The 68,985-nt window shown below is 40.0% G+C and overlaps 1 protein-coding gene across 1 annotated transcript; it reads right to left on the bottom strand.

The window, feature by feature from the left end:
- Positions 1-14,706: 14,706 nt before the first annotated feature.
- UPP2 (uridine phosphorylase 2) lies at positions 14,707-44,279 on the bottom strand. The gene is given in 8 exon segments (XM_004375436.1): positions 14,707-14,876; positions 24,112-24,205; positions 24,208-24,260; positions 26,456-26,665; positions 30,728-30,842; positions 33,724-33,882; positions 39,252-39,369; positions 44,218-44,279. Coding segments are annotated over 8 exon segments (981 nt in total).
- Positions 44,280-68,985: the final 24,706 nt, after the last annotated feature.

Below are 68,985 nucleotides of genomic sequence, written 5' to 3'. Positions count from 1 at the left end.
TGGATTCCTCTACACCAACAAAGAGAACTTCCAAGAGAAAATCAAATCAATACCATTTACAATATCCCCCAAGAAAATAAAATACTTAGGAATAAATCTAACCACAGACTTAAAGGACCTATACAAAGAAAACTACAAGACACTACTGCAAGAAACCAAAAGAGACCTACATAAGTGAAAAAACATACTTTGCCATAGACAGGAAGACTCAACATTGTGAAAATGTCAACTCTACCCAAAGCTATCTACAGATACAATGCAATCCCAATCCAAATTCCAATAGCATTTTTTAATGAGATGGAGAAATACATTACCAACTTCGTAAGGAAAAGGAAGAGGCCTTGGATAAGTAAAGCATTACTGAAGAAGAAGCACAAAGTAGGAGACATCACACTACCTGATTTTAGAACTTATTATACCTCCACAGCCTGGTACCGGTACAACAACAGATACATAGACCAATGGAACAGAATTGAGAATCCAGACGTAAATTCATCCACCTATGAGCAGCTGGTATTTGACAAAGGCCCAAAGTCTGGTAATTAGGGAAAAGACAGTCTCTTTAACAAATGATGCTGGCGTAACTGAATATCCATCTGCAAAAAAATGAAACAAGACCCATACCTCACACCATGCACAAAAACAAACTCAAATTGATCAAAGACCTAAATATAAAATCAAAAACAATAAAGATTATGGAAGAAAAATAGGGACAATCCTAGGAGCCCTAATACATGACATGAACAGAATACAAAACATTACTAACAATGTACAAACACCAGAAGATAAACTAGATAACCGGGAGCTCCTAAAAATCAAACACTTATGTTCATCAAAAGACTTCACCAAAAGAGTAAAAAGACAGCTTACAGACTGGGAAAAAAATTTTGGCTGAGACAAATCCGATCAGTTTCTAATGTCTAAAATCTACAAGATACTGCAAAACCTCCACAACAAAAAGACAAATAATCCAGTTTAAAAAAACGGGCAAAGGATATGAACAGGCACTTCACCAAAGAAGATATTCAGGTGGCTACCAGATACATGAGTAAATGCTCACGATCATTAGCCATTAGAGAAATGCAAATGAAAACTACAATGAGATACAATCTCACCCCAACAAGGCTAGCATTAATCCAAAAAACACAAAATAATAAATGTTGAAAAGGTTGTGGAGAGACTGGAACACTTATACACTGTTGGTGGCAATGTAAAATGGTACGACCACTTTGGAAATTGATTTGGCACTTCCTTAAAAAACTAGAAATAGAAGTACCATACAATCCAGCAATCCCACTCCTTGGAATATATCCTAGAGAAATAAGAGCCGTCACATGAATAGATACATGCGCACCCATGTTCTTTGCAGCTCTGTTCACAACAGCAAAAAGATAGAAACAACCTAGGTGCCCATCAACTGACAAATGGATAAAAAAATTATGGTATACTCACACAATGGAATACTATGCAACAATAAAGAACAATGCTGAATCTGTGAAATATCTCATAACATGGATGAATCTGGAAGGCGTTATGCTGAGTGAAATTAGTCAGTCACAAAAGGACAAATATTGTATGAGACCACTATTGTAAGAACTCAAGAAATGGTTTAAACACAGAAGACAACATTCTTTGATGGTTTCAAGGGGAGGGAGGGAGGGAGAGGGATATTCACTAACTAGATAGTAGACAAGAATTATCTTAGGTGAAGGGAAGGACAACGCACACTACAGGGGAAGTCAGCACAACTGGACTAAACCAAAAGCTAAGAAATTTCCTGAATACAACCAAACACTTCAAGGGACAGAGTAGCAGGAGTGGGGGTCTGGGAACCAGGGTTTCAGGGGACATCTAGGTTAACTGGCATAACAAAGTTTATTAAGAAAATGTTCTGCATCCCACTTTGGTGAGTGGCATCTGGGTTCTTAAAAGCTAGCGAGCTCAGCTTTTAAGTTCTGGGATCCTGAAAGCTAGCTTAGATACAATTGATGTAGATACATCAATTGGTCCCAACCCACCTGGAGCAGAGGAGAATGAGGAACACCAAAGACACCAGGAAGATATTAGCCCAAGAGACAGAAAGGGCCACATAAACCAGAGACTCCATCAGCCTGAGGCCAGAGAACTAGACGGTGCCTGGCTACTACAATGACTGCCCTGACAGGGAACACAACAGGGAGTCCTTGACAGAGCAGGAGAAAAGTGGGATGCAGAACTCGAATTCTAGCAAAAAAACCAGACTTAATGGTCTGACTGAGACTGGAGGGACCCTGGAAGACATAGTTCCTGGACTCTCCGTTAGCCCAGAACTGAAACCATTCCCAAAGCCAACTCTTCAGGCAAAGATTAGACTGGACTATGGGACATAAAATGACACTCGTGAAGAGTGTGCTTCTTAGCTCAAGTAGATAGATGAGACTAAATGGGCAGCTCCTGTCCAGAGGTGAGATGAGAAGGCAAAAAGGGACAGGAGCTGGTTGAATGGACATGGGAAATCCGGTCTGGAAAGGAGGAGTGTGCTGTCACATTATGGGGAGAACAGCTAGGGTCACATAGCAATGTGTGTATAAGTTTTTGTATGAGAAACTGACTTGAACTGTAAACTTTCACTTAAAGCACAATTAAAAAAAATAGGAAGAAAGAACCATTTCAGTTTCTTTTGAACATCATCTTAATTAACGAGTACTATTTTCACAGCAATGATTTTCACCCTGTGGAATGACCAACTAGACAATAACTTTCTTTCCCTTCAAAGAACTCGGCACATTTTCCCATAGAGCAAAGTCCTAAATAGTAATTTCAAAAATCATGGAGTGGGGTTTCTGGCATATGTTTGTTTCTGTTTTATTTTTTTTTTTATGGCATCCACATTTCCTTGAGTTCTATTTTGCTTTTATTAAAATAGCTCCATTATCTCTGTAACTGTGCCAGATTTTAAATCCAGAACACAGAGGTAAAAAAATATAGCCATTTTTAAAGTAAAGATATTTTTAGGGAAACTTAGGAAAAACAGAAATCTTTTAAGGTTAGGACTTTGCCTAGAAAAGTCATGAGGAAAGACTTTTTAAAACCTCAATCAAATCTCAGAAAGGATGAAGTTTAATCTGAAGAGAAACAAAATCTGGGAATCCTAACTGGTTCTGACATATGATTTGTTTGCTTTGGAGAAATGATTATATGCTTACGAATGCATCTGAGGACAAACACTTGATGGGTTACTGCCCAGAGTTGCTACCTAAAGAGCGCCTGGGGGGAAGTATTTTTTGTTTGTTTGTTTTTCTAAATTTTTTTTAATTGTACTTTCAGCACAAACTAGTTTCTTATTAAACACTTAATACACACATTGTTTTGTGACATTTGTTGCCAGCCCCACGACATGTCAACACTCTCCCTTTCTCGACCTTGGGTTTCCCGTTACCAGCTTTCCTGTCCCCTCCTGCCTTCTCGTCTTGCTGCTGGGCTGGTGTGCCCATTTAGTCTCACTTTATTTTATGGGCCTGTCTAATCTTTGGCTGAACGGTGAACCTCAGGAGTGACTTCATTATTGAGCTATATGGGTGTCCAGGGGCCATAATCTTGGTATTTCTCCAGTCTCTGTCAGACCAGTAAGTCTGGTCTTTTTTTGAGTTAGAATTTTGTTCTACATTTTTCCCAGCTCTGTCCAGGACCCTCTGCTGAGGTCCCTGTCAGAGCAGTCAGTGGTGGTAGCTGGGCACCCTCTAGTTGTGCTGGACTCAGTCTGGTGGAGGCTGTGGTAATTGTGGTCCATTAGTCCTTTGGACTAATCTTTCCCTTGTGTCCTTGGTTTTCTTCATTCTCCCTTGCTCCAGATGGGGTGAGACAAGTGGAGTGTCTTAGATGGCTGCTCACAAGCTTTTAAGACCCTAGAAGCTACTCACCATAGTAGGATGTAGAACATTTTCTTTATAAACTATGTTATGGCAGTTGAGCTAGATGTTCTCTGGACCATGGTCCCCACAGCCTGAGGGGGAAAGTTTTCAGGAACTTACACACTGATCATTTAGGGACAGTGTATTTTTCGCTTTGAGACTCAATGCAGGACTAGATAATAATAATAGAATCCACAAGCTGCACAACCTCTTATGGAATTAAGTGAACCTTTCAATCCTTAGGGAGTAATGTGGCATCCCATCCATCCTGTTCTTACCATGTTTATAAAATCTCCAGGAAGACGATTTCCATCCTCTACAGTAATTCCTGTCTTTCTCTTTCTTACCTTTGAAATACTCAGATTGGTATTTGAGTCTTAAACTTTTCACTGTCTAATCTGATTAATGTCAGTGTAGGCCTCGCTAATTTCATCGACTATCTTTTGTCCTCAGAAAATTTATTATATGTGGGGAAGTGAGTGTGGGGAAAGAGTAGTTGCATAATTTCCCTTCTAGTTTGCAAATTTTCCCAGATATGTCAATATTATTTAGCACCACATATGCTGAAAACTCTTAATATTTACAAACAATTTCAAAAATAATTTGCTTACATTTCTTTACACATTTTATAAATATTGTATTAATCTGAAATGATTGCCTTCACAGTGTATTTTAAACAAAATGCTCAAAAAATGCCCTGTTTCTATTAAAATAATCTCACTTAGTATGGGAAGATTATTAAAAATAGTATTTATTTTTAAGCTTACTTACAAATTTATAAATATAAGCTTAATTATAAATTTATTTTAAGTTTACATATTGCATTGGGCAAATCTACTACAAAAGACTTCTTTAAAGTATTAAAAAGCAAAGATGTCACTTTGAGGACTAAGGTGCACCTGACCCAAGCCATGGTATTTTCAATCGCCTCATATGCATGATATTTTCCATTGCCTCAATGAATAAGGGAGACTGAAGAAGAAATAATGTCTTTGAATTATGGTGTTGGTGAAGAATACAGAATATGTCTTAGAAGAAATACAACAAGAATGCTCCTTAGAAGTGAGGATGACAAGACTTCACCTCACATACTTTGGACAATTTATCAGGAGGGACTAGTCCCTGGAGAAGGACATCATGCTTGGTAAAGTAGAGGGTCAGTGAAAAAGAGGAAGACCCTCAAGGAGATGGATTGACACAGTGGCTACAACAGTGGGCTCAAGCATAACAATGCTTGTGAGGATGGCACAGGACCAGGTAGTGTTTCATTCTGTTATACACAGTGTCGCTATGAGTTGGAACTGACTCAATGACACCTAACAAACCAACATCTAGAGATAACAGATTAAGATAATCTGAAGAGCATTTTCTCATCCACGTTGTTACATTAGTATAGCTTAGTTAACTTAAAATTAGCTTAGAAGACCAGTGGAAGTATCACAGTTTGTTTATTTTTAGGTGTCTAGACAATTTGCTTGTTTTCCTCTTTCTCAGTCCGAATCAATGGTTTAATTCAACTCAACAAATATTTACTAAAATCATGATAGGACATAAAAGTCTCTGTAACCATTAAGAAGAATGAGGATTGCGATGATGGTTGCACAGCTCGGTGAATATACTAAAAACCACTGAACTGCACGCTTTAAATGGGTGAAGTGTATGGTGTGTGAAATATATGCTAATAAAGCTATTACAAGAAAAAAAAAAAGACTAGGAGAATTACATGGGCTAATATGAAAGACAGCCAAGGTAGACTTTTCAGGTGGGGGTGAGGTGGGAGCAACAGCAGAAAAGTACATATAGAATTATCTATTTTTGTAAAAAGAGAATGCACATTTACGTAAAAAGAGAAGGATATGTAAGAAACTGCCAACAATGGTTACTTCTGGAAAATTGGAATGGGAGGTTGTGGTGGACTAGAGATCCCTGGGTGGCACAGTTTACTCTCTGCAACTCAGGGAAAGGGTAGTGGTTCGAACCCAAGCAGTGGTACCGCCGCAGAAGAAAGACCTGACAATCTACTTCCATAAAGATTACTGCCAATAAAACCGTATGGAACAGTTCTACTCTGTAACACATGGGGTTTTCATGAGTTGAAATTGACTCAACAGCAATGGCTTTTGTACTGTTTTAATGTTTACCATGAGCTTGTATTATTTTTATAATAATGATTTTTAAAGCCTAATATTTTATTGGTCTATGTGCCAGATGTCAGAGACGTAAGGGTCTCAGATCCTGTGTAAACCGTCCTCTGTGAAGCAGAACAACCAGCACGGTCTCCTGTGTAGGTAGGCAGATTGTTTTCTGTTGGATTTTAGTTCCATCACCCTACCTCACCTGGTATGAACCTCTTGTCTACATGAGCTTTAAACCCAAGCCTCTAGATAATCAGGTAGCAGCTCAGGTCACCATTCTGGCTTTAATTTTCCTCTCTTTTTTTCTAGCATGTTATGTTTCCCTTCAAAAAATATTTCAAGTAGCTTTTCTAGATCTTTACGGTGCTTGGGGGGTATGTTAGCCTCCATCTTGCAGAACTCCCAGTAGACATCTTCCTTCTCATAATCTTATTTCACAACTGCCTTACTTTCTCACCAGGCTCCCTTCCCTTTCAATATTTCCTTTCACTTTTTTCTTATTATCTTCCTTCACTTTCTATCTGTTTCTTTCCTCCTCTGGTACCACCTTTTGACCCTACAGAGTCCCATATGTGTTGTGACAACCTGAAAAGATAAATAACTTTATTCACTGATCTTCTACTGCCACGAAGACACCAAAGCATTTACACAAAGGGCAATGCATACTGGGTTGATGCAGGAAAATTTCATTTTACTACCGCAAACTTTGATCCTGGAGAAATATTCCCTGGTGTCACTCCTCTTTGTCTAGTGAGTATTTTAAGTTTAATCATTCTTTCTGATAGTTACTGATGTGTTAGTCATATTTTCTCACTGCGTTCCTGACTCTGATGAGCTTTACTTTGAAAAATAACTTTGGTCTGCTACACTACCTTGAGGTAGAGTGCCTGAACTGGCTGATACGAAGATTCAGGCCCCCTTGGCAAATATATTTCCTGTATTAGAAATGAGAACATTAGGCTAAACAGGAACCATGCTGGTAGCCATTACCATCCCATCTCCTATGCTCTGTTTTCTCACCAAACAACCTTATCAGAGCCATTTAACTTCTCCTGTAGAACAGAGAAGCCCATGTAGAAATGTCAACCAGCAGGCATGAGTATATCAGGCCACAAAGCATGAACTTACTCTGTATAAATTAATAAATTAGAATTTTGTTTGATAAAAACTACAAAGCAGACCTCACTGAGCCTTTACTTTTTATTGTATTGAATTTTATACCTATATCCCTTCTGGGAAAGCTAATTTTTTATTACCCACAGAGCCATAAAACTTTTTATCTGCATAGATTCTGAGATCATCGCTGACTTTCCTCACTCATCAGCCCTTTAAATGCCATTCTCTCCCACAGATACTGCTTGGCCCTGTCATGTTTGAACTCTCCGTAGCCTTTTAATAAAAGAAAGGCTTTGGAAACACATCATCTTCAAATGAAAAGGAAATTTTTATTCTGAAATATACAAGCTGCTTAACTTGCTAGGTGAAATTTTGAAGGCACTGACCTTCACAAGTATGGAAGCTAACTAGTCTAATAAAATGATGCCTTTGGCCTCAGCTATCTTTGATCCATTTCTGTCCCTCCCCCAACCTTGGGACATTGTGAAAGGTAGCTGGTCAGGTCTTGGTCACCCACACCCAGACCGAGTTTCTTGTTACTGGTCTTTATCTCAACCTTACTCCCACCTCCTCCCACTTACCCCCTGTTATGGATTGAATTGTGTCCCCCAAGAAGATATGTTGTAGTCCTAACCTACTGGTACCTGTGAATGGGAACCCTTTTGGAAATAGAATCTTTGAAGATGTTTTCAGTTCACATGAGGTCCTACTGGAGTAGGGTGGGTCCTAATCCGGTCTGAGTGGTCTCCTTATAAAGAAGAGAAGAGACGCAGACAAGATACAGAGTGAAGACAGCCATGTGAACATGGAGACAGAGATGGAGTTACGCTGCAATTGCATGCCATAAGTGGATAACAGAGCTGGGAGAGAAAAGAAATGATTTTCACCTAGAGCCTTCAGAGAGAGCATGGCTCTGCTGACATTCTGAATTCAGGCTTTTAGCCTCCAGAACTGTTAGACAATACATTTCTTTCTTTTTGTTGTTATTGTTGTTGAGAATGTACACAGCAAAACATACCAGTTCAACAATTCCTACATGTACAATTCAGTGACATTAATTACATTCTTCAAGTTGTGCAAACATTCTCACACTTCTTTTCCAAATTGAAGCACTGAACATATTATTAGGCCAATTAACATGACCCTAAACCTCCAAACCAAGAAACCAAATCCAGTGAGGTATTTGTACATAAGCAGTATTAGCAGCTGCTCTTGGTTGTTGTTGTTGTTATAAACATACCTATCACACAACATTTGCCAATTCAACTTTTTACAGGTATACAGCTTATTGACATCAATTACATTGACTGGCGGTGCAATCCCTACCCTTCATCAAAGTGAGTTTTCCGTCACTGTAAACTGAAACTCAGTTCTGCATATGCAATAACCCTCCTCCCTCCTAGCCCTGGTAACCATTAATAAACTTTGGTCTCTATACATTGGCCTGTCCTTGTCTTTTTATGTAAGTGAGGTTATACAATATTTGTCCTTCTGTGATTGACTTATTTCATTGTGAACAATGTTTCCAAGTTCCATCCATGTTGTAACATGTATCAAGACTTCATTTCTCTCTCTGGCTGAGTAGTATTCCATTCTATGTATGTTCTACATTTTTGTGTATCCACTCATCCATCGATGGGCATTTATGTTGTTTCCACCTTTTGACTATTGTAAAGAATGCTGTAATGAACATTGGTATACACATGTCTGTTTGTGTCACTGCTTTCAGGTCCCTTGGGTATATTCCTAGCAGTGGAATTGCCGGGTCATACTGCATTTCTGTTCCCATTTTGTGGTACTTTGCTATGGCAGCTCTAAGGAAACTAATACAACCCCCCTACACACACCAGACTTCTGATTGGTCCTTGTCAACAAGGGCCTTCAGTGTCTTCTCATCACCTAGCCAATAAGAGCCAAACTCTTTAACTTGACTTTTAAGATCCCACATAATAGAATCTCAATTTACCTTTCCAGATCTAGCCAAGCAGGATTAACAATTCTAGTCATATGTCCTTTATTTTTGCCCTTTGTCTTGTTTAATGTTTTTCCCTTTGATAGCAATTCCGTCCCTAGCATCTCCATCAAAATTATCCCGTAAATAAAGCTGAGCTCAAAATCCATCTTGTGCAAGAAACCCTTTCAAACCCTTCCAGCTACATATGATCACTCTCTTTGTTGACTCCTCAAAATACTGTTATTTCTACCTTTCTTTTAGAGTCCATGAAAGTATCCATTGAATTACTGTTATTCATATATTGTTTTAGTGCCTCAACCCTTGTAAATTGCTTAAGGGAAAGGAATGTACCTTACTTACCCACAACGCCTAGAATTGTGACTTGTACAAAATAGGCTGTTTATAAATATACTTGGCTCTGTCATTTGCTTGCTTACTTGGAGTGAGCTCATTGCATTGCAGCCTTAAACCAACTGTGGAGCCAGCTCTATAACAACTGAGACCTCTGGGATTCCAGTGAACGGAAAGGAAATAGCACTGAAGATAAGAGTACGAAGTACAAGTGACAGATCTAAGTAGTACACTGGCTGCTAATCATTTACCCGTAGTATGTGGGATTTAGGAGCCCTGGTGGTGCAGTGGTTAAAGTGCTCAGCTGCTAACTGAAAGGTTGGCAATTCGAACCCACCAGTCACTCCGTGGGAGAAAGATGTGGCAATCTGCTTCCATAAAGATTTACAGCCTATGGGGCTGTTCTACTCTGTCCTATGGGGTGGCTATGTGTCGGAATCGATTCAACAGCAGTGGGTTTGGTTTTTGGTTTTGGAAGTGGGATTTGGGTGACATTTTGCTTTCCCTCATTATTGGTTTTTGTTGTAATATTGTGAGGAAATGTGTATGCAAAGGACCTTAAACTCAGATGCAAAAAATAAAGTGATATGGAAATAATGAGAAGAATCCACATTTTAAAAGACCTCTTATACCATTATAATAGCGGATGAGACAAAATCAGATTACCTGCATAGTTTCTGTAACACTGGAATGTCCACAGTATTTCATAGTGCTAATGATTAAGCTGCTGTAAAGACTAACGGACTTTTCCAAGAAATTTTAGAAATTTAGAAAAAAATAGACACAACCTTAAATTGCTATCTTTTGGTAGGGTAATTCTAGATCAATCATCTACAAAATGTATGAATTGGTTTCTAGGTTGTTTGCCTGAAGAATTTTTAAATTACTTTATACTTATAAAAATAATATTTAAATCATATTTAAGTTTTCAGAAAAAAAGTAGTTTTAATGGTGGGCTTTTGTTCTCAAGTCAAAATTGCTATGCTCAGTTCTTCAGAAAATAAATGTTAAATTGATTCTAGATTGAGTGACACTTGCTTGGGAGGAGTAAAAAGGCAAATCAGAAATGAGAAAGTCACTGAGGAGTGAATAACGAAGCAGGTTGGCGAATTATAAGTATATTCAGTTATTCATCTTAGGAGACATTAGATTGCCAAGCCAATGACTGTTATTTTCATGTTCTTAGAAGGCAGAAGACTTCCTGGAGGATTGGGGAAAGAAAAAATATATATAGCAAATTCATTTTCTGAAAGAGACAAAGAGATACCCTAATAATTAAAGATTGGTTTGCTTAGCTCTTATATCCTGAGATGAAGATCATAGATTAATTCTCAAAAACATCTACTTATAGTATAGTCATCTAGAGGCACCCAGGACCCTGTAGAGGAATAGTGTGGCTGGATGAAACTCAGTATGTATCAGACAATTTTAATTTCCTTCCATGACAGGATGACAGGACATGTAGCTTGAAGGCAAGCAATAGAGGCCATTTATCTGTCTTTCACTCAGGCTTTCAATTCTGTCTTACATGTGATGGCCAGCAGCCAGCTAGGAAAATGAGTCTAGCACCGTGTTTCTCAAGCTACAAGTCCTGGAGAGAATTTTTTTAATGTTGTATTCTTGTATAGATGATTATCTTTTAAAAAAATATTCAACCAGTTAAAAAGAAAAAAAAAAAAACAACTAACTTCTGTTTTTCAGTAAAATACTGTAACCAAGAGTTTTATATAGAATGGTTTCAGTTTCTTAAGTCAGTGTTTTTCAAAGTGGTTTTGGGTCCTCAGTGTATTTTGGAGGCTGTATTACTTGGTGCCTGCAGGAACTAGATGGCACAGTTAAACTGAGTGACAGAACTTACCAAAGAGGCTGTTTACAAAGGGGTGGGCAGGACTGAGGTAAAGGAATAAGGGATGATGCAGCTGGGAATAGCTGTTACCAGCCCCGACTGAGCGGGTTGTAGGGGGAACCGATTTCCGCAGCCTAGAGTGGATAGATACGTGGCGAGGGCCACCCACAGGAACTGTGGCTGTAGTAGAAGACATCAGCACCCTGTCATAACGAAGACTTAGGAAGTTGTGTGAATCTGTGAAATTGTATGCAGATTTGGAGGCATACATGTGAATATGTGTTTTCTCGTGTGCTGTGTGAGAAAACCCGAAGTCCCAGACATCACCACACTGTATACTGACAACACAGAGAACTTCCTTCCCCACAAAGCGAGATATAATGGGAGAGACAGCCAGGCAGAGCTGTGCTGAGAAGGGACTGAATAAGAAAAGAATGAGTCTTGCAAAGAGAGGGTCATTTTAGTGAGAGTTTATAAGGGAAATGCTATGAGGAGGACTCATTCTTCGTTTACCAATAGAAATCTTACTTGTAGGGTGCAGCGGTTAAGTGTTACGCCTGCTAACCTAAAGGTCAGCAGTTCGAATCTACCAGCTGCTCCTTGGAAACCCTGTGGGGCAGTTCTACTCTGTCCTATAGGGTGGCTGTGAGTCAGAGCCGACTCGACGGCGATGGGTTTTGGTTTTAGGAGCCCTGGTAGCGCAGTGGTTAAGAGTTTGGCTGCTAGGTCGGCAGTTCCAATCCACCAGCCGCTCTTTCAAAACAAACCCTATAGGGCAGTGCCACTCTGTCCCATAGGGTCGCTGTGAGTTGCAATCGACTTGGCAGCAATGGGTTTTTTTTGGGCGGGGGTGCGGGGAGGTTTGCTGCGCATCTAGTATGTGCCATGCAGTGCTCTAGATGCTTGCGGGTACAGAAGTAAATAAACAGGTACGGTCTCTGCCTTTATGAGCCTTACAGTTTCGGCACAGTATAGTCCCTTCTGCTCTGCACACATGGGATTGCCGTCAGTTGGAATTAACTGACAGCAACCAACACTAATAGTCCCAGATAGTTTGAGACAGTAGAGGGCGCTGTGGGAGGCTGGAAGTAATCTGGTTTGAAGACCTAGAAAGGCTTTCCAGGGGAAGGGACCTTTGAGTTGAGATTTAAACCATGGGGAAGAGATAACCAGGTTACCTTTCAGGGAGAAGGGACAGCAAAAGGTCCTGAAATGGGAAGAGACATTAGCTTTAAGAGCCCTATAAGTCATGGCTGGGTAAGTCAGAAGGCCCCTCTCTGAGTGGATGTGGCCCAGAGCTGGGGTGCACAGCTAGGTGAACAGGGTGTAGGCTGGATTTCAGCCCCACTTGTCCCCTTGGCTGAGCACTCCCTTGCATGATACTCCTTTACAAATGGTGGCCCTGAGTACAACTTCAGAACCCAAGGACATTGTGCCTGGAGGGCAGACGTGTGGGGGGGAAGTGGGGTGAGATGGGCTGCACAGCCCAAGCTGGGACCAGTAATGAATGCAGGGGCTCCTGGGCTGTGCTAAGGGCTTTAGTCTTCATTCTAAGGTTAATGTAAAGTCCTGGAAGCAGGAAAATAACCCAACTGAATTTCAAGAGCGGAGGCAGGGAGATGAGGCATGAGGCTGCAGCAGTGGAGGAGGAGGAGAGATGATTGTGGCCTGGGCTAGGCTGGGTATAGAGGGGATAGAAAGAGGTGGACAGCTTTGAGAAACAGGAGAATCAATGAATAGGACTTGGTAATTGACTGGATGAGAGAGTGAAGGAGAAAGAATCATCGACAAGGTTTCCCAGGTTTCTGGCTTATGTAGCTGGTATCATTTACCGAGATAGGAAATACTAGTGGGAAACACACATTCAGAGTCTGGAGGTGAGAGGAGAGTTAAATGCAAGCGTTGTATTCTTTTCCCTCTCATAGCCTCCCCTTCTCCCAGCAAAAAGGAAAGTAAAGAAGATTTTTCAGGAGCAGACAAGATAAAAGTTCAAACTGAAGGCTTATAGAAGGCACCCTGAAGTGGTTTCCACTTGATATAAAAAAATATGAAACAAAATGAAAACCCCACCAGAAAAATGACGGGAGGGCCATTCCACCTTCCTTTTAGCTCTGATATTTGTATTTGATGTTCAATTATCAGGGCACCTTGAAAACTGCACTCTAAGCATCTCTATTGCCAAAAGAAGTTCCCAACCTGATGCACCTCTCAGGGATTGTTTATTGTTGAGGATCAAAAGGAAAACCTCCCTGGACATGAGCAGGCCATTTCAAACTCAGCCAGCCTAGGACCTGCTGAACACCAACAGGGAATCTCACTCTATGTCTCCATTTCTGTGCCATGTGGAAATGGTTCCAGGATCCAAATAATCTGCATCATGGTTGGATTAAACTTCATCTGAGCCACAACTATACAAATATATATACAGAACATTACATACTGTACAAGTTTGCAAACCATCCTTCCCCCAACCACACTTCCCAGCTCCTGTGTGTATCAGCTTTAGAAGAAACTCCAAGGCTTGATCAATTCATAGAGAGCATGTTGCAGCCTGTAAGTGACCCATGTCTTCCAGACGGTCAAATTGAGTAGGGGTACAGGCAAGGTTTGGGCAAGGACCTGCCACAAAGTCACACAAAGGACTACTTTAACAAATTGAACTAAAGTCTAAATTCAATCGTTAACGAAATGAAATAAAAAACAGCCTCTTCCAAACCACATTTTCTTAAAAGAAAAAAAAATTGCTAGAAGGCAATTTAGTCACTTGTGATTTCTGAAGAAATGTGAGGATCTTTCTTTGTATTACTGATGGTTTTCATTTGAAAATAAATACGTAATCCAGAGTGGCTCTGTTCTGTGATACAATCACAAACATAGGCAAATACCTAAGTCTCTAATCTGTTCTGAGGTGCACTGAAATCATGCAGGGGGAGAAAGGACGTCTGGTCCCATTTCTCCAAGGGGAACTTCTCCACATAGATCTACATTACCCTGACACTTTTTCTGTAAATATTTTGAATGTGGGTGATCAATTTCTGTCACTTGTCCAACACCTAGAAGTGCCTGACAACGTTCTAACATGAATTTCTGGATTGGTTTTAGAAATAGAGTGACTGGTAACAGTAGCTACAAATGGCTGGTCTATTTTAATGCGAGCTTAATTAATGCTGCATATGAAACTCCAAATGTCACCATCCAAGATTTTTTTAAATTTAATTATTAAGCTGATTTACTTAACTTATTCTCAAATAAAATTTGAATTTAGTGTAATGTGAATTTGAAACTTATTACAATAAATTCATCTTTTCAGGAAAAAGAGATTTCGTAAAATCACTCCATTATGATTTTAGTATATGGATAAGAACTATACGAAAATGTCACAAATAATATATGACTTCAACTTTACAACTTGAACTATAGACTTGCAGAAGAGGGCAGGGGTGTCCTACAGATTCCAAGCCGTTGTTTGATGAAGTTGGAGATCAGGAGCTGAGGTTGTTGCTGGTACTCTACCAGAACCTCATGGGACAAGTTGATCTGGTTACATTCAAGTCTGTCGAGAAGTGTCACACAGACCACAGCAGCTAGAACAACAAATAACACGATTACTGAAATGAATAGGTTTATCTTCTGTATAGAAATATGATCCAAACACAGCAATATCCCCAGCACATGTACTTTTCTTTGTTCTCCCTGTAATGTAAATGCAACCGCTGGACTCTCTAGTCTTCCATATAATTCATATTTCTGTGGAAGCCCACCAAAATACTTCATCTGGCAAAAGTTAATTGTAATTATTATTGTTGTTAGGTGCTGTCGCGTCAGCTTTGACTCATGACAATCCTATATACAACAGAATTAAATATTGCCTGGTCCTGTGCCATCTACATGATCATTGGCATGTTTGAGTCCATTGTTGTCTTCCAACCTGGGGACCTCATCTTCCAACACTATATTTTTGGAAGTAGATTGCTAGGCCTTCTTCTTTGTCTTAGTCTGGAAGCTCTGCTGAAACCTGTCCGCCATGGGTGACCCTGCTGGTGTTTGAAATACCAGTGGCATAGCTTCCAGCATCATAGCAACATGCAAGCCACCACAGTACAACAAACTGACAGATAGGTGGTGGGTAATCACTATTACACTCCTTGTTCCCCTTCCTGATGATTGGTTAAATTAAGGCTCAGGAAAACCACATGTCCAGGATAAGAACAAGGAGAGACCTTTGCCAGCCAGGACGCACAAACTCCTAGTTTCTATCATATTTCCAGTTCTCAGAGAAGGCTCTGTCTTACTTGAGGATGTAACTAGAGATCTTGCCACTACTCCTGAGGTGACATTTTTATTCCTTGGCACAATGTTTGAATTTGCCTGCTGCAGCCCTTGTAGAAACCTCTATGTTTAAAGAGTAAAGTAAACTCTGAAGAGGTATGGAATGCTGACCTCAGGAAATACCAATAAAGGTGAGTACTGACCCTCATGCAATTCCTCATAAAAATATGAAATGAAGTACTTAAACACAAGAATCAGCTCTGTGAAAGAGCCAATTTATTAGCATTTAATCTCTAAAAAATGAGAATAAAATTTCTTTATAGATAAGAACGAGGGAGTTTTTTTGTTAAAAAAAAGAACAAAAATACACTTAAAAAATATTGAAACTCTTTTTTTTTTTAAGTCACAATGAGGACAATGTCTTTGGTTTTATTCATTCAGGAAGAGCCAAAGAGAAGTAAGGGACTTCATGCAAATTCTTATTAATTTCACATCACATCTGTGATTTCAAGTAATGTGGTTGCACACACTGAAACAATGTTAACCACTTTCAATTGCTAGTAGTTGTAATAATCTCTGTCTTCATATGCAGCATTTCTAAAAAAGAAGTCAGTGCATTTGGGATTAAATGTGTCTGCACTAACAAGCTTTGAGGGCATGGAGGTGGAGTTGGATGTGAGTGTATTTTTTTTTAACCTCTTTACTACTTCTACTTCAGACTTCTTTAGATCTGGATTTGGGGACAAGAAATGTCCTGTAATTATAACAGATGCTATCTTTTGGGGGGTTTGTTTTAGTTTTTGCTATATGTCAGGCATTTATATCATTTAATCCTTACAACGAAGACATGAGCTAGATATTATTTTTATCCCCTTCTGACAGGTGATTAAATGAGGGCTCAGAGAGGTCGAATAAACAGCACAGTATGGCAACGCTAGTAAATAGACAATCAATTCCCAGCTTCCTAAACTGCTGAGACAAGTTCTCCCCCTTCCATCCACTCCTCCCCTGAGCTGGCACATGGTGAACCATTAGGCAAACCTGCCTTGACCTACCGGTCAAACTGACCCTTTTGTTCAGTGAAGTGAAAAGCAACAAAAATATTCACCTTGAGCTGCGTCAAATATTTCATCACCTGGGACTCTATTTATTTAAAAGCCACTCAACTGTAAAGCAACTTGGCTGAAAAAGTGAACAAGCAAGTAGGAGAACTGGAAATTTCCCCTAGCTTTTTAAGTTAATGATCAGCAAGTCTGTAGAGCCTGACATGGGCTGGCAGTAGGAGAGAAAAGTTGGAAGTCCTGCTGTAATCCTTCACTTGTCAGGAGGCTAAAAGGAAACCAGTGCTCTGTACTTTTTTTTCACAGCACAGGAGCCAACTTTCCTAGATGTCTTTGCTGATGATTTCAAGGGAGATACCAAAGACGGAAAAGAACAGGTCCTAGCAATCTCAGTTGTATTTTCTTGACCCTGGAGAACCCATTAACCAGCAGCATATAATAATCTTGTCACCTAAAATTACTATTTCCATGAGCAATTAAAAGGGACTAATTACCCAAAACAATTTGTTGAAATTAAGCCTGACAGCTTTGCTACCATAATCCTCCAGCAAGCACGGAGGGTGGCTCCTGTGGAAGGACACTTAGCGGCCTAGCTGTCACCAAGGAGGTTGCCAGCTAACTGACCTCAAGCTAGGATATGACAGGAACACAGAAGCCTGAGCACGGAGCTGTACACCCCTTCAGTTGCACCAGGAACTCCGAGCCATCTTTTATAGCCCCTTTGAGAATCTGATGAAGTCAGAGCTGGAATCGCTTTTCACAGCAAACAGGAGATCTCAGATCTAGTCAGGGACAGATTACCCAATAAGCAAGGTACGCATGGCTTACTTGTGCTTACTAATTTGTAGTGCACAATTTCACCTTTTTTTCACTGCATCGGTAAGAGTGTGAGATTCATATCAACAAATATGTAATAAATTTCTACTATGTGCCTGCTCACCATTTTAAAGTAGAAAAATCTGCATCGACATTGTAATGGTGCAGCATTTTAATGGTGCAGTCTCTGTCAAGAGACTATGAACCCACGGTGAGGCTGCTGGGAAGAAGCAGCACAGTCCAGTCCAAAGGGGCCTTGAGTCAGACAGAGCTGTGTTCAAATTCCAGCTCAGCTATTTAATAGCTGTGAGAACTTGGGAAAGTTACTTAATTTCTCTGAGCCATAGTTTCTTTTCTTTTGTGAGGATGAAGAGAGGCAATTGGTTGCCTCGTATTTTTGTGTAATGATTTTTCAAAATCCTGACCTTTCTCTTCATTTTAGGGTCAAGAAATGCTTCAGCTCCAGACTGAACAGAATCTTTAATCCTGTTCTAATATCTTTTGACTTTATCAATGATCACTGTGCAGTTCCCAGAGCTCAATATCCTTTATTGTTGCCACCAGCAGAAGAATATAAAAATGGAATTAAAGTTAACATTCCTCTCCCTTTCACTGAACTGTAATGAAGTAATATTATGAAGACTGAATAGATCCTCAAACTTACCAGTGTCTGTCCAAAGAATTAACATTGAATTCTTCCTTTACCTTAAAGAAAAACCACTGTCAGGAACATAAACAACTAAAGACATAGAGTAGGATCTCAGCAGAGCCTAATCTGAGATAAATATTAGGTTTCATATACTGGCATGCAAGCAAGTACATGACAAAAGGCAGCAATGTCTTTGAAAACTGGATACAAATTGAACATACTTATCACAAGCTCATAGTGCAAAAGGATTACCATCTTTAATCAGAATGTTAGGGGTTTAGTTTAAGTAGATTTTGCTTTAAAAGAGGGACAGCTATATGCATAATATAAAATGATAGATGAATGCATTTATTCAGCATTATACAGTGGGATTGCATTATTCTGAAGGTTCAGCCTGAGCATGTAGAATAATATGGTTAAAGCAACATTGGATTGCCACTACTTTTTTTCTAGGATAAGGAGCTCAGGATTGCAACAGTGACTAATTGGGTGTTGGCAGCCTCATTATAGGGAGTTTGTCCACCTTCAATATCTACAGGGCTCATGAGGCCCAGGGGCTGCAGATACAGCAGAGGAAGAATCTGCATGGGCCTTAGGGCTAAGCGAGGTTCAAGTTTAAGGCTTTACCTCCTCGTAAGTCTTTTAGACAATTCCAAACCATCAGTATGGCTGGGGAACGAAGGTTCCAATTGAGCTTGCTAAGGCCATTTTCCATGGCAGAGTACAGTAGCCACTCTTTTCATTCATTTGTTCATTTATTCACATCCAGCAAATATGTACTGAATGATCCTGTAGCAGACATTATTCTAAGATATGCAATCGAAATGTTAAGCGAGGTCCTTGCTCTCATAGAGCTTACAGTATTTTTACATAAATAATGCATGCCTTCTACGTTTGTTTTACAACCTCGCTCTCCTCCTGCAAGATATTTTTGTAAGTGCACTATGCTAATTTTTTTTCCTGCAACATGTAAAAAAAATTGGCATATTGGCACTTATGAAAAATGCCTCGTGGAAGGAGGGCGTGATTGGCCAATAAACACAGAAGGCACTCGTTACTTGAGTAAAAATACACTATATTTTAAGGAAGAGAAATAATAAACACATACCTTCATGCACTAATTAATGCAGGTAGTCCCCAGCTTATGACGTATTCAAGTTACAACGAACCACACTTAGGACCATCCGTTTTGTTTTGTTTTTTTGTACATCTTATCATTAGGAATATGTACTCCATACAATATTGCTGCACATAATTTGCTGATGTCATCATATCTGTAAGTTTTTATGTAACATTTCCAACCCCCAAAGACAATTAAAGATCAGATTTATAAAGACACTGATAATCATAATAATGAAAACTGAAAAAAAAAAAAAAAAGGAAGTACTCAACTTATGTCAGAACCGAATTACAACAGAGTCATAGGAACGGAACCCATTGTAAGTTGGGGACTGCTTGCACATAAATTAATATGTTAAAAAAAACAGGTATGTAGTAGATAATGGTAAATGTAATGCTGAGAAGTCAAGTGGAATAACGTGACTGTGAGTGAGTGAGTTTAGCTTAGGTAGTTGTGCAAGGCTTCTCTGAGTAGGTGAGATTTATGCTGAGATCTGAATGACCTGAAGTAAACAGTCATGAAAAATAAAGATTGGACACTCAGGGAGAGGGAACAGCCAGAGCAAAGTCCTAAAGCAGAAACAAGCTCAGCATGTTACAGAAATCAAAATAAACCAGTGTTGGAGCCTAGTGGGCAATGGCCGGGAGGGGTGGCAGGAGATAAGGTCCAAAGGGTAAACTGGACCAGACCATTGGGAGCTCCGGTGTAAGTGAATGACTGAGAACTCATACTGTTCCATGTATCAGGTTGAACATGGACAAGCTGAAGATTCTGAAGTACAAATAAAAAAGAATAAAAATGCTTGGCATATGGTAGATATTCAATTACTATTTATTGATTAATAAGTATATTTCCAGATTAATATACTCCAATTAAATTAACCCCTAATTAATAGACAGTAGCAGAAACTGATGTTAATTTTAAAGCTAAAAAACAGTAATCCACATAGACCCAAGACTTCCTTGTGCCAGGCGGATGTAGAAAGATCTGTCTTTACGTAGATCCTAACTCATGATTCCTTTGAGTTAGGACAATGGGTCTCTAAAAGCCCTTAAAATAATAAGAGGTTGTTATTTCTAAGATGAAACCATGAGTCATCATCATTTTAGTATGAATTCACATTGATTATCCAGTCATCAGGCAGTATTAAAAGGACGGAAAAGGTTGTCAGAGAAAGCTGCTGGAGAAAGGGGGTGAGGTTGTCCATCACCTGGGAGGTCGGTGGCTGCTGGTGATCCTTGAGCTCCTGGTGCCAGAAGAAACCTATTTTCCAATGTTGCTTACCATGATTTATCCTCCCTAAATCCCTCTATATTTCAACAGCTGCTTGTGAATGCACTCTTACCCCTTGCCCAAATCAAGATTTTCTAGCTCACACAAACTGGGCTATAAGTAGGTTAGAATCAAAAGGTGCCTGGTGCTAGCTTGCAAGCTTCCCTGCAGTGGGCGAAGGATGTTATGAAGTGGTGATACTGCCTGGGAACACCCTAGCACCATACGCATGGGATTTTTGTCTATTACCTTGGTGGCTGTTCTTCCAGTGGTCACTGTACCAGGAATCCACCTTTTAAAACAGTAGTTCCTGAGGGAAATAAAGAGTCCCAGCTACCATGAAGAAATTCAGAGAGAAATAATCCCAAGAACTACAGAATTACACAGTTACAGATACAACAGTTAGTACGAACGTTGGCAGCCCAGAGGGGGTCAGCCCAATGAAAACGTGTAGCAGCAGCCTGGAAAAGAGCTCTTGGCAGGCTGAAATCAGCCACCAGCAGCTGCAACAGCAGCAGAAAAGGGAGATGCAGCAGGGGACAGAAACCACAGACAGGTAGGAGAGGAAAGCATCCCGAAGGGGCACATGCAGGTGACACAGAGAGTGAGGTCACAAAGATTTTCAGCAAGCAGAGCAACACCCTTGTAAGACAATAACTTCTCTAAGGTTTGTTTCTGCAGCATCCTCAGAAAGAGGCAGACTTGGGTCGAGGGCTCACAAGCACAGAGCTCTCCCTGAATGGCCATCAGTGCCTCTTAAATAAAAAGTGATGGGCATCATAAAACTTACACTAGAGCAGCACATCTATAACCAGGGATTTTATGTTTAACTAAACCAGTCCAGCTGCCATCCAGTCTGTCTCAACTCATGGCAACCCCATGTGTGTCAGACTAAAACTTTGCTCCATAGCATTTTCAATGGCTGATTTTTTGGAAATAGATGGCCAGGACTTTCTTCTGAAGCACCTCTGAGCGGACTCAAACCTGCAACCTTTTGGTTAGCAGCCGAGTGTATTAACCTTTTGCACCACCCAGGGACTCCATGTTTAGCTAAACAGGTTACCAACTGGAGACATGAGTCAAGCAATCACTTGTTTTTCTAATTAAAAAAACGTGAGGAGGCATTTTCTAAAGCAGCAATACCTAAATCCAGGTGTCCGTGCAGGCTGTGTGCTGATTGGACTGCTACTCAGGCAGTGTCGAGCTGTATGTAGCTGGGGCTCCTGCTCCTACTAGTTTTTACGGAGAGGAAAATAGATATTACTGAGTCTCTGAATGGGGACATGAACAGCGGCCTTCTAAAGAGGGCAAAGATGTGTTTGCTGCTCTTCACCTCTACAGTATGAAGATTTGCACGTACATCTGTTCTGAGAGATGGAAGTGGTTAAGGACAGAGGCTCTACAGTTCATCTCTTCTTATGAATCATAACCTATAACTTTTTTTCTAAAACGTACTTGTAGACATTTTACTGTGTACATTTGGTTTGTAGCTGTGTATATTAAAATTGATTGACTATAAGGACGAATGTGGAATTCTAACTCCACTTGTAATAGAATGAAGCATTATCATACTGTGATTCTTCGCTTCTTCCTTGAAGCTCCTCCACTGGCCGTCAGGCCCCTGCGCTCTCCTGGTGTGCTGCCAACGTCACTGGCCACCCCGTCGACTCCTTTGCCGGGACTCCCTCACCTCCCCGAACTTTCAACTTTTAACCAGGGCTCTCTTCTTGCCTGTGTCTACCCTTATCCTCTTTGTGATCTCATCAGTTGCATGGCTTCAAATATCACCTATATGCCTGTGAGGAGCCCTCGTGGTGCAGTGGTTAAGAGATTGGCTGCTAACCAAAAGGTCGACAGTTTGACTCCACCAGCTGCTCCTTGGAAACAAACCCTATGGGGCAGTTCTACCCTGTCCTATAGGGTCGCTATGAGTCGGAATTGACTCGACGGCAATGGGTTTGTTTTCTTTAGTAGGCTGTCAACTTCTCCAATCCAGTCCTCTTGCCTAAACCTCAGATTCATAAATCCAGCTGTTTCTATGGCCTCTATTTGGTTGCCCGTTGCTGTTCTTAGATACCATTGAGTTGATTTTGACTCATAGCGAGCCCACGTGACAGAGTAGAATTGTCCTATGCGGTTTTCCAAGCTGTAATCTTTGCGGGAGCACATCGCCAGGTCTTTCTCCTGTGGAGTTGCTGGGTGGGTTCGATGCTAACCTTTCAGTTAGCAGCCTAGCGCTTAACTGTTGGGCCACCAGGGCTCTTTATTTGGATTTCTACTACCTCCAAATCCTCATCCACTTTTCCGTATCTCAACTACGGTAATGCTGTCTGTCCTTCTAGCTGTCAAGGGTAAAAACCTGGGAGTCATTCTTGACACTCTGTTTCTCTCACCATTCACATCAAACTGTCAGCAAATCCTACTGGACTTGCCTTTATAATGTCCCCGGAGTCTGGCTATTTCTCCTACTTCTGCTGCCATCACCCTGATTCACCATCTCTCACCTAGACGCTGTAATAGCCGCCTAACTCCTCTCCCTGCTTCTGCCCTTGAACTTGTCAGGATCTTCTCAACTCAGCAGCCAGAGTGAGCCTGTTAAAGCCCAGGGCAGACCCAGTGACTCCTCTTCCAGTTTACAGGAAATACATGATATAGAGGAACAAGTTCAACGGCACCATGAAGAAATTACCAGACAAATACAGAAAGCGGGGCAACCTACTAATTAAGGCCGCAACTATTCAAAAAAGGCAATGAATGTAATGTGGGGGGGAAAAAGAAATGTTGGGGGACTATTCTAGATTAAAACAGTACAGAGTTATAACAACCATGTAATACAATGTATGAAGTTGCTTGGATATTGAATAAGTTTTATAGCTGAAAAAGACTTTTTTTGGGAAATTTGAATATGGAATGGATATTAGGTGATGTTATGAAGTTATTTTTACTTCTCTTAGCTTTGCTTAGGTTTGATAATGGTATTGTGATCTTTAGGAGAATGTCCTTCTTAAGAGAGAGGTACTGCTGAGGTACTTAGGACTAAGGTGTGAGGATGCCTGCAATTTCATTTTAATTTACTCATTTTAGAAAGCGTGTGTGTGTGTGTGTGTGTGTGTGTTTGGAGAGAGAGCAAGCACAAATGTGGCAAAATATTAAAAATTGTTGAATCTAGGTAAAGGGTATACAGGTATATTATTCTCTCATCTTTTGTATTTTTGAAATTTTTCAAAATGAAAAGAAGAAAATTCACGTCAATTAACTTTAAAAACACACTACTACACTGATGTTTTTGATGGATTATTTTAGGAACATTTTATTTGCATCCTGTCTCAATAATAAATTCAATTTTAATAGAAAATGGCAGCCACTACCAGGATGAGGAAAACTAAACTTGCTGTCCAGTCCTGGCTCCATAGCCCACTAGCTAGTGACCGCAGCCAACCCACTTGACCCTGGAGGCTTGGTTTCCTCATTTGCATAATGGAAATAATGTCTTGCCCACTCACATAAACAACCATAAGGCAAGCATTCAACCCAAAGTAATATATAGCTGGAGCCCTTTTTCTTCTCCTGAAGAGCAAAAAAACCTACAAAAAAGAGGAAAATTTGACCCCAGGTGTTCATGGGAAGATTACCTTTTAGACCACAAAGTCCACACATGGCCGCAAACACTGTAGATTCCATTTCAATATTCCTGACGCCGGCTTTATATGCTCTCTTCAAGAAATCTCACATTTTTTTCCTCTGGAGAAACAGCACAACGCTCCATCTAATCAACACTGGCCTGAAAGAGAATGGAGGACATTGGGTGACTTGATATCCATCCATGGGGGCAGTGGTGTTGCTGACAGGCCTGCTCCCCAGGGAGGTCAAAACAGCAATCTAACTCTTCCTGTCAGAGGATGGTGGAGCAAGGCTGTGCCGGTACAGTAGCCTTGTGTGGAGGGAGGTGTCTGTGGCACTGAGAGCCCCAGCTCTGGAGCAAGTGACCACAGAGTGGCTATGCAGCCAGCGCTGACCCAGCGGCATTGTGGCCTAGGGGGTCACTGAGGGCTCTGCCCTTTGAGGACAGTCTCAGGTTGCTTCAGTGACTAGGAGGTATTGCCTAGGGTCAGGTGCTGGGGGAGAAGAAGGGGCTTCAAACCTCAGTGATGCTCATAAGCTACTCGAGCATAAGGAAAGTGGTTTGAACACTGCAGCTTTCCATATGCCCATCGTGACATAGTAGCCATAGACAATCAGTCCGTCCACCTGGGTCCCTTCCACACACCTCGCAGGACTCATGCCACCCCTTTGCGATAGCTTTTCCATTTCCAGGCTGTCCTCAATGTTCATTTATCACTTAATTTCACTTGTATCTACTAATAGAGACAGAAGAAGGCAGAGAAAAGCCTGGGCTATTATTCCTCCTCCACCTGCATACACCCAGGAACATACCTTTTCTCCACTCCCCACTCCCAAGAAAGACTCAGATTGAAGTAGGTGGGCTAATAGCATTCTGTTACCCTCCATGAATTTCAGTTTTCTTTTTGTTGCCCTTCCTGCTATTTTTCTCCCTTTATCTCTTTCATGCAATTTCTACTCTGACTGTCTGCTTCTCCTAATTCCCTTCTCCTTGTGGTTGCCTGCCAACACCTCTCACGCAAGTGTTGTTTAAGCTAAATCAAACTCAGATGTCCCAGAAGCCATGCAGGTAATGTCAATGAGCGCCTGGGAAATTAGAAGGTCGGCTCGGTCTGAAGGGGGCAGCCTCCTCTCCCCTCCAGCAGATACACCTCCAGGTGTGGACTGGGGCCTGCCAGGGTTGCCACGCATATTTTATATTTTTATGCTGTGTTATGTTATTTCAAGAAGCCAAAAACCTGGATTCTCATATGAAATCTCCAGAAAGTATAAGTGTTGGCTAAATAATTCACAATTAAAAAAACAACAACAAGTGTGTAGTCCAAAGAAAACATGTCTAAGGTTGACTCCAACAGCCCGCCATTGGCAAGATCTGCTTAAATCCATGGTGACCTTCCAGATGACTGGGCCGTGGGGCAGTGACCTAGGGCAGTGGGTCTCAACCTTATTAGACCAACAGCCCTCCTATTTTATAACAATTACGGGGTGATACCACCTTTACTAACCTGAAGTAAAATTCATAGACAATTTCACCTATCTACATACGTAATTTTTAAAATTCAGTATAATGCCCTAATTTTGATCCAAAGGGAAAATAAAAGAAAGTAACTTATAATAAAATTATGTGTATTTTGATATAGAAATACTCAAACAACTACAATGAAAACACAAGATTTTCAGAATGCACTTCAAGGTGGTACCAAGTTGGTACCTCGAAGGCATGCTACCAACTATGTTTAGATTCTTTCTTCCAAAATGCGCAGGGTCTGTCCTTGGGATTTTTCTCCTCTGGTCCCTTACCCCTTGTAGCAAGAGCTGCAACTTGGCAGTCACCTTTAATTTGTCTCTAAATTTGATCTGAAGATCCTTTAGTCCTGGCCAAGAGGCAGAAGAATCATTCCAAGACCACCCCATCCCTTCGGGCATTCCTCCCCCCAATGCTTCCCCCATTTCCTGGTCCCCACTCTTTCCTGGGCACCAGATCCCTTTTGGGGTACCTTGAATGGCAGAAACATAGAATTAGCATTTTTCCTTTCTCTTAAAGTCACTGATTTAAAATAAATGCATAAACAGAGATAGACTTTGCTACCGTCACTAACTGGATTTTAGTATTCAGTTTGTTCTTGGAGGATTAAACCCAGTCTCGATATAAATTCATTATGGATGTTTCTCTGCTGCTTATTAGATCCTTATGTTCCTATGCTTTAATAAGTAAAAAAGACTGTTGCAGTTCCTTTTTAAATCCCCAACAATTAATTTTTCTAAAGTGGAGTTTTTAATATAAGCTATGCATTTGAATAACAAACACTTGATGGCAATGTTCTGTTGCTTTCACAGTTTATAAATTATTCTCACCTTCATAAAAATCATAGGTACACATGGTATGTCCAATGAGGGTTGGAAAGAAGGGGATTTCTTTGCTACAGTTGAATAGCTCCTCAGCCAGGTCCTTGTCAAGTTCAGTACTTCGGGTGATGATGTTGTCCAAGATTACCTGTTCAAACCGAGGCTTAAAGAAGGAGTCTACAGCTGTGTCCATTATGACAACAGATCCTGACACAATCCCTGCAGTGTGGGAATAAACAAAGTGATTACAGAAGCATGCTGCATAGAGTTTACTTTTGAAACATAGTATTTAATATATTCTGCCAACAATAATTAATGCTGGTTGCTAATGATTCTTCTTATTTTCATCTTAAAATTATTTTCTTTTCCAAGTGCAATTAAACAGTAACATTCTGAACAGGAGTTTACATTTGCTGTCTTTCCAGATTCACATTTACTATGTGATGGGGTTTAGATTTCAAGACAAACATGACTCTTGGACATGCAAATTAGTACTGGCCTTGAGACCCAAATTTGAATAAATTAGGTCAGGAATAAATTAGATGAGCCTGCCAGCAAGTAGCCTTCATAAAGTGCTGTGACTACTTGATATTTAATCTTCTCTGCAACTCCTTGATTACTGTAATTTTTTTGCATCTCTATCCTCTCTTCCTCCTGATTCTCATCACATCCATTCCCTCTCTCCCTGCCCCTCCCTGACATTATGCAAATTAGGCCTCTTGGCTGACCTTCCATTGCTACAAAATCTGGCTTGCTCATGGACTCAGGCTTATCTGAGCAACCTTTTTCTACCAGCTGTTTTTCTTCCTGCCTGGACTGCTCTCTTCTCCTCTGCAACCCCCTTTCATCTGACTAATACCAATTCATTCTTCAGGGGTCAGCTTAAGTCACTTCCTTAAACAGGGCTAAACCCATAGAGGGAAACCAAAGGAAAATTAAGAAGTAACACAGATGGTTACATTAAATTTCTCCAGGCCCGTCTTTTGACCCAACTTTTGACCCATTCTGATTTCTGTTTAGAGCCTGGATAAGGGGTATGTCTTAATAGTGTCCTAGATTCTCTCCCTCCTCACCCTCTTCGCATTTCTTGTAATTACCCATTTGTTTATCTATTTCCCTGGTAGACTATAAGCTCTATAAAGGCATGAAATGAACAATGTCTGTTCATTGCTCTCTCCCCAGGTCTAGCACTGTGCCTATCACATTCTAAGTACTCAGTAAAATTTTACTGAATGAGTGAATGCTTCCATAAAGATGCCAGAGAGCAGAGGTCTACAAACTATGGCCCATGGGCCAAATCCAGCTCACTACCAATCTTTGTAAATAAAGATTTATTGGAACACAGCCACACCCATTCATTTACATATTGTCTATGGCTCCTTCACATTACAATGGGAGAATTGAGAGATTACAATAGAAACCACATGGTCTGCAAAGCCTAAAATGTTTACTATCTGGCATTTTACAGAAAAAGTTTGTTAACCGCTTATATAAAGCATAGCCATATCCTTCTGGGTGGTATAAATTTCAATACTGATCAAAGTAAAGTTAATTACAGAACACTCTAGAAGATCCATCTAGAAACCCAAAGTGACCTCTGATGATAGAGCCTTGATGGGTCAGACTTCAAATAAGTCAAAAAGTGGATCCTTAAATTGTTAGCAATGTCCTGAGAATAGGAAAATGATTGACAAAGAAGTTAAAAAGGTGTGTATCAAAAATGGTAATATTCACATGTCATCTTAATATGTAGATGCATTAGAGAATTTATGTCATAGTTAAAGTCTTTCAAAGGCCAAAATATTATTTAACCAAGTACTTTATCCTCATCAAGTTGTGTTGGTTCATCTAACAAGTGGGAATGTCAGCAAAGAAAAAAGCTGTACCTCCTTCATCCTCAGATGCAGTGCTATTTAACACAAAACAAACACATCTTATTGATAAGCTAAGAGTTATTAATGAAGACAAAACTTCAAAACAAGGGTGTCCACACAAACACAGTGGTTTAATTTTCACCATTCATAAGACTTCACTGTGATACAGGTAGTACCTGTGTGCTGTATGTATCATGGTGCCATGGAACAAAAGACCTGGAATCCAAGGCCATGGGCTATAGATGGTCACTGAGTGCCCTGTCCATGCTGGACCCTCACTAATATCAAGTGGCAGCCACAGCGGTGAGGATGATACACTGCATGGGTGTGGGCTATAGAGACAGATCTTTGTAGCCCACAACCCAAGAATTAAAAGCAACCTTAGGAACAATGTTATCCATTTAATCCCCCAATGCATTGTTCCCTACTATGATTATCTGGAGTACTATTGCATAAAATGCAGTCTAGATAAATGCCTGATCTAATACTGATTGCTAAGATTTTCCTACTTTTTCTGGATATCCACAGATGTCCTTCTTTCTCCCATCTGTGAGGGCCTTGGCGAGACTTTATTCCTGTGCCACGGCTGTGGAAAGGCCATAATCTTCTTGGCCATGTCTGATTCTAGTGAAGCCTGACTCAATCATCCATGGCTCTGTGATTTTGGTTCAAGCCACTTTGCTTCTCTGGTTCTTTGAGGGTTTCTGAGTTCCCTTCTTGCTCCAAAAATGTGTAATTCTAAGACTTCTTCTCTTTCAAAATTTCAGCCTTTTTAAAAAATCTCATTAATTCTTCACTCTGTTGAACAAACCTTTCTGGTTATAATGTCCTGTCTGCATTGTACTTGATGATGTGGTAGAATCACACCCTAACAAGATCTGTTCCTTTAGAAAAGACTAAAGAAAGATAAAAACTTAAAACACGAACAAAAAAACTGAGGTAAACCTTAGCCCAGTGTGGCTGCAGAAGCAAAGTCCCTTTACTGACTGACCAACCAAGGAAGATGCGAGGAGGGCAGGCTCTGGGAAAACTTTAGGAAGTGTCTTCTGGCCCTTGCCTAAAAGCCCAGCCTGGTCTCTTTCTGATATTTATAAGGAAAAGACCCAACTGAGAAAAGTGATGTAGTCACTTGTTTGAGCTAAAAGCAACATTTTCCTAAGAACTATGCAGTCTGCTAATTTTGCTGATAAACAATTAAAATCTTTTTTTACATGAAAGCACTTATTTCTGTCACTTATAAAATTCCTAAGCCTCAAAATTTATTCCAACTCTCAAATTTACTCTTACCTCCTGTTATTGATTGAATTGTGTCCCCCCAAAATATGGGTTGTAAATCCTAACCTCTATGCCTGTGGGGAAGCCCTGGTAGCACAGTGGTTAAGAGCTCAGCTGCTAACCAAAACGTTGGCAGTTTGAATCTACCTGCCACTCCCTGGAAACTCTATGGGGCAGTTCTACCCTATCCTATAGGGTTGCTGAGTCAGAGGCAACTCAACGGCAATAGGTTTTGGTTCTGTTTTTTATGCCTGTGGTCATAATCCCATTTGGAAATGGGTTGTCTTTGTTATGTTAATGCGGTAAAATTAGTGTAGGGTGTGTTTTGAGTCAATCTCTTACAAAATATAAAAGGAACAGATTAAGAAAGCAGAGATGGGGAAGCTAGATGCCAAGCCACATGGAGATCTCCCAGGAACCAGGAAACAGTAGTTGAAGAGACAAGGACCTTCCCCGAGAGCTGACAGAGAGAGAAAGTCTTCCCCTAGAGCTGATGCCCTGAATTTGAATTTCTAGCCTCCTAAACTATGAGAAAATAAATTTCTGTTTGTTAAAGCCATCCACTTGTGGTATTTGTTACAGCAGCACTAGATAACTAAGCCACCTCCAAAACATATTTTCTAACATTTTTCCTACCTATGAATGCCTAAGAGGGCAGTGGTAGTTCTGTGGTAGAATTTTTACCTTCTATGAGGGAGAGCTGGGTTTGATTCCCGGCCAATGCCCCTCAAGCACAGCCACCACTCGTCTGTCAGTGAAGACTTGCATATCGCTACAATGCTGAAAAGGTTTCAGGGGAGCTTCCAGACTAAGACAGACTAGGAAGAAACGTCTGGCAATCTACTTCTGAAAATCAGCCAGTGGAAACCCTATGGATCACAATGATTCAATTCTGTCGTGCATGGGGTCACCACGAGTCAGGGGCCAACTGGATGGTAGCTAGCAACAACATGAATACCTAAGACCATCTGGGCAATAAGCAGTAGCTCTTCTCCCTCCAGGTTTCCCTGGAGAAAAAAGAAAAGGAAAGGTAATATGGATAGAGTTCCTTATGAGTATGTTGGTGGATTTTGGCAGCTACAGTATATGCTAGAATCACTTGGTTTTAATGATAGAAATCAATCCATCTCACCTATTCCCCCTGATGTACCAATTCGGATAACGGTAACATCACAGCACCGAGCATGGTGAAGTAATTTGATGAGTTCATGAAGCATAATAGAAATAGAGGGGACACCCATTCCATGCTGTGGAGAGAAAAGGGAAAGTCATTATACATCTCACAAACTGATACACGCACAGGACATATTTTCTTCCTTCATTACAAGTTAACAGACTTCAGATACATTTACATAATCATTAAGACTTTGCCAATGCTGAGGGAAACGTAAGTCATCTCTAACTGACGGCTACATGACATGCTGATAGATGTGTCCATCTGTGAGGCTTAGAGAGATGCATCTTTCTGCCAGTTGACTTCAGCCCTTATCATCAAGAGCAGAAAGCGAGGATGGCATAGTGTTCAGGTGTGTCAGGGCAGTGCCGTTTCTCGTCTCTCCACTGGGCTCTTTAGGGTGATGCTTTGAAAAAAGGGCTTTTTGCAAGATTGACTTAATCTTGAGGAAATTTAGGCTTGACTGCCATGTCTCTAATTAGTCCTTTCCCACCATACTAAATGAAACAGTAAATCCATTTCACTGCTCTCATTTGTCCTTGCTCACTTGCTGTTAATTCTGTGTGAGCCCTGAAAGGTACTAGGGTAGAGATATGGGTTATATACACACCTAACATCTTGGAGCTTATTCTGAATGTGTAGACGAAGTTAGGTTGCTATAGATCATGACCATAACCCTGGTTTTCCTCAGCATTTAGAACAGTAGAATCCATGTCACCACAACAGAGGTGAACACAGGCTAGAGGATTTAGTACTTAGAGGCGTAATGAAGGTATGGCAGGTAGGATGGGCCTTGAGAAGAAGAGCTAATGAGCAGTTTCTGTTGGCCACTGCAGTTTCTATTGCCAGCTGTGATAGATCATTCAGCAACTTAAAACTAATTGCTATAGGCACTATTTTCTGTAGATAGGCCCCTGGTAACTCCTGATTGGTTGTACGGTGTTCTAATAACTCTCCAGAAAGATCCTACGTGCTGGAAAATTATAGTAGCCATTACTCTCCCATTAACAAATCTGGAAAACAACAGAGACGTAATCATGATGCTTTCACCTGAGTTCCCTTCCTCTCACTATAAAAATAGTAAACTATGGAAATCTGAAATCTCTGGGTTCCCTGTTTTGGTTCCCATTGACTACGCCCTGCCTTCCTAGTGCACTGTAATCCTCCTGGTGTCAGGAATCAAACTTACATCTTTGTGGGTTCAAGATAAACATGTCTGGGGCTTTGGCACCGGCTCTGCCACTAATGATTAAACTCTTTGAGTCTCGTTTTCCTCAATTGTAAATTAAAAGGATGAATTATTATTTGATAGATTAGGTTCTTTCTAAATCAGACATTTGTTAGGTTTAGGATTATCACTCATTATGCACCTTGGTGATAAAATGACAAATGGGTTTGTGTATTTCTATGTCTACTAAAGTCAGCCCCTCTTCTCTCTCACACACACACACACACACACACAAACAACTCGATAGCTACTAGAGATGAAGAATTTTCAAAGGAGCCCCCATTGGAAATCCTCTGCCTGCCTAGTAATGCCACTTTCTAATTAGCTAATTTTTTATCATTAACCTATAAATAAGGCAACCAGATGCAAAGTTTGATATACTAAATAAAGAAAAAGATAATCACAAAATCAAAATAAGTTTTGATATTATTTAAGTAGGTGTTCCTGGCTGACCGCTGGGTGCGATACATATTTCAGCTCTTTTTCACTTACAGAACAGCAAGATCAGTCTGTGGCTGTTTTTACATCTTACTCTGAAGTTTTACTGCTTGTTTATGGTAGCTTCACATTTTTATAAACCTTTTTTTTGTCCTTACTCATTTAGACTGCACACAAAAGAACAAATAATTGCAGTATAACAGTCAAGCAAAAGTCAGTAAGAGAACATCTTCCAAGACCAGAGGATATACAGCTTCCTTCTAATGTAGATATTCTATAATAGTTCACTGAATGGACAAATGAATAAAGGGAAGAATTTTCCCATTTGAGCCAAAAGCAGGCTTCAGGCATTCTTGGCATACAAGGGAGATGAGCTTAGCTGTCTCGTTGGCATGGCATAATTTTTCCTTCCTTACCCCAACCTTCCAGCCATGATCTCCATCCCTCCATGACCAGGTACTGGAGAGTGATGGATGGATGGTGATCATTCGCTGGCATAGGAGCCACTCATAACTCAGCTCCTTAGAATGGCCACGCCTCTGCAGTAGACTCTTCCCCAGTCCCCTGACATTCCTAAGCAGGGAATTCCTGCCCCTTCTGAGAGTTGCAGTGTCCAGATATGTGAGGAGCTTAGAGCTGTTGCTTAGAAATACAGCTCTGTGCTGAGAGACAAGCTCAGAAAGAAAATTGGGTACACACACATATACACCTTCCAAAGTGTATCCACCCTGAGTCCGCTTGGAAAATGGTCTGCATGTTCCCTGAAATTGCAAATAATTCCACTCCCATTTTGCCTTAGGGCACTGTGTGTGTCCAGAGCTGTTAACATACATATTCTAAATGCAGGACAGCAATTCACAAGGGCTCCCTGCAAATGCATTAGCAGTTTTTCAGTGAGCTTATTATAATGTTAAACTGCACCACTTTGGCAATGCTGAAAATTGGCTCCTGTATGCTAAAAGCTCAATACTTCCCAAGTTGGTTAAGGTGTAGAAGAAAGAAAACTGCTGGTGAGTTAATCAGTTACAAACGAAAGACAGTGGTGGTGTACTTTGAGGGTTTTTTCCTGACTGGAATAGCTAAGTGGTAACTAATGAACTAGAGTGACACGGAATGTGCTATGTTCTGCCCTAGGACTTTTCCCAGTAATGAATGTCATACCTGGGCACTTAGTTTAACTGGCTAATAATGCATAGCAAGAGGGAAAAAAGAACTCCTATATGAAGAAATCTGCACTTTTTATTTACCTTGCCGATGACTTATTGAAATGCAACCATTAAGTACTTACGCTGATGGAGAGCACAGGACCAGTTTAGTACATGCAGTATCTGTCCGTCCCAGCACAGATGTCTTTTATTTCTTCTTCACCTTCCTCATATCCAAGCTCCTTGCACATAAATAGTGCAAATGCTTTCATTCTGTTAGGGCTCCCGCCGACACAGACAAACTGTTAATAAAAACAAACAATGGCCTTCCATAGTAATTGGGACAAGAACCAAGGTCAGCTTTCAACCTGAATGTTTTTATTTTATTTTCCAGTGATTTTCATAATAGTGTGTGTGTATGTTGTGGGTCATGTTCATGAATTAGTTAATTTTCATCATCAACCTATAAATAAGGCAACCAGGTGCAAAGTTTGATATACTAAATTAGCCAGTAAAGGAAAAAAAACACAAAATCGAAAGAAGTTTTGAAATTACTTAAGCAGGTGTTGCCTGGTGTTTTTATTCACAGTGAACATCAACCAGCATTTCAAGTTGACATAGACAGCCCACAGTTGAGCATTAGCTGGATATTTACTTAATATCTAAGTACTGAAGGCATGAAATGTAAGTAACATGTGACCAAAAGGAGAGCTACTACTTTTAGACGTTTTCTGATTCCACATCCCCAACTGTAAGTTTTTACTGTAAAATGTACTATATTAATTGAAAGCTTTAATGGAATTCTGCCAAGACCTAACTTTTCATCCAAAAGAAAGCCTCATGGAACAAGTCTTATCATTATAGATTGTAAATCCCACCACCATACTTCACCAATTGCAAAGATTTTAGTTTTTTCACATTTCAACATCTTGGAAACTGGATAGGTGTTAACAGCCAAGGGCAACTTAAATCTAATGAAATGTGGTAGTAAAAATGTCTGGTCATTGCTTGGGCAACAGCCTGTTAGGGGTGCATCAGCCCCAGGGATGAGAGAGGTGAACGCTGAGGGAGGACCAGAGTGGTCTCATGGTGGCATGAATGAACTGCCGGCCGGCGAGCACTGGGGTCAGCAGTGAAGAAGATGAGTGACAGCAGACAGTCAGCGACTCAGGAGGACAGCACAATCCACAGAAGGGCATCGGGCAGAAAGTCACTCGAGACTCTCAGGCAAGTGGTGAGGTGCACAGAGTCTGAAGAACCTTCAAAACAGAGAGGTAAGGGAATGTAGTGGCTAAGTGCCTGCCCTTTGAGGTGAGGTAAACCTGGCTTGGATCCCAGCCCCACTGCTGACTAAGGAACTTGCTCAACGTCATGCATCTAATAGCTACGTGCCTCGCGTCATCATCTCCGAAACAGGAAAAACGCAGTACCCCTCATGGAATTTTGTAAGGATGAAGTGGGATTGCATATGGCAAAGAACTTTGCATAAAGCCAGACACATTCTAAGTGTTCAAATAATAGTAACTGTATATGATGTAGCAATTTCCTGGCCCTGCTTTTGAACTTGTTTATTGTTGCTGTGGTGTAGAATTTAGTACAAATGAAACTGGTTCATGTCCTAGTGTAAGGCAAAGGCAGTTGGTGGTGCCTGACTGATGTGGTAGCATTGGACAGAGGATCCGAAGGAGGGCCTGACCTGGCACAGTCCCTTGCAAGGACAAAAAAATATGTGTCTAAGGAAATATCTAAGTAAGATTGTAGAGTAGGAGCTTCCATTCACAAATGAATAAATAATATAACTATCAGGTGGTCTGATTACATGATGCATTCTGTTTCCATTTAGCAATAATTCCCTTGCCACATTCATTCTCAATTATAGGACATAATTATCCTTTTATCCAGACGCTCTGCTTCTCTTCCACCCTCATTATTGACTTTTCTGTGCCTTCTTAGGAGTTTCTCGGTTGGAGCCTAAGGTTGGTAGGACACTGCAGCGGAGGTCAGTCATGAAGGCTGAGGAGCAAAGAGGATCAGACCATGATTTAAGGTGGGTTTCTAAAAATTATTATTGATTATTTATAGACATTTCCTCCATTGACATAGATAGTTTGAGATTTGGCCCAAGATCTAAGTACACGGAAGTTTTTTTTTTCTTCAATGTACAGTAGTTTGAAAATAACCTCATTGTGTGGTGCCAGTGAATGTAAATTACAACTATTCAGATTGACCATAAAACTGAAACAGATGTTAGAATAGCTTGTGGTTTGAATTCTTCTTTGAAGTATAGATATTGCTGTAATCAACAGGAATTTCTGAATGTTTCTGGAGACATAGAGATGATATGTACAGACAGAGCAGCTTAATTCTTAAAGTCTTATTCCTAAATCAGACTTACTAAATATCACCTCTAGACATGATTTTCAGTCTGGCCATCTTAATGAAAAGTAAAACATAGCTGAAGACAACCAACCAACATGGGCTTTAAGTGTCACTTACTGCCATTCATGCCCCAAACAAACTTATCATTTGTCCTACTTTCATCAAAGGAGGCAGAAATGCATTGGGAAAGAGTCAGAGGCGTTACAAAAAATGTTAAGGACTTAGCCCAGTGACTTCCAGAACAAACTCACTCTCAAATATCCCCGGTGTCTTAAAAGAGTTAATTTAGGCATTTTGTGTTAATTTGGCCCTACTGTAGTTCACTGTATTTTGCATGTGGACAAAGGTATATAAAGACTTTTTAAAATGTGTATTACATTTTTATGTAATTACATCCTACTTATAAAGTAATGATTTCCCATATTATTTGAAATGTCTTGGGAAAGATTGGAGACTGTCAGTGATCTTGTAAAAGATACCAAAATATAGTGCTGTCTTAAAAAAAATAGTAATAATAAAGAAATAGCCATTACTTTTTCATCAGAGACACTTAAGGTTTTATCCCAGCTCTTTCCTTTACCAGCTGCGTTGTGGCTATTACATGTAGATAGATAAATATATATTATATATGCTTATAACACTACATCTAGCAGTGATCTTGTAAAAGAGATACATATATTGGACATTAAGTTTGAATAGATCACCTCTAAGGATCATCCACCATATTTTCCAATTGCTAGATTCATTCCAGGGAGTATGGCAGAGACTGATAGCTGTTCAACCAAAACTGCTTCCCTTTCTTTCTGGGCATACAACTCAACTTTCAGCCTCCTTTCTAGTTAGATGAGGCCATATGCCTGAGTTTCAGCCAGTAGAATATGAATAGAAGTGCTAGGTGCCACTTGCAGTCTAGCCTGTAGAAATCTCCCATTAGTGATCCTACATATCCTCTTTCCTGTCTACTAGATAGATGTTGACATCCACGGAAACTTTGAGAGCCACTCATTGAACGTGGCAGAGCAAGAAGATGGAAGGAGTCCGGGTCTCTGAATCACCACTTGGAGGAGAGCCATCCATTGATCAAGAACATCTGCTTTCTAATTTATGAGTGAGAAATAAATTTACACTGTATTAAGCCACTGAGATTTTGGGGTAGCATCTAGCAAAACCTTTAAAAATATAATAAGAGGAAATAGGAGTGATTGTCAGACTCTTTAAGGTTTAAACCTTATACACTACATCTATGTTTGAGCCTCAATTTCTTCATCTGGAGAAGAAACTGGAGATTATAACTAACTACCTGAATTGATATGGTGATTGAATGATATTCCACACATTTGTGCCTAGTACAGAGCCTCATACACAGAAAGCACTCTATAAAATGGTAGAAGAGATAGACAGATGGAAAGATAGATACTTAGATTGTAGATAATAGATCACATTTTGTCTCAAAAACATATTCCAAGTCTTTTTAATTCATTGATTAGATGTGTGCCTTTGTTTATTAATTATGATGTGTCTTTCAAAGAATCAGTCATCCCAGATAAGGGTCCTGGGAAAATCACTGTGAGGCATGAATCCCAATCCTAAAATTTGAATTCAGGTAAAATCTGACTAATGAATACCAACGACAGCCCTGATCAATGACTCTCAAAGCGTAAATATCAGAAATATCAGTAGGGAGAGAGGTTACATTGAGAAGATGAAGCCAAAGAAGGAAAGAGGCCCCAAAAAGGCAAGAAGCAGCAGTCTGGAGGGCAGTGAGGAAAGGGATGGGTCATGCTGCTGCCAGGACATCAGCCCACGCCCTCAGACTTAGTTCCCTAGGAGAGAGGCAGAGGAAAGAGGCAATTTAGTATCTACTGTTAATGACATTCCTAACTAAATTTCTTCTCTTTCTTTCCCTCCATCTCTCCCTCCTTTCTTTCTTCCTTTTTTGTCTCCTCTTCTTCTAGCTAACCTCTTCTTCCTCCTCCTCCCCTTTCTTCAACCCTGTACCCACAATTTATGGACAATTCTGAGTTACTATGACTCTAAGAGTTCATCCAGAGCAGTGGATAAGAACATGGAGATTGGACTTGGAAGAACTGGGTCCACCTCTGTATGATGTAACTCTAACCCCTTTTGATCTCTCTGAATTCAATCTATTTGTTTCATAGAGGAAATTAATGTCTGCCTAATCCATCTAAAAGAGCTAATGCGAAGATTTAGCGAGATGGTAGATGTGAAAAAAAAATTTTTTTTTTTTTAAGATGTGAATAAGTCTGATGAAAACTGTACAATTTTCCATTGGTGGGATTATAAATAGGCATAGGCCCTTTTAAAAACAAAAGTTCTTTAAAATATTCATTTCCTGTGACTATTTCTGTGAATCATCCTAAGCAAATAGGCCTAAATGTGAAAAATTATTCATGTAATAATGTACAAAGATATTTGAATGCTGCTTACAATGGAAAATAACATAAAAGTCAGCACTAGACTATGTATGTAATGCATGGTAGAACCATTTGACACCCACAAATAATGTGTTTCAAAGAAAATGTAATAATACGGGAAAATGCTCATGACATAAAGAAGAGTGAAAAATGTAGTATATGAAGTCATATAATTACAATTATTTTTAAATCTAGCCATTAAAAAGGATTGGAAGAAAAAATGATTGATGGTGTTTATGTTTAGGTGGTAGGACTATAGAGTACATTTTTCAAAACCTTGCTCTTTTTTATATTTTCCCAATTTTGAATGATGAACATGAACTAGTTTATAATTTAAAAATGTATTTAAAATAAAATAAATAACACTAAGTACAATTTTCCTAGCAATATTACATAAACATGAAATATTAGATAATGGTTATTTTTCAAGAAGGGGAATAATACAATAGTGTTGCCTTGTTGAGAGTTATTTTATTATTTAATAAAATGAGGATTAGTGAGGTTTTGCTATAAATTTAGATGTTAAATAACGAACTGAACAAAAATATAATGAATTCGAAATATCTCGGAACACCTAGGAATATTGTCAGTATTATCGTATTTCTCTCCAGAGTGGCCAAATAATCATGCGTGTGTTATTAGATTTGGTTAGGGAATCTTTCTGTCTTGTTGGGGTGAAAATGATTGTTCCTGATGTCCACATTATAAATTGTTTCATAGAATAAGTGTGGCTCCAGTTCCTGTTGGGAGCTCAGACATTTCTCCAGCCAAAGATACAGAGTTTATGTTGGTGAAGTAAGAAGAATAATCAGCAGAGGAAACTCAATCATTTTTCCCTAAGTTAGAAATACTTTTACCTTTACATCCCCAAACATTGCTGGTAGATTGTGTGTTTTTGTTCCTAAATCCAAGTGATAGAGAATATCTTCATCCATAGAATCCAGGTAAGGATTTTTAACATGAACAAACCTTCTTCTGGAAAAAATTTCAGAAAATGTAAAGGAATTTGGAGAGAAAGCACATAAAAGAGAAAGTATATTAGTCTACACCTATAACTGCCTCTAGCCCAAATACTGGTCACTAAGCCTCCTCTAGGATTAAATGATTTTGTGGTATAACAATGATGACAATAATAGCTAACATTTGCTGTGCACATACTATGTGCCAAGCATAGCGCTAAGCATGAAAATTGTACAATAGCATGAAAACTGCATACAATGAATAGAATACTTCATTTAATCCCATAACCATTCTATTAGGTAAATAATATTAATATTTCAGTTAACAAACGAAGAAGCTGAGGCTTACAGAAGTTAAAAAACTTGTCTAAGATTATACAACTAGTAAATTACAGAACAGTCATTTCCAGGGATAGATTAACCAGTAAGCAAGGTACACACGGACTTAATTATGTTTACTTACTGTCATGGATTGAATTATGTTCCCCCAAAAATGTGTGTATCAATTTGGCTGGGCCATGATTCCTGGTATAGTGTGATTTCCCATGTGTGGTAAATCCTGCCTCTATGATGTTAATGAGGGAGGATGGGCGGCAGTTGTGTTAGTGAGGCAGGACTCAATGTACAAGACTGGATTATGTCCTGAGGCAATCTCCTGAAATATGAAAGACAGAAGTGAGCAGTGAGACAGGGGACCTCATACCATCAAGGAAGCAATGCCAGGAGCAGAGCGCATCCTTTGGACTGGGGTCCCTGTGCCAAGAAGCTCCTATTCGGGGGGAACACTGATGAGAAGGCCAAGAGGGAGAGAAAGCCTTCCCCTGGAGCTGACACCCTGAATTTGGACTTTTAGCCTACTTTACTATAAGGAAATAAACTTCTCTTTGTTAAAACCATCCACTTGTGGTATTTCTGTTATAGCAGCACTAGATGCTAAGACACTGACTAATCTGTAGTGCACAATTTCACATGGGTTTCACCATGTCTTTGATGTGGTGAAAAACAGGTGAAATTGTGCACTACAGATTAGTAAGTAAGCACAAGTAACCTACGTGTACCTTGCCTATTGGGTATTCTGTTCCTGGTCATTTCTATCCAGTCCTGTCTGACCCTAATGGTTATCTCCATTTGCATGGGAGCCTCTGGAACATAAGCTACTGGGCTCCGGAATCAGATGCCTTGGTTTCCAGTACCAGCTCAACTAAATACACATAAACACACTAGTTGTAAGACCTTAGGTAAGTTATTTGACTCCTTTGTTCTTCAGTTTACTCGTCTGTAAAATGGGTATAGTAAAAATGATAACTGCTTTGCAGGACTGATGTGAGTTCTGAATGAGATAATGTTTGTAACACACCTGATGTTCAATGGACATTATTACAACTCCCAATATTGGAAACCTGGAAGGTGTAGCTTTAGTGAGACCAACCAGAAAAAGTAGGGTGTGGCACAGAATGCTATGTGTTCACCAAAGCCCAATTCCTTTTCCTCCTGGGCACAGTGCTAGACTACCTGTCCCAGTTTTCTCTCACCGTAAGGTGAGGTCATATGACTGAATTCTGGATAATGGAATGTGGGTAGAAGTGACGTATCTACTTCTAAGCCTGGCCCCTAAAAAACAATATCTCACTCAAACCTGATTCTTGCTCTCTTTTTGCTTGTCTGTTGGTCAAATGCAGGAGATGGTGGGGTCACTAGATGAAATGCCCTGGGTTCCTGAATGTCTGCTTGGAGTGGACACACGCTTCACTCCATCAACCTTTGGAAAACTGAGCAAAAAATAAACCTTTATTGGACCAAGCCACCGATATTTTTAAATAGTGTTAGCCTACCCTGACCAATACAGATGGTTGGTACTTGGAAATGGTTTTTGTCCCGTTAGAAGATTTAAGGGAGAATTAAGTGTAGCAGGATGATGAGATGGAAGCAGGGAGCTGAGTAGGAACCTGGAGGTGACAGACTGGATGCGGGTATAGTACAAAAAAAAAAAAAAAAAAAAACCCGTTACTTTCAAGTCGATTCCAAGAGGACAATGAAAGACTGAACGGGTCCAGAGTTCTGGAGAAACAGGGCTTAGAGCTTATCAAAGAAATACTCAGCAAAAAGCATGAAGAACAAGAAGTGAACCTAAAAAGTTTAGAGAAAGGGGTAGTGATAACGTAAAAGACTTGATTTTAGTAAATATATGAAACCATAATAATGCAAAACTGTCCCGCAAATGAAACAAAAATACCATCGATTTCCTGCTCGAAAACATTTAGGGTAACAGATTCTTAATTAGTTAATGAGTCATTCCTGGTTTCTGAAAGAAAGCATTCTATGACAATAATACAAGGAGTCCTGGTGGCACAATGGTTAAGCACTCGGCTGCTAACTGAAAGATTGGCGGTTCGAATCCATCCAGAGGCTCTGCTGGAGAAAGTCCTAGCGATCTGTTTCGTAAAGATTACAGCTTACAAAACCCTATGGCGAGTTCTACTCTGTTATATGGGGGCCACTATGAGTTGAAATTGACTTGATGGCGCTTAACAACAACACCATGGTGATACTGCACTTTACTACTTCAAAACAAGCCTCCAAGTCTCGAAGAAAAGGACACCTCCCTTCTCTTGTAAGAGGCAATAAATAGGGTATTTACCCATACTTCCTTGTTAAACAGCATCAGCATCACCTGGAAGCTTGTCAGAACTGCAAACTCTCAGACCCCACCGCCAACCTACTGAATTGGAATGTGCATTTTAACAAACTCTTGCGTGACTCACATGTACTTTGAAGTTTGAAAAGCACTGCCATCCACTGTCTCTTCCAACTCCTGTAACATTTTCTGTCTCACTCTGACAAAACTGCTTTCATGATCCAGGGATTTTCCTATGGATTCCCAACTCAATCTAAGAATCATTACTCCAGAAAAGAGTCTCCTTCATCTATTCTGATAGTTCTAAATTCTAACTACATAGCAGAATCACCTGGGGTGCTTTAAAAATACTGATACCTTGGCCCTAGTCCTAGAAAGGGGCACTAGTGGCACAGTGGTTAAAGCACTCAGCTGCTAACTGAAAGGTCAGTGATTTGAACCCACCAGCTGCTCTGTGAAAGAAAGATGAGGCAGTCTGCTCCCATAAAGATTTACAGCCTTGGAAACCCTATGGGACAGTTTACTCCATCTCACAGGGCCACTATGAGTCGGAATTGACTTGACAGCAGTAGTTTTGACTCCTAGAAATTCTGATTCAGTTGGTCAAGGTGACCTTGGCCTTAGTGTTTTTTTTTTAATAGTTTTTTTTTATTGTTGTAATTAAATGAGGCTTACATTTCAAGTTAGTCTCCCATACAGAATTTTTTTTTTTAACATACATTGTTATGAGACCCCCAACCGCTCACCCCATTCTGCGACAGCACACTCCTCCCCTCTGCGCCTAATTCCCCATGAACATTCAACCAGCTCCTAACTCTCTCTGCCTTCCCCTCTCACCTCTGGACAGAAGCCGCCCCTTTGGTCTCTTATATCTACTTGTCTAAGAAGCACATTCTTCACAAGTATCACTTTATGTCCCACAGTCCAGTCCAATCCCTGTTTGAACAGTTGGCCTCAGAAATTGTTTTAGTTCTGGAGTGATGGAGAGACCAGGAGCCATGCTTTCCGGGGCATCTCCAGTCTTAGTCAGACCATTAAGTCTGTCTTCTTACTAGAATTTGAGTTCTGCATCCCATCGTTCTACTGCTCCATCAGGGACCCTCTGTTGTGTTCCCTGTCAGGACATTCATTGGTGGTAGCCAGGCACCATCTAGTTCTTCTGGTCTTGGGCTGATGAAGTCTCTGGTTTATGTGGCCCATTCTGTCTCTTGGGCCAATACTTTCCTTGTGTCTTTGGTGTTCTTCGTTCTCCTTTACTCCAAGTGGTTGGGACCTGGGCCTTAGTGTTTTTAAAATCATCAATCTACTCCATCTTTCCTAGCTTCAAGAAGAAATTCTCAAACCAGTGCAGTCTATCAACTATGTTCTATTGTATTGGTTATAGTGACACAGCATGGCTGGTGTTAAATACTGGCAATCAAAGAAAAATACTGGCTGAAAAATTCTTTCCATTTTACCATTATCTCCATCTTCATATTTTTTTTTTCTTTTTTCTCTCTCCTTACCTTCCCTGAAAAAATGAACACAGTTGGAAGCTACCTCTACTTGGGATAGGTAAGTGGAGCTTTTTTTGAAAGGCTGACATGATGGAGGCGCTAAGCAAGACATTTCATGCAACTCTCAGCAAATCGGGGAACTTAGAAAAATTCCTTAAGCCTCATAAAGATTAATGCTGTATTATGTTCTGTGAACCTGGGGCAGAATTGGAGCTAAATTTGCAGGCAGCTTCTGCAGATTTATGTCTACCCCTGAGTTGAATGACATACACAGTATTTTAGAAGTGAATTCTATGTGAAGTCTATCGCAAAGCATATGAAATCCCTTCACAATGTGCTACAAGACAGTTAAATCTCCCTTAGGCACTGGGAAACCCCTTTAATTATTTCTCAGCTATAGCCCATGGTCCTAGAATTAAAGGCTGAACTCCTTAGTGAATTTCAAGCTGAACTTTGAATTTGTTCACTCATTGGTTGGTATGGTGTTTCTGATTTCCTTTGCCTCACTTTCTTAGATGACCCCAAACCCAAGAACCAAAAAATGAAAATGTCACTGGGAAGAAAATTTGCATTGTTTTTCTTCTGTTTTTGTATTATGAGCTGTGTTCCAACTATATAACCTCTAAACTTAAGAAATTTACATATCCATAGAAGTTCATATTCTGAGCTCTTAATATAAAGTCCAAGGATCATGCATGTGATCTAAACAAATTCAAAATTCAAAATTACTCACCCAACATATGTATTCCTGTCAGAGCGCATTGATTTATTGGATGCAGGTAAAATCGAAGCCATACCTTCTATTAAAAGCGGATAGTCACTCTTAAATTGATAGAAGGAAAGAAAAATATTATGATGTGCTGTTAAATCATAGGCCTAATCATAATAGCTCAGCTCCAAGTTAGAATGATATCCTCCTTTAAAACTTATGTTTTCTTCAGAAATTACTAATGGAATTTTCCCTTATCATTCTAAACTCCCTTATCAACTCAAAAATATCCTCCCTTCTCCACAGACATGACCTTTTATACTACAGTCCAGCTCTCAGAGCCGCTCTTCCCCAGAAGATAAGCTCCCTTAGAAGGTGTGGCATCCTATCTCTTTGGCCAGGTTGGTTAGCATGTTAACTGTTGACCAGAACACCTTTCCCTCACATCTGGCCTTTGTCCCAGCATGTGTCTGGTGTAGCACACAGGCTTATTTGCTTTGAAGCAGCTGTGTATGGATGCAAGCCCTCTGTTGGTTTCTACAACAACTCTACCCGGTTGTCTAAAAAATGTGTCCAGTACACATGAGAATTTTCAGTTCCCAAACATTTCATTCCCCACCCCCATCCTACCCTCTGCCAACTTATTTTCATTTCTTTGTGATCACAAGTAAGAAACACATCCAAAGTCAGGACCTCAGAACACCCCTTCATCTGAACTTTGCCCATCCAAGTTCACACAGAAGGTCTAAAAATTAAACCGTACTTGTTTCCTGGAGCTTCTTCATTTAGCTAAACCTTAAAGCTGCCTGTAAAATCCACTGAATCAGCTTTCTGGGGGTCAACCCAGGTAGAATGTAAAATGCAGCCTAATATTTTCAGAAAACACAATGTCTCTGTTAAGAAATCCATGAATTCAAACAGAACAACCAGAATGGAAATAATGAGAATGTTCACACATTGTGAAGAATGTAACCAATGTCACTGAACAATTTGAGTAGAAATTGTTGAATGAGAACCTAAATTGCTGTGTAAATTTTCACAGAAAATGCAATAAAGTATTATTTCAAAAAAAAAAGAAAAAGAAACCCTTGAGTTCACTGCTTTTGCTGCTTTCATCACATTGAACTTTTGGGAGGGAAAATCCAGGAGACTTTGGTAGAATTTCATCTTGTTTCTGTTTTGCCTCAGCTCCCATGGAAGACAACTGAAGTTCTACACTGGTGAGAGCTTTAGGGACATTACTCTCCTGGCTTCCATGCCATCATACCCTAAGATGTTCATAAATGTCCAAACAACTGCAGATACAAGGCATTTCATAGTGTACATAGATTCCCCCTCAAGAGTGTGCAGAATAGTCAAGGATCAAAAGTTCATATATTTCTTGGGGTCTTTGTTAGAAGGTGTTCTTGTTCCTGGTGATAGTCAGTCTTCACAGTCTCCTTAAATTCCATGCTGGCCCTTATCAGTCCATCTTGGCCAACCACCAAAGTCTAAAGGCTGGGAAGAAAAGAGAATAGAGAACTCTATGTTGAGGAATCCGTGTAATAGCCTAAAGCTTGTTACTGCCACCACCAAATAGATGTTTGTAACTCTGCCTGAGATTTCCACAAATCCACAGGGAACTTTGTCTTGGAGAAGGTAATGACAGCTATGAAGCAAAACAATCCCGAACATGAGTGTCACCTTTGTAGCTTGAGACAGTAGTTCCTGTTTGGAGTTATAATAATACCTATGTCTTTTATCTCAAGACTCACCTCAAGTTGGTCTAGCTCCTATTCTTTCCCGGCAACCGCTGACCATATTAATCCACTTTCTACCTCTGAGATCTTCACACTTTGATTTGGTATTCGGTGTAGTCTCTCTCGATTTATTTTTAGGACATAATATGGAGGACCACCGAATTCCAATCTGGCATTTGCCTTTGGTTCTGACAGGTGGAAGTGTTAGCTAATTAGATAAGTGTTAGGTAATTAATTACTCCAGTGAATTAATTAGACAAATTAACATCTCTGCTTCCAGTGCAGAGTTTGGCAGCCAATGATCTCAATCACTAACGGTGCACCTAACACCAGCTAAGATTTGTGGACCCTATGTAACAACTTCCCCAGACATTAAGGCAAATGGTCATCATTTGGGGAAACTGCAGAATCATCTAGTAAAACCTATGAAATTGAGTACTAATAAGCATCTTCTGGGCAGTCTTAAATTATTCTCCCAGTTTAGATCCTACTCTTAGAGTAGGTTGTTTCTCGATAATATTTATTTGATCGACTGTATTGCAAACGGCCAGTCGCCTGAATGGTCACGGAAAAGGTTTTGTTTATTAGAAACAAACTCCAGCCCAGTCCTTGGGCATTTTGCGAATGAAGGCTATGTGCCAGGCAGAGCCTGTGACTCAGCACAGCTGTGTGATCAATCCGTGGGGCCCTCAGTCAGCCCCGCCAAGTCCCTGTTCCACAGTGTCTGCCCTGAGGCAAACACTTCTCTTCTCAGCGTCTCCCTCCACAGTGACAGCATTTTAATTTTCTCACTCCCACAGCAACTTTCTATCTGGCTTAATTTTGCCACCAACCCTGTAGAGCTGAAGAAGGCAAATCAGAGCCCTGGAGTCTAACTGGCTGGTATCTCGAAGTCTCCCCAGTTGGCACGTTTTCTGCTGAATTGGTGAGACTTACCCATGCAGACTTGGTACCAGAACCACCCCCTAAGCACACACTGTGCTCCTGTCACTCTGGGGAGGGGCGTAGCTAGGAATCTGGGGCTCCCAGAACCTTGCTGGAAGGACCTGGGCATCTTTCCATGTGCCAGCCACTGTGCTAAATCCTGAGGACACGAGGAACAGAACTTACACTCTTGTGGAGAAGAGAGAGGAGTGGTAAAGAATATGGCAGGTGCTATGAAAGCTCAGAGGAGAGGCACTGGGCCTAGGCTGAGGACACCGGAGGCTGCCAGGTTGAGTCTTGAGAAAGGGAGTGGCCCAAAAAAACATTGCTAAGGGTGGGGGCGAGAGGAGTATGAGAAGCTGTGCTCCTGGCCCAGGGAAGAGTATGTAAAATGCAGAGATAAAATGGCACATTTAGGGAACTGTTAGTAGCCCTATGTGGTTTTTATTGCCAAGTCTTTGCACCAGAGCATCCGAGAGGGGGGCCTTGTTGGCTTTCAGTTTTGAAATGTCTGGTATTTTGAAAAAAAAAAGAACAAAGGCCAAAACAGTGTTACACTCACTGTAATATACTTTAAATGTTTACATTTAATGAATTCACATCTTAACCCTTTTAATAAATAATGTAGTCTAATTATGTTATTCACAAGACCATTGTAGGGCTTATGTATATTAAAAAAATCTCTTAATTCACCATGTACTTTAATTTTAATGGAATACAGGTTTAAAGCTGTCCTTTTTTCAGTCTGGTTGGTATATCTTATAAATTTATGCATCATCTTATTTAGGGCTAACATACAAAGTCTAATTTTTGACCAAATGGTCCCTTTGGGTGTACAGTAATAGGTTTGAGGCCATACCTTAATGCTCTTTTACTTCCTCCCAGATCAACACCTTCCTCCCTGGGCCCAGATTCTCTACTGTCTACTTGATTCACCTCTCCACGAAGTACTCACCAAATGGTACACCCCAGAACCAACATCCTGGCCTGTGGGAGGTAGAAATGGCAATGCACAGCAAGGCTCCCACTCCTTTCTCTTTTTCCTCCTCCTTTGGCAGGTCTCTCAGGGTAGGAGTGGAGTAACAAAGGGTCCCTCCCTCCTGCCACACCAGGTTCTCACCAGCACCACCCCTAGGCACACAGTGCTGGCAATGGCTTGAAAGAACACCAAAAATTGTTATCCATTCTGAAGCTAAGCAGTTTATTTATTTATTTTTCATTTATTCATTCAACAAATATTTACTGAGCACTCACTATGCTCCAGGAAGTCTGGGAAGTGCTGGAGATACAGATATGAATGATAATTCTCGCTTCTCTGCTTTCCTCCATGAAAATTTTGACAGTCCATGAAAAGAGAAGACATAATTTACAACACTTCTCATACTAGCCTTTCATATGTTAAAACATACATATTAAGTTTATCTTCAGCATTCTCTTCCTCATGTCAAATAACTAAACTTATTGAGTCCTTTGATATTTCCTTAGGTGTTTATTTTCTAATACATAGACTTGAAACCGCCTCAAATCCTTTGGGAAAGAGGGGAGGTATTAAAAAATTCACAGTTGTTTCCTTTATTGCGTAGAGGTGCTGCAGTTTAACATTAGTAAGCTTACGTGCAAAGAAAATCCACCTTATTTTCTATTACCATCCAAACTTTCTCAATAGCTCCACCTTACTGGTAGTTGGGGCAGAACTTGGTGAATTTAAACCTTTCAATTAACAGTATCTCCATGTCTTTGGTTTCAATTGCCTCCATTAGATGACTTATTCTCCTTCAGATATGTGCTCAGTCTATGCGATTTCCTCCTTCTGCCCAGTGCTCCTATCTGAGATGACTCCTACTAAACAGGGTGGGTGGGGAGGGGTTCACTTGATTTCTTGGCAATGAGGACAAGGAGGGCTTCTGGATCCATGTGCTCAGCATCTTGTACTGTCCTTTGGCTCCACTGTAAGGTGGCAGGTCAAGCTCGGTCCACTGTGTCCTTGTGAGGGATCTGTGGCTAGTTGGGTGTGGTCTATGAGTCCCTGAATGGGGCTACCAAAATGCAGCTTGCCCCTCGAGCCCAAATGGAGCATTGTGCTGGCGCACCTGTGTCTGAAATCTATGGCGCCTACTCTTTGCCTCCTGGCTTAAAGCTTCTCTCCCTTGTGGGCTCTCTGTTCAGTCCCTAGGCCCCTGCCAGGCCACTGGCCATCTGGGAACCTCTGCTTCCTTTACCAGAGCACTCATCCAGGCCCCTGCACGTCAGACTCAAGCTATGGGAGCTAGTGGTGCTATCTCTGGCTCTCTCCAAATTCTTCTCTCCACCATTGCTGCACTAACCCCCATTCTGGGTTGGATATGAGCCTGAGCTCTGTATGGAGCTTCTCCTAGAGACTTGCTGCCTCTCACAGCTACATCAAAGGATGTAGGTCCCTGGCTCTGGTGTTCTCAGGTTGAGCCATGCCTAGTTAGATATTTATGTAGCATCTCTTCCTCAAATTCCACTCCTAAGAAGTGCCTGGTGACCAAGAACCCTGATTTGACCTTCTGGCCCTACTTCTCCTGCCCTCTCACTCTCATAACCAGAAGGTCCTCTTTGTACTTTTTCTCCCCATCTGGCATGAACATCATATCCCTTACATCATATCCTGAATTTTCTCTGGCTTCTGGTAACCTCCGTGTTCAAGTCCACAAACCCAGCTTTTGATATTTTGATGAAAGTATTAGAATTGTTAAAATCCTTATTTTTCCTAACAATGTTTTTCTAAGGACTCAAAATTCCTATTCAAAGAATGCTAATTCCCTACTCCAAGTCCTATCCCTCACTCCAAGTCCTATCCCTCAGCAGACAGATGGGGAATGGACTATGAAAAAAGTGCACAGAGAGGAAAAGAGGAATACAGCAACAATTATAAGTAATAAAAGAATAATATCCCTACTATAATTATAAACACTACAGTGGACTACTTCTTTGGAGCGCTTTTCCCTCCACAATTCTGTTAAAATGCAGAACTCATTCTATTATAGATTCTTTGAGGCTGGACCGTACAGAGTGAGTGGCAGGTAGAGCCTTTGCCATGAGCAAGTTCCGTTGAGTGTTAGTCTAGTGGAGGCCTACCCATGCTGAGACTGTGTAGAAGATCACAGCATCCTTCAGTCCTTGCATAGAACTGCATCCTCCTGTTTTTGGTCCCAGGGGATGATGAAGTCACTGTGGTTATGTTGTAAAAGTCCAGTAATTTGAATGAGGTTCAAAAATACAAAGCAATGATGTATTTTTCCAGGACCCACAGGGCACTGACATGGGGAATCTTCATAAAATTGAAATTTGCTTTAGGAAAATAACTCCTCTCGATTTACAAAATTTCTCTGAGTTATTTTTTCCTCTAGAAGTATATTTCCTAATATTTAAAGTATACATGACCAGAAATCTCTCTTCAGATGATAATTTTAAAAATAATAAATAAAAGAACAAAATTTGGGGTAGGAGAGGTGAGGACTTGATTTTTGTGAACCATTCCAGGTGGAGTTTCTTTCCAGGTATATGGAGACTCCATATAGGAGATACCACATTTATCATTCAGTAAGTGCTTATTAAGCACCTACCATGTGCTATATTTCTTAATGTTGAAGTTTCTTAATAACATAGAAGCATGGTCCCTGTTTGCAAGTTATAATGCTCTGGTAAACTCCACATGGAAAGGACTTGACTTACAACTGCCCTGGCTGTTCTGGGCGTCTGTCTTACTCTAAATATGACTCCCACAGTTTTAATCAAAGCTTAAATTTGCAATATCCTAAAGACTAATATTAATACCAACACCAGTGCCTCCGTGAGTCAACAGACAACTCTGAGAAGCCAGCAAAGACCAGCTGCGGCTAATTGGGTCAACAGAGGAGCTGAAGACTGAATACGCTTGACTTTTGAATATGTGTGTCTTGGTTATCTAGTGCTGCTATCACAGAAATACCACAAGTGGATAGCTTTAACAAACAGATGTTAATTCTCTCACAGTCTAGTAGGCTGGAAGTCTGAATTCAGGGCACCAGCTCCGGGGGAAGGCTTTGTCTCTGTGTTGGCTCTGGAGGAAGATCCTTGTCATCAATCTTCCCCTGGTCTAGGAGCTTCTCAGCACAGGAATCTCGAGTCCAAAGGACATGCTCTGCTCCCGGCCTTGCTTTCTTGGTGGTATAAGGTCCCTATGTCTCTCTGTTCATGTCTCTCTTTTATATCTCAAAAGAGATTGGCTTAAAACACAACCTAATCGTGTAGATTGAGTCCTGCCTCATTAACATAACTGCCGCTAATCCCATCTCATCAACATCATAGAGACAGGATTTGCAACACACAGGCAAATCACATCAGATGACAAAATGGTAGACAATCACACAATACTGGGAATCATGGCCTGGCTAAATTGACAGATATTTTTGGGACACAATTCAATCCATGACAATGTATGACTTCAATTTTTAGAACTTTTCTGTTCCTAATGATGTTTGAGAAAAGGAAGTGGGAGGCACAGAATGTCAAACAAAAATTCAAGGAAAGCTATTTCATTGGAAATAAAGCACGATAATTTAAATCACTAACAGTACTAAAATTAAAAAGATTTTCTCTCTAAATTCAAAGTAATTACATTCAAGTCAACAAAAATCTGATGAAAGACAAAGGAAAATAATTGAAAGAACAGTAGGAATAATAATGTTGATAACAAGAGTGATTAATTCAGCATTACTCTGGGTCAGCATTACTAAGCACTATTCATGCTGTATCTCAGTTAATCCTCACAACAACCCTCAATTTTCAGATGAAGCAATTGAAGCCTAGAGAGGTTAAATGATGTGCCAAGGACCCTACAGTGAGTAAATAGAAACTGGAAATCAGACCCAGGTCTGCCTGGCAACAAAGTCATGGGAACTCCTTCTACTCCCCACTGTCAGTAAATGCTGCAGTCGGTTAAAGAAGAGACCAAGGAGAATGGCGTCAACAGGAATACGAAATTTGATTTGAGTCTTGAAGGTGAGGTAAGATGGGTATGTGAGGAGCATCTCTGCCACATCTTACCCTGTTTACTCATTGTGCTGTTGTGTGCCATCGAGTCATCAGGGTTGCTGATTTAACTGGTTTATGGGAAAGGAGTGCATAGTTAAGATATGGTGGGTGTGTATTATGTGTGGGTGATGATGGAGAAAATGGCCCCATTAAAATGGATGGTCCAGTCTTAAAGCTGATTTTAAAAGTATCTCATTGCCAAAATTTAAATTGATCTTTAAGATGGACTTCAAACACTCTTTAATTTACAGTTTAACTCATCTCAGGCTCATCACTTTCTATGGTCTTAAAACAAACAAAACAATTGCCATCAAGTCAACTCCAACTCATGGCGACCCATATGTGTCAGAGTAGGGTTTACAATGGCTGATTTTCCAGAAGTAGGTTGCCAGGGCTTTCTTCCAAGGCACCTCTAGGTGAATTCAAACCTCCAACCTTTTGCTTAGCAGCCAAGCCTATCAACCATTTGCACCACCAAGGACTTCTTTACCCCTAAATCTGGCCCTTATTCAACACTCCTGCCTGTAGCAAGTTCCGTCTGCTCCTGAGTAGTCCCTGAAAAGTAAACTGGAAGGCCCTGAGGTTCTGTTTCTGTTGGCCTTCTTGCCTATAACTTGCTCATCCTAGTGACTTTAGGCCTGAGGCTAAAGTGCACATTTGTATTTCAGCACCGAATAAAGTGCCTCAACTGGAACATGAACTATACTGGGATATCAGCCTCGTGGTTGACAAGAAGCTCTGTGAGTTTGACAAAACCCACACTAAAAGGAGAGGGGGACAATTTTCCTTGGAACTCAAGGAAAGCACAGTCCTAACCTCTAACAAAAATCCAAACTTGTTACTGCTGCTGCCCAAGAGAGCTCAGATAGGAAAATGATGCTAATGCATTGTAGAGATTGTGAATTCCGGGCCCTGAAAGTCATAAAAGTTCAAGGCTGATTGATTCTAGTTTGAGTTTAGCTGAGTGACAGAGAACAGAGTATTTTATGGTCCTCTCCAAACACTACTAAGTGCAATATATTGGGTTAAACATTAATGTTTTTTTCTAAAGAAGTAGAACACCTTGGGTATATAATCATGGTCACGTTTACATTTCTGTTAATGCCTCACCTCAGGAATGTCATGAATTTTCAAAAGTAAGATTCTTTTGAACACTTCACCTTGACTTTGCATTTTATTTCCTGTTTTTGTGGGGCTCGTTAGCATTTATTTCCCTGATTATTTTATGTTACATAATATTCTTTAAATTTTTAATTATGCCATCTTTTAAATGTGTAGAAATGTACAGATATAGCAGATGCCTGGATGGTTACCACACAAATTTAACAATTGCTAACATTTTGTCATATTTCATACAGATTTTTTAATAAAGAAAACCAAAACAAAACCCGTTGCTGTCAAGTTCATTCCAATTCACAGTGGCCCTATAGGACAGAGTAGAACTGCCCCATAGGGTTTCCAGGGAGTAGCTGGTAGATTTGACCTGTTAACCTTTTGGTTAGCAGCCAAGCTCTTAACCACTGCACCACCAGGACTCCTTTATAAAGAAAAAACCCATCGAAGACCTCTCTACTTTTCTTACATTTATAGTACTCTTGCTTCTTCCGCAGAGGTAACTACTGTCCTGACGTTAGTGGGAATCCTTTTGGGGCATATTTTAAAAATTTTACTTGTAAGTATGTACTTACAAATACATGAGCAGGTTTCAGGTTTTTAAGTACATATTCTTTTGCAACTTTCTTTTTATTTTTTTTAAGTTGCTTCCTTTTTTTTTTTCCTGTGAACATCCTTCTCTATATCGTCTTGTTATATGTACATGAAAGTTTCTCTAATATATGGTCATGTGTTTGCATGTGTTCAATTTTACTAGACATTATTAACTTGCCCTACAAGTAGTTTATACCAAGTTGCATTGGTGCCAAAAGTATATAATGGGCCTCACCTTCACATATTCTTGCCAATAAACCTGGTATTACTCACCATCATAATTTTTTTGCCAACTTCATGATTGTGAAATAATATGTTTGATTTCGTTTACATTTTCCTAACTATTAGAGAAGGAGCCCTGGTGCTACATGGTTAAACGCTCAGCTGCTAACCGAAAGGTTGACGGTTCAAAATCACCCAGTAGCTCCTTGGGAGAAAAGATCTGGCGATCTGCTTCTGTAAAGATTATAGCCTAGAAAACTCTATGGGCAGTTCTACTCTGTCACATTGGGTCGCTATGAGCCAAAAATCAGCTTGACAACAACTATTAGGGAGATGAAGCATCTTTTAATATGTTTGTTGGGCATTCAGGTTTCTTCTCCTGTGAATTACCTGTTCGTATTCTTTGTCCATTTTTCTTTTGGATTCTTCATCTTTTTCTTACTGATTTGTAGGAGTTCTTTATATATTCTGGGTACTAATAGTTTGTTGTTTACAAGTACTGTCCTTTACTTTCAAACTTTTCATGGCATTACGTTTTTAGGGGTATATCAGTTGTTTAACTTATAACTGGATTTTTTTAAAAAAATCTGTCTTTTATCTAAATTTAATCTATTTACAAATTTTGGTGATTATTGGTATATTTCTATTCATTTCCTCTATCTTGTGTTTCTCATTACAGCATTTTTCTTTGTTTTATTTTTTACTTCTTTCCAGCTTTCTGGGTGGCACAAGCTGTTTGCTCTCAACTACTAACCAAAACGTTGGCAGTTCAGACACATCCAGCAGTGCCACAGAAGAAAGGCCTGGCAATCTGCTTCTGTAAAGATTATAGCCAAAAGCCTATGGAGCAGTTCTACTCTGTAACATATCGGGTTGCCATGAGTTGAAGTGAAGGGGCACAAACAACTGCTCACTGAGTCGTCAACGGCAACAGGGATTTTTGTTGTTGTTGTTTTATAGAGCAGTAAAGTTCTCTGCAGACCCCTTTTACCCTCTGCTGATTTGGAAGTTATATATTTTATTTCTATTCTTTTAATAATTACCTTTACATTTTAACAAGCCTAGTTAACAAAATTTAAGGTTAATTAATACCTCTACTCTTCTGCTGAACAATACAAGGACTTTGGAACACTTTAATCACTACTTCCCGTTTTGTGAATTAATTTAATCCACCCTGTGCACATGGTCCTCACCCCAGTTAGTCATTATTATGGTTACTGTTTTTGTTTTACAGCTAATGATAATTTAAATTATCCATGTCTGCCAGTTTCTTTGATTACCATTGCTTCTCAGTTCTCAATCCTTCCTTCTGAGTTTAATTTATTTCTTTCTAAAGGACATCATGTAATGATTCTTCAGCATGGACTTTAGTCTGAAAAACTTCATTTTTTCCTCATTTCTGAGTGATTATTCAGCATGCTATAGAATTCTAGATTGACAGCTATTTTTTCCTCAGCTCTCATAGGACATTGTTTCGCTGTCTTAAGGTACATATTGTTGCTGATAAGAAGTTTGCTTTCTTCTGTTTATTGTATCTTAGTAAGTAATCTATCTATTCTTTCTGTTGCCTTTTAGATTTTCTCTTTATATTCTGAAGTTTTACTAAAGTGTGTTTAGGTGTAGTTTTTTAAAAATAAATACTTCTCAGGGCTCATTGTGCTTTCAAATTATGAGAATGCATGTCTGTTATCGAATATGGAAAATTCTTACTATTTCTTCTTTGAAAAGTCTCTTCTGTCACTTCCAATAGATGTGTGTGAGGCCATCTCATTCTGTCCTTCCAACCTCTTCTATTTCATATACTCTATCTTTGCCTTTCTGCTGCACACTGGGAAATTTATTCAGGTCTTTCTTCCTCACTAATTCTCCATTTAGGTGTGTTTAACCATCTCTTTAACACATCTGTGGTAGATTGCAGTAATGTTGTCAGTTCTTCCCATCTTCCTGTACCACACCCTATTCCATACAGCTGTGCAGTACAATACCCTCCCACCATAAATGGGGTGACCTGTCCTGCCCCTTTACTCTGGACTTGACCATGTCACTATTTTGATCAAGAAAATGAGAAGAAGTCACAGTGTGCCAGTGGTTTGTTCCCTTACACTTCCGCCATTGTCGTGCCCAGGCTAGTCTGGTGGAAGATGAGGAACTTGTGGAGGAAAACCCAGTCTCCCCAGTCACCCCAGCCAAAGCCAACCTAGATTAGCCAACAGCCAGCTGACACCCCAATAAGTGAGAAAGCGCAGCCAAGATCATCAGAGCCACCTAGCCAACCCCAGCTGACCCCAGGTCAACAATAGGCATAGATGCTTGTTGTTGTATGCTCCTGGGGTTCTATGGCAATAGCATCATTGTGGCGATGGATAACTGATACACCATCTATTGAGATTTTTATTTCAATGAATGTATTTTTCATAGGTAAGTGTTCTGATTGTTACTTTTTCAAATTTGTCTTTTCTTTTTAAATTGTGTACAATTTTTTTTCTAGGTGATTTATATTCCTTCTTTTATCTATTTGATCATTTTAAACATAGATATTTTATTATTTTTTTCAGATTGTTTAAGTATCTCAAGTTCTTGGGGTATAAACCTTCCAGTTTGTTATCTGCTGATTTCTCCCCAGAATGTTTGTTTCTTTATTTTACCTATAATTTTTATTTTTGAGCCTGTATTTGTATTTTCTATTGGTGTCCAGCACACATTGGTTTAAGAAACTGTCCTAGGGAGGAGTTTTGTATTTGCTTCCACCAGGGGCTCCAAGAATAGCCCCAGTTAGGACCAGTTTTACATTAATTTCGTATCCTGTGAATCCCAGCACCGTGTAGGTAGTGTAATTTGGCTTTTCACAGCCACATATGACATTTTGTGAAATCTTATCTTCAGTTTCTCGTGAGATTTTTTTTTTTTCTACACACATTTGCTGACGGAGACAAATTTTCTCTGAATTTCAAGTCTGGTCATGAGATTGTTTAATCCTCTTTTACTGAAGACACAGAGTTTCTGAGGTCCCAGCTTTATGCAGGCTTTCAGGCCCACCTTGCACCTCTTGCATGCAGCCTGCCAAAACCCCAGTGCCTTGGCATCAGGGCCTATAGCCAAGTTTGATCACCCCTGGGACATACTGACATTCGCTCATGCACTTACATCCTTCATTTCTGAAATGAGGAGTTATCCCTTTCACTCTTTAAAGCTCAGCCATGTTAACTTTTATACAATACTCTTTTTGTTTACTTTAGGAGGGTTGTCCATGTTGACTGCACATGCTTTGTTTACTAAGCAAAATAACAACAATCAGTTGACATTGAGTCAATTCCAATTGATGGAGACCCCATGTACGTCAGAGTTGAACTGCGCTTCATATGGTTTTCAATGGCTGATTTTTCAGAAGTAGATCAACAAGCCTTTCTTCTGAGGTGCCTCTGGATAGACTCGAACCTCCAACATTTAGGTAAACAGCAAGTGCATTAACCACCTACACCACCCATGGACTCTAAGCAAAAATAATACTGTAAAAAATTAGAAACATAATTTTATGACTGGCCTGGTCCTCAGGCAAAAGAAAAACTCAGTTCCAGACAAAGAATATGGTCCAGGGCACAAGTTTTTGTTGTTATTGTTTTTAATAGCTTTGATTTTTGTTAACTGAAAATAGCCTCTATCTTTCTTAAGCAGTAAATAATTGGCAAAAGCAGTTTTTGGATTTATAGTTATGTTATTCCAATATCAGCATTTCCTACAATTCTGCTATATTCTGTGATTTAATTTATAAGAATGTATCTATTCTTTCATTTTCCTGGTAATGCTTGATTCTCATGTCTCTAACTCATCTGAGGTGTAACAACACTGCAAATCAGCATTAGAATTGGACACAGGCATGGCACACGATATTTTTTAACATTAAATTTAATTTGAAAATATTTTTCAATACCTGCAGTTAGATGAACACTTTTAAAATACCACAATATGTGATTTTCTAACAAGTAACTTGGGTTCCTGGGCATATTCCCTCTCCTCTGACCACAGCCTGGCTCTTTCTCCCCTGCTGGGGTAAAAGAAGGATCAGGCGAACAAGTAGCAGAGAGGTTCCATGGTAATTCTAATCCTCTACTTCACTCCGCAGCTAACCAAAAGGTCAATGGTTCGAACCCACCAGCCGCTCTGTGAGAGAAAGATGTGGCAGTCTGCTTTCGTAAAGATTACAACCTTAGAAACCCTATGGGGGCAGTCCTACTCGGTCCTATAGGGTCGCTGTGAGTCAGAATCAACTCAACAGCACGCAACAACAACCACTTCTCTGCCTTAATCTCTTCTTCATTCCCATACTAATGAGGGCGTGGTCTGGTGGGCAAACTACGGTGCCTGGGGCTTTGGTAAAGATGTCACAATTATGTTTTAAGGTAGGTAAAACGATGCAAAGTTTTGCAAGTTTTGATTTGAGTTGAACTAGCTGGGAAAGGGAGTGGGTAATGAAAAACGGTTAAGCACTTGACTACTAGCCAGAAAGTTGAAGGTTCAAACCCACCCAGAGGCTCCTCAGAAGACAGTCCTGGTGATATGCTTCCGAAAAGTCACAGCCTTGAAAATCCTGTGGAGAAGTTCTGCTCTGCACACATGTGGTCTCTGTGGAAAAAAAAACAAACAAACTATGATTTTAGTAAATCTTGAAGAGACTAGCGCCTCTAGACTTATAAAAATAGGCCAAGCAATACGCCAAAGGATGCATTGTTCTTGAGTATAATCAGTGTGTGGATAAATGGAAAGCTAATTCTATTCAGCAAAATGCCACACTTCTGGCTCTAGAAGCAGAAGGAAACAGTAAGCACAATTCTATGACAGAATGTGGATGCCGCTTTGTTTCGAGATGGTAGATGAACAAATTGCACCGAAAGAGGCAGTATGGTGTACTGAAAAGATCATTATTTTTAAGGCAGACATACCTGTGTACTATTGGGCAAGCTCATAATCTTTCCAAATCTTAGTTTTTTGGGTTTTTTTTTGTTTGTTTGTTTTATTTTCTGTAAAGTAGAAATAACAGTAATTACCATGCAGGAGTGTTGAGAAGATAAAATGAGAAAATGTATATTAAGTACCTGGTTTTAATTGTTTAATGAGAAGCTAGTTTGTTCTGTAAACATTTATCTATTGTACAATAATAAAAATAAATAAATACCTGGTTTATAAGTGCATAATAAAGGATGGCAATTATTATCTTAACACCACTTATTATCTTAACATACTCGAAAAAAAATCATGAAACATTTACGTAAAGAAGTGTGCTGTGTGGTTCACGAAGTCAGAATCTCTTAGCCAAATAAGAAGGCTATGAAAGGGAGATTCTGGGACAGCCGAGGGGCTAAGGGCAAGGGTGGTTTATGCGGCTGCATTGGATCTAAGCAAGAATCTAGCCCAGAGCGTCAGACTTCAAACATGGAAGGTGGTTACAGCTGAACAGCCTGGATGTCTCTGTGCAAATAGTGCCTGGCAGATAGGAAAATGATTCCCGTGATACATTTCTCTGAATACAGTTAACTTGCCATTTATCCACACACTGCTTATGTGAAAGAACAATGACAACATGTAGCTCACCTCTCTTACTCTGCTAGATACACATTCATCCCTGGAAAGCAGAAACAGTGGCAGGTGGGAGAGAAAATACTAGAAAAGCCATTTTGTTAATACTTTTTAAAAAAGATACACGGTTGAAATGTGCAAGTGAGGTAAATAATTGAGTGAAATGGAATAGATTCAGCAGGATTTAATAGCCTTTTTATTTGTCTGGTTCCCCTAAATTTGTCTAATGATGATAGTTGTCTCATGATGATAGATGCTTCAGGTTTAATCCTCCTAACAACCCTACATGTAGATATCTCTGTTTTACAACAGTGGTATCCACTTGCCCAAGGTCCCGCAGGAGCTGCATAGCCCATGTCTCTCTGACCCAACATTCGACACTCTTTCCCCAATCCCTGCTCACTGTAAGTGAGAAGCACATCTAGGATATGATCCTAGATGAGCCATATGCAGATAGTTGCTTAATTAATTTTTTATTGTTAAATAATAAAGTAATATTAGCGTGACAGAAAGGAAAGAGCATTGGATTGAGAGTCAAGATACTAGGGTTTTGGTCACAGCTCCATAATTAACTGGATGTTGGACTATGAACAAACTACCTAACTTTTGGTGGTGTTGGATGATTAACATTTGACTCAAATCAAGAGACGAGTCCAGACTGTAAGGCATGTTTGATTTCTGGGTAGGGACAGAGAGAGATGGCTTACCTTGAATGGATAGGGATGGCTGATTTGAATCACACAAACAAAATGGAAGGGCTCATGAAAGCTCCAAGATTGTTCGGTTTGGGTCCACTTGAGAAACAGAAACCACACAGTAATTTGAACACGGGAAATTTAATTTGAAAAATTGTTGACTATAAGAAGAGATTGGAGTAATGAGAGATTGGTTAATAAAAGTGAACAGAATTTGAGAGAATATAGAAATAGTAGATGTAAGCCCTACCCCTAAGGCTGAGATACAGCACCCAAGGAAGAGCTTCCTCACCCCACCACATCCAGGGCTGAGATCCAGACCTCATTGAAGGGCATGGCCAAAGCTCACAGGATGGCAGGGAAGTCACTGTGTTGCCGCACCAGTGGAACTTGCCAGAAGTTCTCCCTCTCACCAGAGGCATTCTGCTGCAAAAGTGTCCAGGGGTACTAGGGGAAGCTGCTGGTCACAGTGCACTGCAGGAACCACACACTAGAGAAGCTGCATGCTCTACAGAAACCGATGCTAGAGAAGTCACCCAAGCTGCAGGAGCCAGATGCTGGAGCAGCTGCTCATGCTGCAGGAGGCTGGTGCTGGGGAAGCTACATACTCTGCAGGAGACTGCCCAACAGCACACTGGAATGAGAAAGCAAACCCTTTCATCCGTCAATGTCTCTCCAGCGCCCTCTATGGACATAGCTTAACCATGTACCAGCTGGCAAAGGAAGACTTTTTAAAGGGCCCATCTGCATTTCCACAGAGCAAGCAAAACGGCTGGCTTTGGAGCTGAGAGGCAACAAATCAACAACAGGCACAGATGGATATCAAAAGCAGTTTTCCAAAATGAAAGATACGGGCAACTAGAATGTCATCTCTTTTACCTTAGCAATTATTTATTTCAAAGATAGCCAGTTGGGGGCCTGCTGGCCAAACCCAGCCCTAGGGACAGCAAATAGTTTTTAAACTATTGAATGTGAATGCTTTCTGGAAGGCCATGCTGCTCTGGCTTACCACCGTCCTCAATAACTCCCTATTATCTTAACCTCAGCAGGCAAGCTTCACACAAACACATGCTAGGCCTCTGAAAGCATCTGAGTTTGTGATCCTTAATTATCTATTGGCTTCATTTGACAGATGAGGAAATCAAGACTCAGAGAAATGTAACAGCATGAGTAAGCTGTTTCTTTTGCTACTCTTGCCCCTACTCTTATCTCTGTTATATTAAAAAATGCAGGGTGGAGGTAATATATAAAACAATCTTTAATGCTAATTCGTCCCACACATTTGCTTTGAACTTGGGCTATTTGTATTGCATAGACTTTGCTCAAGGATCCCTGGTGGCTCAGTGGTTAACATACTTGGCTGTTGTTATGGATTGAACTGTGTGCCCCAAAAATGTCTGTCAACTTGGCGAGGCCATGATTCCCAGCATTGTGATTGTCCACCATTTTGTCATCTGATGTGATTTTCATATGTGTTGTAAATCCTACCTCTATGATGTTAATGAGGCAGGATTGGAGGCAGTTATGTTAATGAGGCAAGACTCAATCTACAAGATTAGGTTTTATCTTGAGTCAATCTCTTTTGAGATATAAAAGAGAGAAGTGAGCAGAGAGACAGGGCAACCTTCTACCACCAAGAAAGCAGTGCTGGGAGCAGAGCGCATTCTTTGGACCCAAGATCCCTGTGCTGAGAAGCTCCTAGAAAAGGGGAAGACTGATGGCAAGGATCTTTCACCAGAGCTGATAGAGAAAGACTTCCCCTGGAGCTGGTGCCCTGAATTCAGACTTCTAGCCTCCTAAACTGTGAGAGAATAAAAAGCCATCCACTTGTGGTATTTCTGTTATAGCAGTACTAGATAAGACAGCCACTAACAGAAAGGTCAGCAGTTCTAACCCACCAGACTCTCTGGGACAGAAAGATGTGGTAGTCTACTTCCGTAAAGATTACAACCTTGGAAACTCTTTGGGACAGTTCTACACTGTCCTATAGCATCGCTATGAGTCAGAATCAACTCAATGGGAACAGGTAACAGGGTAGACTTTGGTCATTTACATAAAATCAGGAGATCATTGGAAGAAATGTATTTAGGCAATTCTCTGTGGCGAGAAAATAACCAGGAGCTTATCAAGACATATTTCTCCTTGAGTTAACTATCCTGATATTAAATAAGCCCTTAATGTAAAATCTCAATCAAAATCTCTTAGAGCAAAATCTGCACTTTACAATTTGAAATTACTACTACAGAAACAATTCAGTTGATTCCCCTCTTGCTCCCCTCTTCTGCATGTTGAAAGCCATTACTTTCCATCTGATGAGGTTGTAGAGATTGCTATCACTTCACCAGAATGGGAAATCTATGCTATTTTCATTAAGTAACTAAATGTTAGGCCATTTCCAATTCTTAAATAATTTCACACTATTGGCAAGGTGAGAAAGAAAACTTATTGTGAAGTTTTCTCAAGATGCCTGATGATGATAGTCGCAAGGCCTTACTAATGCAGAGTAGTTTATGATTTATGATACATATATATATAATTTCATTTGACATAAACCTTCAGGAGTTTTATTCACTAGTACCCTTTCTTTTCTAAGAAAGAAGCCTAATTTAAAATACATTGCAATTTAAAGATGCTAAGGTGAAATAATTAAGATTCCAGCTAATTCCTGATAGAAATTGGAGTAATCTCCACAGTCTACTTATGTTACTTGAAAATAAAAGACACTTTCAGAAGTTCATAACTATTGAAGTCCTAGGTAAATAAATGAGTTTCAGAAACTAAACTGGGTCACAGTATTCGGTAATCAAGCAAAGAATGCATAAGGGGAAAATCTGGAATTTGAGAATCAGGATGTGTGGGTTTATATATATTTTCTGCCAGGATTGGATCATCATTTAACTTCTCAAAGTTTTAGCTTTTTAATCCACGATATAGGGTGGGGTTCCATGTTCCTCTACAACTTTTATCCCTCCCTGTGCCCCAAACGCAGTAAAGAGAATTTGTTAAATCTTTCATCTTCTTTGTCCTTGAAGAGGGGTTCCTGGGTGGTGCAGAGTTAACACACTCAGCTGTTAACCGAAAGGTTAGAGGTTCGAGTCCACCCAGAGATACCTCAGAAGAAAGGCCTGGCAATCTCCTTCTGAAATATTAACCATTAAAAACCCTATGGAGCACAGTTCTGCTTTGACACACGTGGGTCACCATGAGTTGGAATCAACTCAAAAGCAACTGGTACTGGTTTATCCTTGAGGAAGTTTCACTTGTTTTTTAAACATCGAAGTTATACTATAAGGTACAATCCTGAGTCTTTTATTCATTCAAAAAATATTTCAGTACCTACTGTCTGTCAGGCGCTGTTCTGTGTGCTAAGAATACAGCAGTGAACCAACAGAGAACTCCTGCTCTCATAGAGCATATATTCTAAAAGAGGAGACAGAAATCTATTTAATCAAATAATTATAGAGTTTGTCTGGTGATAAGTGCTACAGAGAAAAATGAAGCAGGGAAAGTGGGTGGGGGTGGCACGGACGGCTTTCTAAATGAGTTGATCAGGAAAGGCCTTCCTGAGAAGGCAATAGTTGAGGGGAAAAAATGTAAATTATCCAAGAAAAAATAATGCTTATACTTCAGGCATTCACTCTAAAATTGCTGAAGCAGATTCAGAGGGATAATTATGAAAGTATATTTGTCAACTTGGGCATGGGGGAGAGAAACATAAGCGGGGGCAGAGCAGACAGGGTCCTTTCTGGTGATGGATCGAATGCTTGAGACATATTAGGCACTCAACAAACGTGTGTTAAATCTGAGTGTTGTCAAGCTTCTAAGCTCACATAAATCAAGTTAATGTAGCAATTCCCTTCAAAACAGTATTTTTGAATGCCAGCCTGATGGACCTCCCTTATAGTTAAGCCTGTTTCTGTCTCTGAACCTCATCCATCTGATGGTTTCAGGTAGGAGGAGAATATAACATCTTGTAAGGAAGATCCCTGCCACATGAGAAGGGAGGAACACCTGCCCCCACTGCAGACCCCCACCGCAGACCTGGTGTATTGAGGGAGAAGATATTACAGAGTTTCCTCTTTGCACCCTACCCCAGAGACAAAATTTTGGAGCAATGATGGGGATTTCTGGGCAGAAGAAACATCTGATAGACAAAAAAGAATCTAAGACATCAGGGACTAATAACATGTTCCCCAGACACTGCCTGAGAAAGGCTGCATATCTCTGCTTAAAAACCTTGCATATGTCGCAGGAGTGATAATAATGAAGCAGAGGGAAGTGAACAAAGAGAAGATCAGAAGATATTGCAGTAGAATTTCTGGCTCCCCAAGGCCTGCTCAGGGTATGTAGAGATGCATTGTTCATTACAGTAGCCACTAGACACATAATGGCTTTTGAAATTTTAATTTTAATTAAATAAAATTTACAATTCAAAGAATTGACATCAATATTGTTTAAACTCTTCCAAAAGACAGAGAAGGAAGAAATACTCCCTAATTCATTCTATGAAGTTAACATAACCCTGATACCAAAGCCAGACAAAGACACCACAAGAAAAGAAGACTAGAAGTCAATATCTCGTATGAATATAAATGCTAAAATCCTTAACAAAATACTAGCAAACAGAATCCAGTAGCATATTAAAAGAGTCATACACTATCACAAAGTGGGATTTATTCCAGGAATGCAGGGATGCTTTAATATTAGAAAATCAATCCATGTAATACACCGTATCAGTAGAACAAAGGAAAAAAAAAAAAACCACATGATAATCTCTACGAATACAGTAAAAGCATTTGATAAAATCCACACTCTTTCTTGAAGGAAACTCTAAAGAATATTGGAATAGAAGGGACATTCCTCAATATGATTCAGGGGCTATATAAAAAGCCAACAGCCAACATTATACTTAATGGAGAAAGACTGAGAGTTTTCCCCCTTGAAACTGGGTACAAGAAAAGGGTGTCCACTCTCACCTCTTATATTCAATATTGTATTAGAAGTCCTAGCCAGATCAATAAGACAAAAAAAAAAAAAAAAGAAATGAAAGGTATCCAGACTGGAAAAGAAGAAGTAAAATTTTCTCTATTCATGGATATTATGATCCTATATATAGAAAAATTCCAAAGAGACCTCAAGAAAACATCTAGAACTAAAAGAGGAATTTAGCAAAGTTGTAGGGCACAAGGACAATAAACAAAAAATCGGTCAAGTTTCTATACACCAGCAATGAGAAATCAGAAATGGAAATTAGGGAAATAATTCCATTTACAAAAGCATCTAAGAGAATAAAACACCTAGGAATAAATCTAACCAGGGAAGTGAAGGACTTATACAATGAAAACTATAAAATATGGCTGAAAGAGATTAAAGAAGACTTAAATAAATGAAAAGATGCTCCGTGTTCATGGATTGGAAGACTTAATATTGTTAAGATGTCAATATCTATAGATTCAATGCAATCCTGATCAAAATTCCAACAGTCTTCTTTACAGAAATAGAAAAACTAATACTCAACTTTATATAGAGTGATAAAAGGCCCTGAATAGCTAAAGCAATTTTAAAAGAGAGGAATAAAATAAGAGGACTCATACTTCCTGATTTTAAAATATATTGTACAGCTACAGCAATCAAAACAGCCTGGTACTGGTATAACAATAGACACATAGACCAATGGAATAGAATTGAGAGTCCAGAAGTAAACCTACACATCTATGCTCAACTGATTTTTGACAAGGGTACTAAGTTCATTTGATGGGGAAAGAAAAGTCTATTTAATAAATGGTGTTGGGGAAATTGGATTTCAACATGCAGAAAAATGAAACAGGATCCATGCCTTACACCATACACAAAACAAATTCAAAATGGATGAGAACCTAAATGTGCAAGCTAAAACCAAAAATTTTCAGAAGAAAATGCAGGGGAAATGCTTTCAGGCCTAGCTTTTAACAATGAATTATCTAGTATGATAATAAAAGCACAAACAGCAGAAGGGCAGAGCCAACATGGCTATAGACAGAAGCACCATGCCGTCCCTCCACAGCAAAGACCTGAAAAACTAAATAAAACAGAGAAAAACATCAATCCTGGAGCCCTAATCATCAAACGAAGAGATAAAGAACTCAACCAAGCACCAAATGAAATAAGAAACTGACAGAGAACAGAGAGCGAGGAGAGTTATGAGCAGAGCTCCCCTATCAGCTAACACAACATGGATCCAACATCCTGGACTCTTGTCAAAGCCAGCAGACAGGTACAGGAAAGCAGATTCACAGAGCTCCCAGCAGGAGATAGAGCACCCAGTAACCAGTGAGATACACTTTCCCACTCCTCACCCTGCCGCACCCTGCTTGGTCTTCACCGCTTCCCAGCTGGCCAATCCACAGCTTCCCAGCAGGTCGATTCCTGGAGTCCTGGCAGGCCAGTTCCCGGCTCCCAGCAGGCTGCGACCATGGCGTGGGAGGCGCTAGTTCCATGCTGTGTAGATTCGCCATGCCCACACTGGCCAGCTTCTTCACTGCATTTCTTTGTTGCTGATGTTGCTTTTTTGACCTCTTTTAGTTACTTCCTTGCCTCTCACCTCCTCCCTATCCTTTCTCTCAAACACCTAACTACATGTGCCATCTTTACTTCTTGATAGGCCATGAAGCACTGTTTAGCTGGGGAACCACTTCCCAGGTCTGCGTCTCCACACTGGTGAGATCCCTGGGGACTTTTTTTTTTGGCTTGTTTTTTCTGTCTTTTTTCCTTTTTATTTTTTGTCATTTCTCAGTTTCTCATCTCTTTCTGTTTACCTTCTTTTCCTGTCTCCTGAATACCTGGCGATGTGTATCATCTCCACTCCTTGTAGCTAGACTGTACTGCGTGACTTGAGAGCCACTTCCCCGGTCTGTGCAGCCATGCTGGTGGGATCCCTGGGGGTATTTTTTAATATTTATTTATTTTTGATTTTCTTCATTTCTCAGATTCTTGTGTCTCCAGTCCAACAGCAGGCTCCCTCAGCACTTTTTTTTCCTGCTGTTTCTCTCTCCTCTCTCTCTTCTTTTTCATACTCAACCTAGCTCCACACATAACAACCTCCCCCTCATCCTTCCTCCTGCCTATCTGCACTGTGTGCTGAACATTGCACTCCTGAGCAGCACAGGCATAGCCTGTGCTCACCTTGTCAACCCCAGTATGTGCCACAAACAACCCATCCCAGCAACTCCCCTTCAGGTGGACCTGCCCTGCTACACCATAGCTGAGTGACTGGCCCTACCCATTGGACAAGGAGGTGAAAAATATCGTGTCCACAGATGAGCAAACAACCGAGAAAGCACAGCCAGCCTGCTCAGACATAACCAAATAAAACCAAAAAGCAGGACAAAACAAACAAATCTACAATCAATAAATGAAGAAAATAACTACCGAATGTCCTGAAGACAGCATACAATACCAAAACATATAAAAAAAAATTTAAAAAACGGATAGGATGGTTCCAGTAGGCATCCAAAATAAAAACCAGATGACCTTCCAGTAGAAGAAAAGGCACTAGAACTACCTGATAGGGAATTCAAACCTCTAATATTCACAGCTATCTAAGAGTTGAAGCAAAAAGCAGACAGAAATGAGGAAAAAATAGACAACTTCATGGAAAAGGCAGACAAATTCATGGAAAATGCGGACAAAAACATGGAAGAATTCAAGAAAATAACACAGGAACAAAATTCTAAAATAAATTCACAACTAGAAATCATACAAAAACAACAATTAGAAATTCAAAAGATAAACAACAAGATTTCAGAAATGGACAGTGTCATAGAAGGGCTGAGGAGCAGGTTTGAAACCATGGAAGACAGGATCAGCAAAATTGAAGACAAACACTTGGATACAACTTTGAGGAAAAATCAGAAAAAAGAACAAAGAAAAAAGAAGAAACCCTGAGAATTATGTGGGATACAATCAAAAGAAAAATTTGCAAGAGATCGGAGTTCCAGAACAGGGTGAGAAAATGGAAAACACAGAAAGGATCATTGAAGAGTTGCAGACAGAAAACTTCCCTAATATCATGAAAGATGAAAAGCTGACCATCCAAGAAGCTCAACAAACCCCACATAGGATAGACCCCAAAAGAAAATCACCAAGCCATATCATAATCACACTCTCTAAAACCAAAGACAAAGAAAGGATCCTGAGAGCAGCTCGAGAAAAACAAAAAGTCATATACAGAGGAGAAACAATAAGACTAAGCTCGAATTATTCAGATGAAACCATGCAGGCAAGAAAACAATGGGATAACATAAATAAAACCTCGAAAGAAAAAAATTGCTAACCTAGAATAATCTATCTAATGATGTGTTTCTCATTCAGATATGATGGTGAAATTAGGACAGTTCCAGAGAAACAGAAATTAAGGGAATATGTAAAAACCAAATTTACAAGAATTATTAAAGGGAATCCTTCACTTTGGGAACAAACAACATCAGACAACAGCCTGAATCTAGCACACAAGATCACACCAGCCAGATACCAACCTAGGAAATGAACTCTCCAGGACTATTAAAAACCAAAATATTTACAACAGGGAACCAGAAAGGTTAATCTGCAAATGACAACATCAGAACAATAAAAGAGGGAATAAATGGTGTACGTATAGAACTTTCTAATGGAGAGGAAGGCAAGGCAATACCAAGTAATAATAGACTGGTTCAAACCTAGAAAGATAAGGGTATATTTCCAGGTAACCACATAGAAAGTTAGCAAACCTACCCATCAAAATAAAGAAGAAAAACATAAAGTGTCAGTAAAAACAAAATCTAAAAAAATAAAAGGAATGAAAAAAACCTACAAACAAAAGGAATTCAGCACAGGAGAATAACAGGAACAAAGAAAATGTCAGCACCACAAAAAAAAGC

The sequence above is a fragment of the Trichechus manatus genome, unplaced genomic scaffold (genome assembly GCF_000243295.1).
Source record: "Trichechus manatus latirostris isolate Lorelei unplaced genomic scaffold, TriManLat1.0 scaffold00036, whole genome shotgun sequence".
NCBI lineage: Eukaryota > Metazoa > Chordata > Mammalia > Sirenia > Trichechidae > Trichechus > Trichechus manatus.
The sequence above is the reverse complement of the archived record's forward strand: the minus strand, read 5'-3'. Positions and strand labels throughout refer to the sequence as shown.